Below are 54,360 nucleotides of genomic sequence, written 5' to 3'. Positions count from 1 at the left end.
TTTGATGCAGGTCTTGGCACGGGTACTATAATGGACGGGCCACTCATCGTTGGTAAAAGAACTCCCAAAGTTGCTACTGATTTGGCTGACAACCATGAATATCTAAATCTACAGTCAGGAGACTACTGATATCACTCACTCAGCTGCGCGATTCCTTATTAAAATCACCAAGGACATGAAAATTATATTGCAATAGCGTCTAATTTCGTCAATATCGTCATCTTTCTCATGATTATGGTGGACATATTTAATTCCCAGGTTGTACAGTATTTTCTCTCAATGGACTTCCACGGCTGCGTTTAGACAAGCAACCCAATTCTGATCTTTTTTTATTTTTACTTATTGGTCTTTTGACCAGTTAGATCAGGCCTGAAAAACATCTGGTGTCAAAAAATCTGATGTGATTGGTCAAAAGACCAATTAGCGGACAAAAAAGATCTGAATTGGGCTGCTTGTGTAAACAAGGCCCACGGCACGAGGATTACACAAGAAAGTAGGCCTATAGTTTGAGTGTGTACAGTCCCCGCCCAACAGTTAGGCCTATTGTGTTTGTGTAATGAAATGTAATGTACAATTGCAAAGTAAGGGATAATTTTCTTTCAACATTTTGTAGCCTGGTTATAGACCTATTGACATACAGAGTAACAACATTGCAAATATTGTCAGATTCACTGTCTGACAAGACTGGATAAAGGGAACATAGTACACATACAGTATACCCTACAATCACTTTTTTTACTTTAACATACAGTGCATTCGGAAAGTATTCCGACCCCTTGACTTTTTCCAACTTTTGTTACATTACACCCTTATTCTAAAATGGATTTTAATAAAAATCCTCAGCAATCTACAGACAATACCCCATAATGACAAAGCGAAAACAGGTTTAGACATTTTACCAAATTTATTACAAATAGAAAACAGAAATACCTTATTTACATAAGTATTCAGACCCTTTGCTATGAGACTCGAAATTGATCGTCCTTGAGATGTTTCTACAACTTGATTGGAGTACACAGTTAAATAAAGGTTAAATAGAAAAAAAACACCTGTGGTAAATTAAATTGATTGGACATGATTTGGAAGGGCACACAACCGTCTATAAAAGGTCCCACAGTTGACAGTGCATGTCACAGCAAAAACCTATGATGGTCAACAACATTGAAAGTATAGTTCTATTTTACAGAACATCTTGTAAAAAAGTACAATAGAATGCCTGACAAATATTACACAGTAAGAAATTCTTTACATTGACCTCTTATCTTTCTATGACCGGGATCCGATCGCGTTTTATCGATAACGCTCCATTTAAAGGTAATTTCCGATTGAGCTGACATACTGTATATGCAGTGTTTACTGTGAACGCAGGAATATAGCCATTAAATGGTGCATTTCCGCAAAGCATGATAGGATTGAATCCCGGCCTAAGCTGTAAAAGTTGCAAACACACTTTTTGTGTTTTCGGCTGGAACTGAACATTTAGTGGCTTTCTTGAATGGGTTGGTAGCATAAGGACGCCTTCAAACCAGACAAACGAATGCATTAAAAAAATGATTAGGAATCCAGAACATTACGATCATCAAGTATCTTCCCTGGTCAGAAAAAAGGCATGGTTCCGTTCCAGTCGATGGCAGCTCCCTCCCATTTGGTCCTAACGGCCATCTCTACAGAGGGAAACCTCTTCTCTGGGTCTCCCTGGGTGTCCTTGATCCCTACTTCCCAGTGGTGGGAGTGAGTGTCTGTAACAAGAGAGGTGTTAATTAACAGTAAAGACACGAGTGCTGAATCCCAAATCAACCCCTAGCCCCTAACCTCTAGGCACTTGTATAGATCTGAGAGGATTGAATAAGCTAATAATAATATATTATATAATAGTATATATATAATAGTATTAATAGTAAGCAGGGAATAATTCTGGGCCCTATGCCCATTGTTATTTGTGAGATGACACTCAAGCCATCATTTAGCTTTGATAAGCAAAAGTGTAATCACTTAGACCTATAGATTATTAAGATGCAATAAAATTCACATTACACATTATATTATACTCAATATTGATACTGAGGGGTACATGTATGTGAATATATCAAATGGTAGTCAGATACAGGTACATGTAGTCCACCCTACCGATGGTCAGCAGGGCTGTGCTTTGTTGCGATGGCTGGCCATTGTAGAAGTACATGTGGAACAGGTGCTCCATCTTCCAGTCAGAGAGCAGGGAGCGGTTGGGACTGAAGAGGACGCTGTAGGTGCCATTGATACTGCACACCCAAATTGGCAACCTTGGTGTTTTCAGCATGCTTCCAACCTAGAGGGCGCCATAGGGCATAGATGAGAGATCTACACCTGGACCCATATTTACAAAGCGTCTCAGAGTAGGAGTGCTAATCTAGGATCAGGTCCCCCATGTCCATGTAGCCTTAAGCTTTGTTTAAATTGGGGAGACCTGGTCTAAAAAGGCAAACTTGATCCTCGATCAGCACTCCTACTTTGAGACGCTTTATGGATATCGGCTTAGAGCAGTGCATCTCATCCTTTTTTGGTGCAAGGGACCAGCAAGCTATGATGCTGCCTCTTTGGAGGACTGCAGATCAAAATGAACACTGTAGAACTGACAAAATCAGTGTCAACTAAGCATCTGGGGTTCCGATTAGCAACATCCTAAGGACCGGTGCCGGGCCATGGACCAGGTATAGAGAAACACTGATCTAGGAGATCTATTGAGTCATTTCTAGTAGCTCAGCCTCAGCCCTTAAATGACTAATGAAATATCAAAGGACGGGCTAAGAAAGCATGGACAGTTTAGTGCCTGTGGGACCACCATGTTAACTTTGGAAGAGTGATGCTGATCAACAGATCAAAGATTGACAGGCAGGCAGACAGGCGAACAGATAGACTGTAGAGCTGTAGATGCAGTGTCAGCAGCAGGTTAGTGTCTCGTGACAAAATTAATAATTAGCTGGCGAGTGCGCACGAGATTCGGTTCTGGGTGCTGAGATTAGCAGCAGTTACGAAAAGACAGGAAGGCACTGTTACTGTACCATGGGCAGCTTTGTACGTTCCATCAGCTCGCGGCTCCAGTGCAGGTAGCCTACGGCGCTGCGAGCCAGGACCCCGTGTAGAGGCTTCTCCAGAGGGCTGCCGTCGTCACCACACTGCAGAGTTCCATTGAATACATTGGGACTGGCTCGGCCCGTTAGCAGCAGATTCATCAGTGCCTGGTGAATACATAGGGACACAGCAGACGCATGATGCTTGTGTGATGGCTAAGCCATATTCCAATACAAAGCAATAGCAATTTACTGTATATAAAGATATATTGGAATCCGTTTTTGCACAATAACACATTTATGCCAGGAGGTCTATCTTGAGGGAGGTCATAAAGTAGGCTCCTTTAAACTGCTGTGCAACTGTTGATAAAGCAAGGTGTTGTTTCTACATGAAGCCCACAAGCAAGAGTATGGCCCACAAAGAAACACTCTTCACACTTACCTGACGACACACAAAGTTGCCAAGGCTCAAATGGAGCAAGTGAGAGGTGGTACAGTCAAGATCCTCCCTCAACCTTTCAAACAAGATGCCTTGATTTAGTTAGTGAGTTAAGTCTTTTCTCTCCAAAAAATGAGATTAATAGAAAATGTCAAGATTAGTCAATTATATTGTTGTCAGGGTGGTGTGTAACGCCACAAAGTCTTTCTTACATGGAACATACTGTATTAACTAACTGTCTTTACATTCCCTGAATTATTCACAAACCACGATGCACCTATCATTAAATGGTTGGTGCATTGTGGCTGTCGCTAAGGAGTCGCAAGTGTCAAACGCACGTTAGTTTGCAATTTCGTCATGTAAAAACTGGCACACTAGCATTTTTCACCCCTTACACCAGGCTCGGCAATTTACCTGTAACATCAGGGCCCAGATTCACAAAACTCTATACTTAAGAAGAAACTTGGAAATATGTGAGGTGTGACCTTAAAAATGTGCGCCAATATGCCAATTTCAGTCAGCGCAACTAGGAATATTTAAGGTCGACCAGAAGCTGGTCTTAGTGGTAACGCAATAAGGTTAAGGCATTCATTTTGCCAGAGGAGGCGCACATAGTACCCATTTTATAAAAACATCACAAGCAGCAAAACAGTTTGCATTTACCTTTTTTACTTACAGTATATTGGACATTCATATTTGTCCAGCTTCTGTGAAGAGTCATAATATGTGATACCCTTTGCATGAAAGGTGTCAGTGACTGCACTATAAGAAGCCTGTTTAGGAACATCAAGTTATTTAAAGAGACTGCTTATTGTTTTTCATTTATCATTTTGTAAAAACAAATGCATCTTCCACTTTCCTCTTTTGGACCTACAGTAACTGTCAAATTGTGGGAATTCCGATTGCTGTCCGTGGTGCTGAATCCACTTGTAGGCTATATTTGCCTGTTTGTTTACCTTTCATGTGGTAAAGTCATTACTAGCCATATCAACGCAGATGTTAGGCTATACTGTATATTTATTTGGGAGCAGTATAATGGGGAGTGTACATTACCCCTTTATCTTGGATATTTTTCCAGCTCCTGTGAAAAGTATGGATGTGCGTAAAACCCTCCATAGACTAAGTTGTCTTAATATTATATGCCCACGGGGAGCCAATATGGTGCCTGAAACTGTATTTAGACATAGCCTATTTAAAAAGTTGTTTCATTTTATTAGTGAATGATTCTGTCTTTTTAGGTCTTATTAATAGTGAATTTAATCTTGCTTATTGAAGTTAGGCATGTCCATGGCTCAGACATAATTGTCCTGTTAAAATATACACACACACACTACCGGTCAAAAGCTTTAGAACACCTACTCATTCAAGAGTTTCTTCATTTTTACTATTTTCTACATTGTAAAATAATAGTGTAGACATCAAAATAATGAAATAACACATATGGAATAATGTAGTAACTAAAAAAAGTGTTAAACAAATCTAAATATATTTTATATTTGAGATTCTTCAAATAGCTACCCTTTGCCTTGATAACAGCTTTGCACACTCTTGGCATTTTCTCAACCATCTTCACCTGGAATGCTTTTCCAACAGTCTTGAAGGAGTTCCCACATATTCCCATATGCACTTGCTTTTCCTTGACTCTGTGCTCCGACTCATCCCAAACTATCTCATTTGGGTTGAGGTCGGGGGATTGTGGAGGGCAGGTCATCTGATGCAGCAGTCCATCACTCTCCTTCTTGGTAAAATAGCCATTACACAGCCTGGAGGTGTGTTGGGTCATTGTCCTGTTGAAAAACAAATCCCACTAAGCCCAAACCAGATGGGATGGCGTATCGCTGCAGAATGCTGTGGTAGCCATGCTGGTTAAGTGTGCCTTGTAACGGTATGACTTGAGGTTATTGTTTGTAGAGGTGCCAGGTAGGTTGTGCTTACCAGAGAAAATATTGATTTCTCCTTTTGATTTGGGAGGGAATGAGTCCCGTCTGGTCCGTCAAGTCTACACCAATACAAAGGACTCGTGTAAAAGTCAGGACGGACATACACTTTTCATAAACATTTAAAATATTGGAAATAACTTCAAAACAACTGTATTCTTTTGCATGGGTTGTATTAGCAACATAAATGATCACACACACACAATAATATAACAAATAATGAGCTCTGGTTCCTCCAGAAAAGTCCTGTACCTCGGGCCTAAAAGAGTCCAGCCCGGTAAAGGAGTTCAGGGAACTCAAGTGACCTTAGTCACCCAATGTTTGTCCATTCATAAAAGTATAGCGTAAACCCAGTCTCAATCCTACAATCAAAATATTTTACCACACAACCATAAAGAGTATCAAATCTCAAAACGCCAACTACAACTGACCACAAATCATCATGGTATACATCACACTAAAACAAATAAAATACCGTATGCAAAAAACATGTAGTCAGTCGGTCAGTCAGACAATCCAATTCGCCAACAGAGGAGAAAGGCCATGAAGAACCAGCGGAGACCAACTGAGATGTGTAGTCCAAAGGAAGCAATGAGTGGATCCGATCCTGGTTAAACTTGAGACAAGGCTGCAAAGCACACTTTTAAATACAACAAAACAAACGGAGTGAAAAAGCTTCGGAGGTGAGGGTTGAACACATCCTCATTCTCACCACCATCACAAAACCCACTTTTGCGCAGCTGATGCTGGCTATTTAATTGGGAATTAAAGGGGAAGCCTCCTATTGGAAGGAGAAGCACTGAGACGGTTCAGACAAATTCAGGGCCGTCACAGCATTGAATTCTAAATAAATCATAGACAGTGTCACCAGAAAAACACCCCCACACCATAACACCTCCTCCTCCATGCTTTACAGTGTCAAATACACATGCAGAGATCAACCGTTCAACCACACTGCGTCTCACGAAGACACGGACGTTGGAACCAAAAATCTCCAATTTGGATCCAGACCAAAGGACAAATTTCCACCGGTCTAATGTCCATTGCTCATGTTCCTTGGCCCAGCAAGACTCTTCTTCTTATTGGTGTCCTTTAGTAGTGGTTTCTTTTCAGCAATTCGACCATGAAGGCCTGATTCACACAGTCTCCTCTAAACAGTTGATGTTGATATGTGTCTGTTACTTGAACTATGTGAAGAATTTTTTGGGATGCAATTTCTGAGGCTGGTAACTCTAATGAACTTCTGGGTCTTCCATTCCTGTGGCGGTCCTCGTGAGAGACAGTTTCATCATAGCACTTGATGGTTTTTGCTACTGCACTTGAAGAAACTTTCAAAGTTCTTGAAATGTTCCGCATTGACTGACCTTCATGTCCTAAAGTAATGATGGACTGTCATTTCTCTTTGCTTATTTGATCTGTTCATGCCATAATATAGACTTGGTCTGTTACCAAATAGGGATATCTTCTGTATACCCCCCCCTACCTTGTCACAACACAACTGATTGGCTCAAACACATTAAGAAAGAAAGAAATTCCACAAATTAACTTTAAAGAAGGCACACCTGTTAATTGAAATGAATTCCACGTAACTACCTCATGAAGCTGGTTGAGAGAATGCCAAGAGTGTGCAAAGCTGTCATGAAGGCAAAGGGTGGCTATTTGAAGAATCTCAAATGTAAAATATTTGATTTGTTTAAATAATTTGGCTTACTACATGATTCCATATGTGTTATTTCATAGTTTTGATGTCTTTACTATTATTCTACAATGTAGAAAAGAGTAAAAAATAAAGAAAAACCCTTGAATGAGTAGGTGTTCTAAAACGTTTGATCGGTAGTATATATACACTGCTCAAAAAAATACAGGGAACACTAAAATAACATCCTAGATCTGAATGAATGAAATATTCGTATTAAATACTTTTTTCTTTACATAGTTGAATGTGCTGATGTAACGGATGTGAAATGGCTAGCTAGTTAGCGGGTACGCGCTAGTAGCGTTTCAATCAGTTACGTCACTTGCTCTGAAACCTAGATGTAGTGTTGCCCCTTGCTCTGCAAGGGCCGCGGCTTTTGTGGCGCGATGGGTAACGACGCTTCGTGGGCGACCGTTGTTGATGTGTGCAGAGGGTCCCTGGTTCGCGCCCGTGTCGGGGCGAGGGGACAGACGTAAAGTTATACTGTTACATTGGTGCCGTGACCCGGATCACTGGTTGCTGCGGAAAAGGAGGAGGTTGAAAGGGGGGTGAGTGTAACGGATGTGAAATGGCTAGCTAGTTAGCGGGTACGCGCTAGTAGCGTTTCAATCAGTTACGTCACTTGCTCTGAAACCTAGATGTAGTGTTGCCCCTTGCTCTGCAAGGGCCGCGGCTTTTGTGGAGCGATGGGTAACGACGCTTCGTGGGCGACCGTTGTTGATGTGTGCAGAGGGTCCCTGGTTCGCGCCCGTGTCGGGGCGAGGGGACAGACGTAAAGTTATACTGTTACACTGACAACAAAATCACACAAAAATTATCAATGGAAATCAAATTTATCAACCCATGGAGGTCTGGATTTGGAGTCACACTCAAAATTAAAGTGGAAAACCACATTACAGGCTGATCCAACTTTGATGTAATGTCCTTAAAACAAGTCAAAATGAGGCTCAGTAGTGTGTGTGGCCTCCACGTGCCTGTATGACCTCCCTACAACGCCTGGGCATGCTCCTGATGAGGTGGCGGATGGTCTCCTGAGGGATCTCCTCCCAGACCTGGACTAAAGCATCCGCCAACTCCTGGACAGTCTGTGGTGCAACGTGGCGTTGGTGGATGGAGCGAGACATGATGTTCCAGATGTGCTCAATTGGATTCAGTTCTGGGGAACGGGTGGGCCAGTCCATAGCATCAATGCCTTCCTCTTGCAGGAACTGCTGACACACTCCAGCCACATAAGGTCTAGCATTGTCTTGCATTAGGAGGAACCCAGGGCCAACCGCACCAGCATATGGTCTCACAAGGGGTCTGAGGATCTCATCTCGGTACCTAATGGCAGTCAGGCTACCTCTGGCGAGCACATGGAGGGCTGTGCGGCCCCCCAAAGAAATGCCACCCCACACCATGACTGACCCACCGCCAAACCGGTCATGCTGGAGGATGTTGCAGGCAGCAGAACGTTCTCCACGGCGTCTCCAGACTCTGTCACGTCTGTCACATGTGCTCAGTGTGAACCTGCTTTCATCTGTGAAGAGCACAGGGCGCCAGTGGCGAATTTGCCAATCTTGGTGTTCTCTGGCAAATGCCAAACGTCCTGCACGGTGTTGGGCTGTAAGCACAACCCCCACCTGTGGACGTCGGGCCCTCATACCACCCTCATGGAGTCTGTTTCTGACCGTTTGAGGAGACCGATGCACATTTGTGGCCTGCTGGAGGTCATTTTGCAGGGCTCTGGCAGTGCTCCTCCTGCTCCTCCTTGCACAAAGGCGGAGGTAGCGGTCCTGTTGCTGGGTTGTTGCCCTCCTACGGCCTCCTCCACGTCTCCTGATGTACTGGCCTGTCTCCTGGTAGCGCCTCCATGCTCTGGACACTACGCTGACAGACACACCAAACCTTCTTGCCACAGCTCGCATTGATGTGCCATCCTGGATAAGCTGCACTACCTGAGCCACTTGTGTGGGTTGTAGACTCCGTCTCATGCTACCACTAGAGTGAAAGCACCGCCAGCATTCAAAAGTGACCAAAACATCAGCCAGGAAGCATAGGAACTGAGAAGTGGTCTGTGGTCACCACTTGCAGAACCACTCCTTTATTGGGGGTGTCTTGCTAATTGCCTATAATTTCCACCTGTTGTCTATTCCATTTGCACAACAGCATGTGACATTTATTGTCAATCAGTGTTGCTTCCTAAGTGGACAGTTTGATTTCACAGAAGTGTGATTGACTTGGAGTTACATTGTGTTGTTTAAGTGTTCCCTTTATTTTTTTGAGCAGTGTATATATATACACACACACATACTACATTTGTTGTTGTTTCTCTCTAATACTTCTAGCCACCTAGCAATTTTATGAAGTTGGCTTTAGTTAGCCCAGATAGCTTCTTGGAGGAGGTTGGGAGAATGGGAACCTATTTCAGGCTATCAATCAAGTAAGTTAGACAGACTAGCTACTCTATCTTAAATCAAATAACATTTTATTGGTCACATACACATGGTTAGCAGATGTTAATGCTAGTGTAGCGAAATGCTTGTGCTTCTAGTTCCGACAATGCAGTGATATCTAACAAGTAAGGATAAGAGCGTCTGCTAAATGACTTAAATGTAAGTAATCCAACAAATTCACAACAACTACCTTATACACACACAAATGTAAGGGATGAATAAGAATATGTACATATAATATATGGATGAGTGATGGCCGTGCGGCATAGGCAAGATGCAGTAGATGGTATAGAACAGTATATACATATGAGATGAGTAATGTAGGATATGTAAACATTATTAAAGTGGCGTTATTTAAGGTGGCTAGTGATACCTTAAGTCCATTTATTTAAGTGGCCAGAGATTTGAGTCTATATGTTGACAGCAGCCTCTCTGTGTTAGTGATGGCTGTTTAAGAGTCTGATGGCCTTGAGATAGAAGCTGTTTTTCAGTCTCTTGGTCCCAGCTTTGATGCACCTGTACTGACCTCGCCTCCTGGATGATAACGGGGTGAACAGGCAGTGGCTCGGGTGGTTGTTGTCCTTGATGATCTTTATGGCCTTCCTGTGACATCAGGTGCTGTAGGTGTCCTGGAGGGCAGGTAGTTTTCCCCCGGTGATGCGTTGTGCAGACTGCAATACCCTCTGGAGAGCCTTGCGGTTGAGGGCGGTGCAGTTGCCGTACCAGGCGGTGATACAGCCCAACAGGATGCTCTCAATTGTGCATCTGTAAAAATTTGTGAGTGTTTTATGTAACAAGCCAAATTGATGTTGCGCCTTCTTCACCACTCTGTCTGTGTGGGTGGACCATTTCAGTTTGTCCGTGATGTGTATACCGAGGAACTTTCCACCTTCTCCACTACTGTCCCGTCAATGTGGATGGGGGGGGTGCTTCCTCTGCTGTTTCCTGAAGTCCACGATCATCTCCTTTGTTTGGTTGACGTTGAGTGAGAGGTTATTTTCCTGACACCACATCCCGAGGGCCCTCACCTCCTCCCTGTAGGCCGTCTCGTCGTTGTTGGTAATCAAGCCTACCACTGTAGTGTTGTCTACAAACTTGATGATTGAGTTTGAAGAGTGCATGGCCGCGCAGTCATGGGTGAACAGGGAGTACAGGAGAGGGCTGAGAACGCACCCTTGTGGGGCCCCAGTGTTGAGGATCAGCGGGGTGGAGATTTTGTTTCCTACCTTCACCACCTGGGGGCGGCTCGTCAGAAAGTCCAGGACTCAGTTGCACAGGGCGGGGTGGAGACCCAGGGTCTCGAGCTTAATGACGAGTTTGGAGGGTACTATGGTATTAAATGCTGAGCTGTAGTCAATGAACAGTATTCTTACATAGGTATTCCTCTTGTCCAGATGTGATAGGGCAGTGTGCAGTGTGATGGCGATTGCATCGTCAGTGGACCTATTGGGGCGGTAAGAAAATTGGAGTGGGTCTAGAGTATCAGGTAGGGTGGAGGTGATATGCTCCTTGACTAGTCTCTCAAAGCACTTCATGATGACAGAAGTGAGTGCAACGGGATAGTCATTTAGTTCAGTTACCTTAGCTTTCTTGGGAACAGAAACAATGGTGGCCATCTTGAAGCATGTGTGGACAGCAGACTGGGATAGGGATTGATTGAATATGTCCGTAAACACACCAGCCAGCTGGTCTGCACATGCTCTGAGGACGCGGCTAGGGATGCCGTCTGAGCCTTGCGAGGGTGAACACGTTTAAATGTTTTACTCACGTTGGCCACGGAGAAGGAGAGCCCACAGGCTTTGGTAGCGGGCCGTGTCAGTGGCACTGAATTGTCCTCAAAGCGAGCAAAGAAGTTGTTTAATCGATGTCCGCGATGGGGCTGTTTTTTTTTGTTGTAATCCGTGATTGACTGTAGACCCTGCCACATACGTCTCATGTTTGAGGCGTTGAATTGCGACTCTACTTTGTCTCTATACTGATGCTTTGCTTGTTTGATTGCCTTGTAGAGGGAATAGCTGCACTGATTTTATTCGGTCATGTTTCCAGTCGCCTTGCCATGATTAAAAGCGGTGGTTAACGCTTTCAGTTTTGCGCGTATGCTGCCATCAATCCACGGTTTCTGGTTAGAAAATGTTTTAATAGTCGCAGTGGGTACGACATCTCCGATGCACTTGCTAATAAACTCGCTCACCGAGTCAGCGTATACATCAATGTTGTTGTCTGAGGCTATCCGGAACATATCCCAGTCCACGTGATCGAAGCAATCCTGAAGCATGGAATCGATTGGTCAGACCAGCGTTGGACAGACCTGAGCACGGGCGTTCCCTATTTTAGTTTCTGTCTATAGGTTGGGAGCAAAAAAATGGAGTCATGGTCCAATTTGCCGAAGGCAGGGTGGGGGAGGGCTTTGTATGCGTCGAGGAAGTTAGAATAGCAATGATCCAAAATGCTAGCAGCCTGTGTCGCGCATTCCATATGCTGATAGAATTTAGGAAGTCTCGTTCTCAGGTTAGCTTTGTTAAAATCCCCGGCTACAATAAATGGTGCCTCAGGATGTATGGTTTCCAGTTTACATAGAGTCCAGTGAAGTTCTTTCAGGGCCGACGAGGTATCTGCTTGGGGGGGATATACACGGCTGTGTACTATACTATAATCGAAGATAATTCTCTTGGAAGATAATGCGGTACGCATTTGATTTTAGGGATTCTAGGTCAGGTGAACAAAAGGACTTTGGTTCCTGTATGTTGTTGTGATTACACCATGAGTCGTTAATCAGAAGGCATACACCCCCGCCCTTCTTCTTACCAGTGAGATGTTTGTTTCTGTCAGCGCGATGCATGAAGAAACCCGGGTGGCTGTACTGACTGACAACATATCCCGAGTGAGCCATGTTTCACAGAGAATGTTGCAATCTCTGATGTCTCTCTGGAAGGCAACTCGTGCCCTAATGTCGTCCACCTTGTTATCTAGAGATTGGACATTGGCGAGTAATATGCTCGGGAGCGGTGGATGGTGTGCTCGCCTTCTGAGTCTGACCAGTAGGCATCTCCGTTCTGCCTCTCCTGCGGCGACTGCGTTGTTTTGGGTCGGCCTCTGGGGTAAGATCCCATGTCCAGGGTGGAGGTCCGAACAAAGGATCCGCTTCGGGAAAGACATAGTCATGGTCGTAATGTTGGTAAGTTGTCATCGCTTTTACAGTGGGGCAAAAAAGTATTTAGTCAGCCACCAATTGTGCAAGTTCTCCCACTTAAAAAGACGAGAGAGGCCTGTAATTTTCATCATAGGTACACTTCAACTATGACAGACAAAATGAGAAAAAAAATCCAGAAAATCACATTGTAGGATTTTTAATGAATTTATTTGCAAATTATGGTGGAAAATAAGTATTTGGTCACCTACAAACAAGCAAGATTTCTGGCTCTCACAGACCTGTAACTTCTTCTTTAAGAGGCTCCTCTGTCCTCCACTCGTTACCTGTATTAATGGCACCTGTTTGAACTTGTTATCAGTATAAAAGACACCTGTCCACAACCTCAAACAGTCACACTCCAAACTCCACTATGGCCAAGACCAAAGAGCTGTCAAAGGACACCAGAAACAAAATTGTAGACCTGCACCAGGCTGGGAAGACTGAATCTGCAATAGGTAAGCAGCTTGGTTTGAAGAAATCAACTGTGGGAGCAATTATTAAGAAATGGAAGACATACAAGACCACTGATAATCTCCCTCGATCTGGGGCTCCACGCAAGATCTCACCCCGTGGGGTCAAAATGATCACAAGAACAGTGAGCAAAAATCCCAGAACCACACGGGGGGACCTAGTGAATGACCTGCAGAGAGCTGGGACCAAAGTAACAAAGCCTACCATCAGTAACACACTACGCCGCCAGGGACTCAAATCCTGCAGTGCCAGACGTGTCCCCTTGCTTAAGCCAGTACATGTCCAGGCCCGTCTGAAGTTTGCTAGAGAGCATTTGGATGATCCAGAAGAAGATTGGGAGAATGTCATATGGTCAGATGAAACCAAAATATAACTTTTTGGTAAAAACTTAACTTGTCGTGTTTGGAGGACAAAGAATGCTGAGTTGCATCCAAAGAACACCATACCTACTGTGAAGCATGGGGGTGGAAACATCATGCTTTGGGGCTGTTTTTCTGCAAAGGGACCAGGACGACTGATCCGTGTAAAGGAAAGAATGAATGGGGCCATGTATCGTGAGATTTTGAGTGAAAACCTTCCATCAGCAAGGGCATTGAAGATGAAACGTGGCTGGGTCTTTCAGCATGACAATGATCCCAAACACACCGCCCGGGCAATGAAGGAGTGGCTTCGTAAGAAGCATTTCAAGGTCCTGGAGTGGCCTAGCCAGTCTCCAGATCTCAACCCCATAGAAAATGTTTGGAGGGAGTTGAAAGTCCGTGATGCCCAGCAACAGCCCCAAAACATCACTGCTCTAGAGGAGATCTGCATGGAGGAATGGGCCAAAATACCAGCAACAGTGTGTGAAAACCTTGTGAAGACTTACAGAAAACGTTTGACCTCTGTCATTGCCAACAAAGGGTATATAACAAAGTATTGAGATAAACTTTTGTTATTGACCAAATACTTATTTTCCACCATAATTTGCAAATAAATTCATTAAAAATCCTACAATGTGATTTTCTGGAATTTTTTGTCTCATTTTAGTCTGTCATAGTTGAAGTGTACCTATGATGAAAATTACAGGCCTCTCATCTTTTTAAGTGGGAGAACTTGCACAATTGGTGGCTGACTAAATACTTTTTTTGTAACGGCTTTCTTCCTGGGGTGAAGGAGAGGACCAAAATGCAGCGCGGCTAGTGTTCAACATGATTTAATAAAGAAGAGACAATAACGTGAACACTATACAAAATACAAAATAACAAATGTGAAAACCGAGACAGTCCTATCTGGTGCAGAACACAAAGACAGAAGACAACCACCCACAATCCCCAACACAAAACAAGCCACCTATATATGATTCTCAATCAGGGACAACGATTGACAGCTGCCTCTGATTGAGAACCATATTAGGCTGAACACAGAAACAGACAAACTAGACACACAACATAGAATGCCCACCCAGCTCACGTCCTGACCAACACTAAAACAAGCAACACACATAAGAACTATGGTCAGGACGTGACATTTTTGCCCCACTGTATATCCAATAGATCTTCCCAGCTGTATGTAATAACACTTGAGATTTCCTGGGCTAACAATGTAAGAAATAATACGTGAAATAATACATTAAAAAACAAATAACTGCGTAGTTTCCTAAGGACCTGAAGCTGGGCGACCATCTCTGTCGGCGCCAAGCGCGTAACGTCTTTGTTTCCTCTGCGCGAAACAAAAAAGCTGGCAAGGTTAGTACGCTTTAGAAAAGCAAGCAATTACTAAATGTACTAAATGTCCTTTCAATCTTTTACCCAGACTTTAGCAGAGATGCGGAGAACCATTTTTATTTCATTTAGACAAACAAGCCAGCTCAAGAGGTATGCAGAGAAATATACAGATTTTTTTTTACATAGAATTAAGTATAATAACTATGGCTCTAGATTGCAGGAAAAGTGGTTTCAGGTGTTTGAAAAATGCTAAATTCTCCAATTTCCACCCGCCCAGCCATCATCACGTACTTTCTCCCCCCTCAGATTTTTGCCCCTGAGTGGGAATGCTATGTTTAACAGTATATTTCCATTATGAAGCCATGCAATTATTTAGAATAATGTGGACCACAAATATGTTCAACATGTTTAGCAAATATGGGACAGGCCTACATTTTGTCATTTCGAATTCGAGTTGATGACACCGCAATACTTGCCTAGTTAAATAAAGGTTACATTAAATAAAAAAATACATAAAAGACCATAAATACACAACTTGAAGCAACCACATATTTAGCCATGGAGCATGTTCTGATTAGTCAGTGAGCGGTCAAGCCTCGACACACCTACAACTTTTCCTCCATCAAAACCGAGCACTTTCGTGCCACTGCCAGCTACTGCACCCATAATTCAGGTTGTGAAAATAGCAAAAGAAATTCTGATACACCCCCGAACCTATAACGCTACTGCCAGCACTAAGATTTACCATTGCGTTAGGTTTCTTAAAATAGAGCCAAGAGTGTAATCCACTCTTTGGGTTAGAAATTTTAAATTTGCCAATATTGGATACATTCTAATGGGTTTTGGATATAAAATGCTATAGTCAGTGGTTGGCAGTGCTTGCCCCGGGCAGGAGCTCACCGGTACTGAATATTGGCACCTCAAATGTTTTACTGCTTGATCTCCTGCACATCTGATAAAATATTAGCACAACATTATTGTGGAGCTCCTGCGCCTAAATATAAACAGTACCGGCAACCAAAATGAGTACCAGCGCCTATTTCAGCCCTTGTCAAGCATTGGTAGCTAGGTAAACAAATCCAAAGCGTGGATTGCGGTCTCTCCTAGTCCATCAATTGCTTTCAGGGTGAAGAAACAAATGAGTAATTTTGTAATGTGGGTGAACTATCCTTTTAAGAAGCTCTGGTGTATTGGACTGGTGGTTGTATACCTGGTGATGGTCCTTGAAAGGATTAAGCTGTAGAGAAACAAGATGACTCCATGACTCCCCTCATCTTCAAACTGCAGGCAGGAGGGGGAAAAAAGAAACATGACACTACACAGTCACCATCCAAAACAGGTTATTTTTGTATTGGTCCAGAAACTTTGGAATCTGGGCAGCCCGTACTAGGAAGTGTTACCCACATATTAGCAAAAAATTACTTGTTTACTCACACACTGGATGTGCTCATAGACAAATTTCTTGACATCCTCTTTCTTGTTGAAACTAAAAAGCTGTAACTGGAAATTAAGAATGAAAAACAAATTCTCAGTACACAGGATGGATGTCACTACACACTAGAGACATTTGCCAACTATTGTCCAGCAGAAGGTTAGGTAATGGTAAAAACTAGAACAGTCATGATACATGAATAAAGGCGTTCCTATGTTCCTAGATGACCACAGGCTATTTCAGGTCTGGACCACTATTCACAAAGTGTCTCAGAGTAGAATCGATTTAGGATCGGTTTTGCCATTTAAATCATGATGAATAAGAGGGAGGACCTGATCTTATAATCAGCACTCCTACTCTGAGACGCTTTGTGAATCATGCCCTGGCATGCAACTTATGACAATGGAGGCCATACTCTCTCAGTGAAGTTGTCCAGTTTGTAGTCCAGGTGGGGGGTGAAACAGTAGTCTGATGTCACTAAGGAGATGGTGGCGCTCCTTTCCTCACCAGCTGCCCACAGAATGTCAGTCAGAGCGACGACCAGAGCCCTCTCCTGCTCCTTTTCACCCACCTCACTCAGACTGGGCAGGAGCAAAGACGGAGGGAGAGAGCATAGTCAATGCCATGTCTCTCCACTTTTTCCCCCTTTGTCCTAATAATCTGTCCTTTCTCCCCAAGTGTACACTCGTTCACTCCTCCTCACACATTTACAGTTGAAGTCGGAAGTTTACATACACTTAGGTTGGAGTCATTAAAACTAGTTTTTCAACCACTCCACAAATTTCTTGTTAACAAACTATAGTTTTGGAAAGTCGGTTAGGACATCTACCTAAGTGCATGACACAAGTAATTTTTCCAACAATTGTTTACAGACAGATTATTTCACTTATTCACTGTATCACAATTCCAGTGGGTCAGAAGTTTACATACACTAAGTTGACAGTGCTTTAAACAGCTTGGAACATTCCAGAAAATTATGTCATGGCTTTAGAAGCTTCTGATGGGCTAATTGACATCATTTGAGTCAATTGGAGGTGTACCTGTGGATGTATTTCAAGGCCTACCTTCAAACTCAGTGCCTCTTTGCTTGATATCATGGGAAAATCTAAAGAAATCAGCCAAGACCTCAGAAAAAAATTATAGACCTCCACAAGTCTGGTTTATCCTTGGGAGCCAAATGCCTGAAGGTACCACGTTCATATGTACAAACAATAGTACGCAAGTATAAACACCAGCCATCATACCGCTCAGGAAGGAGACGCGTTCTGTCTCCTAGAGATGAGCGTACATTGCTGCGAAAAGTACAAATCAATCCCAGAACAACAGCAAACGACCTTGTAAAGATGCTGGAGGAAACAGGTACAAAAGTATCTATATCCACAGTAAAACGAGTCCTATACCGACATAACCAGAAAGGACACCCAGCCAGGAAGAAGCCACTGCTCCAAAACCGCCATAAAAAAGCCAGACTACGGTTTGCAACTGCGCATGGGGACAAAGATCGTACTTTTTGGAGAAATGTCCTCTGGTCTGATGAAACAAAAATAGAACTGTTTGACCATAATGACCATCGTTATGTTTGGAGGAAAAAGGGGAAGGCTTGCAAGCCGAAGAACACCATCCCAACCGTGAAGCATGGGGGTGGCAGCATCATGTTGTGAGGGTGCTTTGCTGCAGGAGGGACTGGTGCACTTCACAAAATAGATGGCATTATGTGTAAGGAAAATGATGTGGATATATTGAAGCAACATCAAGACATCAGTCAGGAAGTGACCCCAAGCATACTTCCAAAGTTGTGGCAAAATGGCTTAAGGACAACAAAGTCAAGGTATTGGAGTGGCCATCACAAAGCCCTGACCTCAATCCTATAGAACATTTGTGGGCAGAACTGAAAAAGTGTGTGAGCAAGGAGGCCTACAAACCTGACTCAGTTACACCAGCTCTGTCAGGAGGAATGGGCCAAAATTCACCCAACTTATTGTGGGAAGCTTGTGGAAGGCTACTCAAAACATTTGACCCAAGTTTAAATTGTTTAAGGCAATGCTACCAAATACTAATTGAGTGTATGTAAACTTCTGACCCACTGGGAATGTGATGAAAGAAATAAAAGCTGAAATAAATCATTCTCTCTACTATTATTCTGACATTTAACATTCTTAAAATAAAGTGTTGATCCTAACTGACGTAAAACAGGGAATTTGTACTTGGATTAAATTTCATGAATTGTGAAAAACTGAGTTTAAGTGTATTTGGCCAAGGTGTATGTAAACTTCCAACGTCAACTGTAAATGCATTGTATTGGTGTAAGACAAATTTCATCCATATTTCTTATATCAGTCCTTTCCTTTTAAGGGAAGAAGGGAAGAGAACAAGTGCACGCTACGGTAAAAATTCCTTTTGAGACGCAGGACTAAGACTATGGCCTCCGACCCATCCATGTCGAAGGAGCAGGCATAGTGTGAAAATGTATTTTACTGTTTCTAGTCGGGTGACGTTCGATTGGGTTTAATTTGACTTGATTTAGTCAAATTTGAGCCATTTTCTCACCTTTGCAGTCTGCAACAGTCTGAGTTGGTCTGGCGGGTGAAGAGCAAGTATTTGATAATGTTCGCTTGGACCACCATTTGAATGGCACGGGATCCTCCCTAAAGAAAAAAATATGCTGTTTCATTAAAACTACTGTTGAACGAAATATCTTGAGTTTGGCCTTCAGGAAAAATAAATGAATCATGACTTTAGGAACTTTCCCTACAACGAGTTCCCTGTGTGAGGAAGATCCGTTACAGTATCGCTAATTGACCTTCCGAGTCATGGTTTATTTCTCGTTCCTAATCTTGTACAGGCAGCCATTTAACGTTGAGTCACCTTTAACACTAAACATTAAAATCACCTTATTATGCGAGACCAGACACCTTGACACATCCTGAGATAATGGTGACACTGATCTATAATTAAGTCTAACAACAACTAGCTAATGGTGTAACCGTGTTGATTTCACACCCAGAAAACAGCTTAGCAGTCTATCTCAGTTAATTGGTTTGGGCTAGACTCTAGTCTAGAGGGTCTCGACATCCGACTCACTGAAATTGGACAAAGAAGTTACATATCCCATTACCCAATGAGTCTGTTTAAGGTGGAACCTAATCCTACTACAGTTAAGTAAGAGATAGGGGTAGGGGTACATTTGATTAATGAAGACATGTGCGTGTAGCAGTATGGGTCTTAGGACCGAGGAGTCACAAGGAGGGGGACGGCATTATTTCAGAACTACAGATAAGACCCCGGTCTCCGATTACAACTGTTATATAACGGTCTGATCCTTTAAGCTTGTAGGAATATCACCTGTCGATCTTCTATCTGAGATAACAACTGTGTCATCATCACATTTATTTGACAGGGATAACTATCTCTTAAATTAGACTCAGATTGGGGAAAAATAGAGGGCGTGCCATTGCAATTAGTTAATCACCTTAATGAGGCCCTTATGAAACTATCTACAATGCTGCCTACGGCTCTGTAATTCTTTAAATAACCGCATTTGATTCTTCTGGGTATATGTAAAAAAGGTAACATATCTACATTGTTAGAATGATAGTAAACAACATACAGTGCTGCCATTTCATTCATACATTTTCTAAGTTTGTTAGCTGGTTATTTAGCAGCCTCCAGAATCTCCTGGCTAGCATTTTTACTGGTATTAAATGTCATTATTTTCACTATGATGACTATAAAATGATATATAATTAGTGTTCTAAAAAAACGACTTGGTTCTTCTGTAGGGGCTAGTTTTACTAGTCTATTCAACAATTATCCTTCAGTCAATTATCCTTCAATAATCAAAAGTCCACACTGCAAAGTCTCTCCGCCCTGTTTCAAAGTTCCCCTCCTCAACACTGGTTGTAGCCCAATAAATCGGTCCTTTCTTCTGAAGTGTGCACTTGTTTGCTTCATAGTGAATGAGTGCACACTTCAGGAAGAAGGGGAGATTATTGAGACACACACAGTGTTTGTTTACTCACTCTTTCTGCCTCCAGGGCATAGGACAGGTTGGAGTAGGGCTCCCTGAATTTGAAGAAGGACTTCTTCCACTCATAGTTGAAGACGTAAAAAGTATTGCCGAACAAAATCTTCCTTAGGTTCTGAAAGACATAAAAACACATATCGTCTACCAGAGCTTGACATCTATTTTATATCTGAATATTTCTAATCAAAACTCTACCTTTGTAATTCAACTCTAGGTAAATGTCTACTTATTTAGAGAGACAACAGTCAAAGGACAGTTTTGGCAAATGTCAGATGGGCTGGCCCATCTTTTGCCCAGTGGGCCTGTCTCAACTGGGGTTTTTGTGCAAAATTATCATTATTTGGCAAATAATGGGTTAGGGTCAAAGAAGAAAATAGGCAAATGTGGTGGCTTTGAGGACAACCAAAAAAATGGGCCTATTAGAAATGCCAGGCCTTTTTCTGATCCCTGTCCATCCATTCAAGATTCACATTGGTTTTGACTAGAGCTGTTATGGTGACCGTATTACCACCACACTGGCGGTCACGAGTCATGACCACAGTCAAATTCCACATGACCGTTTAGTCACGGTAACTAGGCTTCTCCAAGCTCTGATGCTGCTGATGGTCATTAGTAGCCTAAAAAAACTTGATAGACACTCTGATAGAGCTCCATAGTTCCTCTGTGGAGATGGGAGAACCTTCCAGACGGTCAACCATCTCTGCAGCACTCCGCCAATCAGGCCTTTATGGTAGAGTGGCCAGACGGAAGCCACTCCTCAGTAAAAGGCACATGAATGCCACGCGTCCGTCCTAGAGGAAACCTGGCACCATCCCTACAGTGAAACATGGTGGTGGCAGCATCATGCTGTGGGGATGTATTCAGCGGCAGGGACTGGGAGACTAGTCAGGATCGAGGGAAAGATGAACGGAGCAAAGTACAGAGAGATCCTTGATGAAAACCTGCTACAGAGTGCTCAGGACCTTAGACTGAGGCGAAGGTTCACCATAAGCACACAGCCAAGACAACACAGGAGTGGCTTCGGGACAAGTCTCTGAATGTCCTTGAGTGGCCCAGCCGGACTTGAACCCGATCTAACGTCTCTTGAGAGACCTGAAAATAGCTGTGCAGCTACGCTCCCCATCCAACCAGACGGAGCTTGAGAGTATCTGCAGAGAAGAATGGGAGAAACTCCCCAAATACAGGTGTGTCAAGCTTCATATCCAAGAAGGCTGTAATTGCTGCCAATAGTGCTTCAATAAAGTACTGAGTAAAGGGTCTGAATATTATTATTTTTTAATTATACATTTGCAAAATGTTCTAAAAACCTGTTTTTGCTTTGTAATTATGGGGTATTGATGACGGGAAAAAAATGTATAACATTTTTTAATAAGGCTGTAAAGTAACAAAATGTGGAAAAAGTCAAGGGATCTGAATACTTTTTCCCCCTTGCCCCTGTACCGAGACTCATGCATGATAATGGTCCATTGAAGACGAATATCACACATACAGCATATTATTTAGTAGGCTATAGTCTGATCGGTGACAATATTAGCCTATCACTTGTGAATGATGTGTTATCACTTGCGAATGATTCCCAGCTTGTGCAGTAAAGCAAGAAACAGTGTATGCCTTTTGTTGCGACTTTTCCAATCATAGTCACACACCTCATGTAGCCTAGCTCATAGGCCTATATGTTTTGATAAGGTTTGTATCACAACTAATGTGGCCAAATAACAGCTTAACTGGCATACGTAGGCGGCGTGTGAGTTTCAAGTTTGGGGAAGAAAATTTTCACCATAAAAATGCACCTTTATAATAAAGCATTTGCAGTCACTTTTGAGAACACAATTTTCCCGCTAACTGATTGCATTTTGGGACGTTTACACTTATAGCCTACTGCCGTGTGTGCATTGCTGCACTTATAATATGAAGAAATAGACTAACAGTTTATCAGCATTTTAAGCTAAACATTCTGATCTGTTGCATCAGCCTCATTGCTTTTAAACATATTTTTGATGCGAGAGGTTGTATTAATTTGGAATCTATCGCATCCCACAACTGTCCCAGAGTGTGTTTGGAATATTTATTTATCGCACAGAAGGACAAGTTGAGCAATAGAATAGGTCAACTTTTGTATTATCTTCAATATGCGCCTTGGAATTCGATAAGAGGGACGCTCACAGTTGCATCATGCAGACATGAATGCATTAGAATGTATTAAAAATCAAAACGTATAGCCCACCGTTTGTATCACAACTAAATAACTATAAATTAAGCATATAGGAGGACGTGTTTCTTTGTTAACTGCTCAACACCGAATGGCCGCATGTGCGCACTCCCTCGGAAATCGTTTGGAGAAAATATCCTCTCTTTTTTATTCAGCTATGTTCAATTGTATTATTCATACTATAAAATAATGACACAAAATTCTAATCAAATCTTTTTTGCTAAATGAACTAGTGTAGCTCACAGCCACATGGCATAGCCAGATCAGGCCCTAACATAAGGACAACTCGGAGTATGCTATTCTGTTCTTCTGAAATAGACTACATTTTCTTCATATCATAATGTTTCTTTAGCCCTGTCTAAAATAATGGGTTTATTGTGATGGTGTAGTCTATATTACATGGCTTTTTTAGACTAAAAATGTAGATGTTTCGAAGGTCTGCATCAGTGGCTTGTAGGATATGCGTGGAAACCAGGAGATGCTAAACGCGTTTATGTTAATTAATGGTTAATTACCGTGAGACCGGAAGTTATTTGCTCGACAATTACCAGCTGACAAAATGTAATGACCTCCACAGTCCTAGTTTTGACAGATGTCAACAGAGACTGTAAGGAAAACAACTACTCAAAAACAGTTTCCAGATCATTTGGCTGTAGTAAAAGACCTTGTTAACTTGTTTTCAGATGACCACACTTGCTAACTCAATCCATTGCTTAAGAGGACCATGAATAAATAAGGTCTCTGTATTGCTTCTCTTTTGTCTCTGGCGCACACACTCACACACAGTGAAACACACAAACACAGCAACTGGAAGCAGCAGGTGTCAAGTGACCAGCTCATGTTGCTAGTGCAGACTCACCCCAGCTAACTCGGGTGTGATAGGGAGCCCTCCTAGGCTAGGAGAGACAGTCAGGGCCAGGGGGATAGAGTAGGGCACTGTCAATAGGTTGGCGTTTCCACGAGGCGGCTGTGCAGTGGACGGTGGCCTGCCTGTGCCATCCTCGCTTTCCTCCTCAAGCTTAGTCCTCTCCAGAGGCCTCTGCAGAGAGACGTGACAGAGACCGTCAGAAAGATCCCACCTTATCGTTCACAATGTCCCACATATTCCAACAACACACAATTCCTCTTCTTTGAGAAAGCCCCACATTCTTTAAAAGAGGTCCAGGCTAGGTTTCAATCCGCAGCACCCTATAACAGACTTTTAAAGGTAAATAACGATTGAGCTGACATGCACAGCCTTTACCGTGACTGCGATCTCTGGGAAAATACCTTTCAAAAGGTACATTATCAGCAGTCTAGTTTGCTGCTCTATAACACTCGTTGAATTGAGTCGTGACATTCATCCAATCAACAAGAACCTGCAATATGATAAGGTTACATGAATGAGATGATGGTAAACATATGGTTGAACTCTCTGCCGCTATGTGTCTCTGTCTCCATCTCTCAGCCCTCGTGGCTGTTTTGTTTTCCATTCAGTTTGGACACGGTGGCACATATACAGTGCCTTCAGAAAGTATTCAAAACCCTTTACTTTTTCCACACTAAATTTAAAAGAGATGAAATTTAGATTTTTTTCACTGGCCTACATACAAAACCCCATAATGTGAAAGTGGAATTATGTTTTTTGAAATGTTTACAAATAAATCAAAAATGAAAAGCTGAAGTGCCTTTAGTCAATAGGTATTCAACACCGTTGTTGTCACGTTCCTGACCTGTTTTCTCTTGTTTTGTATGTGTTTATTGGTCAGGGCGTGAGTTTTGGGTGGGCAGTCTATGTTTTCTGTTTCTATGTTGGTTTTGGGTTGCCTGGTATGGCTCTCAATCAGAGGCAGGTGTTTGACGTTTCCTCTGATTGAGAGTCATATTAAGGTAGGTTGTTCTCACTGTTTGTTTGTGGGTGGTTGTCTCCTGTGTCTGTATGTATGTTCGTGCCACACGGGACTGTAGCGTTGGTTTGTAGTCTGTACCTGTTTCGTGCGTTCTTCGTGTATTTGTAGTTCTCACGTTTTAGGTCAGTCTACGTCGTTTTGTTGTTTTGTATTTACCAAGTGTTTTTTCGTGTTCGTCTTCGTCTTCAAATAAATCATTATGTCATTATACCTCGCTGCACATTGGTCTTCCGATCCCTCTCTCCTCTCCTCGTCCGAGGAGGAGGAAGAATTAGAGAACCGTTACAGTTGTTATGGCAAGCCTAAATAAATTGAAGAATAAAAAAAGTGCTTAACAAGTCACATAATACGTTGCATGGACTCATTCTGTGTGCAAAAATTGTGTTTAACATGATTTTTGAATGACTACCTCATCTTTGTACCCCACACATACAACTATCTGTAAGGTTCCTCAGTCAAGCAGTGAATTTCAAACACAGATTCAACCGCAAAGACCAGAGAGGTTTTCCAATGCCTCGCAAAGAAGGGCATCTATTGTAGATGGGTAAAATAAAAAAAAACAGACATTGAATATCCCTTTGAACATGGTGAAGTTATGAATTACATTTTGGATGGTGTATCAATACACCCAGTCACTACAAAGATACAGGCGTCTTTCCTACTTTAGTTGCCAGAGAGGAAGGAAACCGCTCAGGGATTTCACAATGAAGCCAAAGGTGTCTTTAAAACAGTTAGAGTTTAATGACTGTGATGGAAAAGGCTGGAGGCTCTGAGGCTGGATCAACAACATTGTAGTTTTACTCCACAACACAAACCTAATTGACAGAGTGAATAGAAGGAAGCCTGTACAGCATTCCAAAACATGCATTATTTTTGCTTTAAGGCACTAAAGCAATACTGCAAAAAATGCGGCATGGCAATCAACTTTTCATCCTGAATACAATGTGTTATATTTGGGGCAAATGCAATACAAACCATTACTGAGTACCACTCTCCATCTCCATATGTTATGGGTATGCTTGTAATCGTTAAGGACTGCGTAGTTTTTCAGGATAAAAAAGAAACGGAATGGAACTCCGCACAGGCAAAATCCTAGAAGAAAACCTGGCTCAGTCTGCTTTCCACCAGACACTGGAAGATGAATTCACCTTTCAGCAGGACAATAACCTAAAACACAAGGCCAAATCTACACTGGAGTTGCTTATGTAACCGATGTGAAATGGCTAGCTAGTTAGCGGTGGTGCGTGCTAATAGCGTTTCAATCGGTGACGTCACTCGCTTTGAGACCTTGAAGTAGCGGTTCCCCTTGCTCTGCAAGGGGTGCGGCTTTTGTGGAGCGATGGATAACGATGCTTCGTGGGTGACTGTTGTTGATGTGTGCAGAGGGTCCCTGGTTTGCGCCCGGGTTGGGGCGAGGGGACGGACTAAAGTTATACTGTTACATTGATGCTGTTGACCCGGATCACTGGTTGCTGCGGAAAAGGAGGAGGTCGAAAGGGGGGTGAGTGTAACCGATGTGAAATGGCTAGCTAGTTAGCAGTGGTGCACGCTAATAGCGTTTCAATCGGTGACGTCACTCGCTTTGAGACCTTGAAGTAGTGGTTCCCCTTGCTCTGCAAGGGCCGCGGCTTTTGTGGAGCGATGGGTAACGATGCTTCGTGGGTGACTGTTGTTGATGTGTGCAGAGGGTCCCTGGTTCGCGCCCGGGTCGGGGCGAGGGGACGGACTAAAGTTATACTGTTACATTGATGCTGTTGACCCGGATCACTGGTTGCTGCGGAAAAGGAGGAGGTCGAAAGGGGGGTGAGTGTAACCGATGTGAAATGGCTAGCTAGTTAGCAGTGGTGCGCGCTAATAGCGTTTCAATCGGTGACGTCACTCGCTTTGAGACCTTGAAGTAGTGGTTCCCCTTGCTCTGCAAGGGCCGCGGCTTTTGTGGAGCGATGGGTAACGATGCTTCGTGGGTGACTGTTGTTGATGTGTGCAGAGGGTCCCTGGTTCGCGCCCGGGTCGGGGCGAGGGGACGGACTAAAGTTATACTGTTACACTTACCAAGAAGACAGTGAATGTTCCTGAGTGTCCGAGTTACAGTTTTGACGTAAATCTACTTGAAAATCTATGGCAAAACCTGTAAATGGTTGTCTAGCAATGAACAACAACCAATTTGACAGAGCTAGTGTCTCGTATACTCCCCCTCCAGCCTCTAGGTCATCAGGCTGCTGATTATCCCGCACACCTGTCACCATCGTCTCGCGCACCTGCGCCTCATGACACTCACCTGGACTCCATCACCTCCTTGATTATCTTCCTTATATCTGTCACTCCCCTTGGTTCTTTCCTCGGGTGTTATTGACTGTTTATGTCGGTGCGTTGTTCGTGTTACTTGTTTATTGTTTCATTTATTTATTGAAACACTCACTCCCTGAACTTGCTTCCTGTCTCTCGGCGCACTCATTACAGAATAACACCTCACCTAAGGGAAGCATCAGGGAGTGTTTTTTGATTTTATTTTTGTGTCAGAGTAATGACGTTGAGTCCGGGAACTGCTACAGGCTCTCATGCCTCAACCAGATCGCCAGGCTCCCCTGCCTCAGCCGGCTCGTCGGGCTTTCATGCCTCAGCCGGATCGCCAGGCTCCCCTGCCTCAACCGATCTGTCAGGTTCCCGCGCCCCAGCTGACTCGACAGGTTCCCATGCCTCAGCTGGCGCGACAGGTTCTCGCGCATCAGCTGGCGTGACCGGTCTGCTCCTGATCCCCGGGTTTGTCCCCTTTGACGGCGTCCTGCGGCTGGAGCCGCGTGTCAAGAGGGGGTACTGTCAAGTATACTCCCCCACTAGCCTCTAGGTCATCAGGCTGCTGATTATCCCGCACACCTGTCACCATCGTCTCGTGTACCTGCGCCTCATGACACTCACCTGGACTCCATCACCTCCTTGATTATCTTCCCTATATCTGTCACTCCCCTTGGTTCTTTCCTCAGGTGTCATTGACTCTGTTTTCATGTCGTTGCATTGTTTGTGTTACTTGTTTATTGTTTCATTTATTGAAACACTCCCTGAACTTGCTTCCTGACTCCCAGCGCACTCGTTACACCTAGAATAACTTTGAAAATAATAACTGGCAAAGCTTTTAGACTTACCATGAAACACTCACAGCTGTAATTGCTGCCAAAGGTGCTTCTACAAAGTATTGACTCAGGGGTGTGAATACCTATGTAAATTAGATTTTTCTGTATTTCTTTTTCAGTTAATTTACACAAATGTCTAAACATGTTTTCACTTTGTCGTTATGGGTTATTGTGTGTAAGATGGGTGAGATTTAAAAAAAATAATAATTTTGAATTCAGGCTGTAACACAAAAAAATATGGAATAAGTTAAGGGGTGGGAATACTTTCTGAAGGCACTGAACGACCCAGTCCTATAGCCTATCGTTGTTTTGCCATGTGACTGGATGGGGCCATACACATACTCTCTAGGAGTCTATACACACTCTCTACATGTAGTCGCCAAAAGGTATGCTGAGAGAGGAATGGAAGCAGAGAAGGACAGACAGAGACAAATATGTTGTGGAAAAGTTATGCTGGCTCCGGAGGGGACCAGCGCAGCGATAGCGGAGGTCAGGGTTGGGGTCAATTTAATTTAAATTCCATCAATTCACATCCTGAATTGACTTTATTGCCAATTTGCGTTCTGAACTGAAACTAATTGGCCCCAACACTGCCGGAGGTATCTGTCATCACTCACATCCTGGTTCCTCTTTACCTCCTCTTGAAGGATCTCGATGTAGCCAAGTCTGGAGGGCTGCAGATCCCGGATGGTCTGTAGGAGCTCCTGGTAGTCTGTCATCACGCCACGGGGCCTCGACACCCTTAACCCTAACTACAGCACGACGATACCTATACTATACACACTCTCCACATGAAGTCGCCAAGAGGTGTGGTAGACAGGGAGATATATAGGGGATATTCAAAGAGGGAAAGAGAGAGGCAGAGAGCGAAGGATACAGAGAGAGATAGACGACAGAGGGAGAGATAGAGTAAGCCTTGCTGGGTGAGCAGTAAACTTATATGCCCCACCCAGTTCTCTCTCTTTCTCTTCTCTCCTCTCTCCGCCCCTGGTCTTTCCGAGGCAGATCAGGTTCAGTGACGAAAAGCCCTCCACACACACTGCACCACGTTGTCTGATTGGATAGGAGTGACATGCGGTCATCTGAGAAGAGCATCTGCATAGGATCAGCTATCACACTGAACATGTAAGCTTTAAGCTAACTGACTTATGCAAGAAGTGCAGGTGAGATGGGAGATGCAGGTGTGCAAGTGCTTATGGTCACAATACGTGGTTATGGATTCACGAAGAGAATGTCATAAAACTAAGAACCTCTTTTAAATTGATTTATATTTATAAGTAGGCCACTGAGTGTACAAAACATTAAGAACACCTTCCTACTATTGAGTTGCACCCCCCCCCCCCCCCCCCCCCCCCTTGCCCTCAGATCAGCCTCAATTCGTTGGGTCATGAACTCTACAAGGTGTCGCAAAGCACTCCGCAGGGATGCTTGCCAACGTTGATATCCAGTGCTTCCCACAGTTGTGTCAAGTTGGCTGTATGTCCTTTGGGTGGTGGACCACTCTTGATACACACGAGAAACTGCCTTGAGCGTGAAAACACAGCAGTGTTAAAGTTCTTGACGCAAACCAATGCGCCTGGCACCGACTACCATACCCTGTTCAAAGGCACTTAAATCTTTTGTCTTGCCCATACAACCTCTGAACGGCATACATACATAATCCATGTCTCAACTGTCTCAAGGCTTAAAAATCCCTATTTAACCTGCTCTTCCCCTTCATCTACACTGACATCAATAACGGGTCATAGCTTTCACCTGTACTCACCTGGTCAGTCTGTCATGGAAAAAGCAGGTTCTTAATGTTTTGTACACTCAGTGTATATCTAAAACATTTTTTAAAATGTTTATGTATTTCAATGTATTCAACAAAATCACATTTCTATTCATTGCATTGGTGAGCAATGAATCCACGCAGAGGCATTTTATGGGAATGAAATCCAGATTCAAGAAAGTTTATTTGGGTATTTTCAAGTTATTTAATGTAAAAGAAAACATACAACTTACTTTAATGATACAATCTTGTAATTCCAACCTGTAAATAAATATGATCTGATAAGTTTAAAGTAATGTGCATGGTCTTGCTTGAATATACCTTTATGCACTACATGTGTTAAGGCTATAAAACAGCATAGACTTCTCATAATTACTGCACAGGCCTATGGAAGGACCCAAAGAAAACAATCATTTGAAAGGTGAAATTGACTTCTCCAACTTACCCACGGGAGTTGAAGATGTTTCTCCATTTGTCCAGCTCTGATATTTGTCTGAGGATGTCATCCAGCTCGGTGTTGCGGTTCACAATGTCGGGATCCTCTTCCATCTGCAGCGAGGGACATAATAAAGCAACCAGTTGTGAACCCTGACGACTAGAACTACTGCCCTTGATATCTAGCCCCATGATGTGTTGGAGGGAAATATTTAGGAGAATGCTGGCTCTGTTCCAGGGCATTAGTGTGCGTTCCTCGCTACTGACAGGACCAGAATGCCAGCAGCGAGAAAGGTGTGCAAAGGCCAATTGACCGTGCTCCATCTTGACCCCCCATGGCTTCTGTTATCCTGTCAGTAGCAGTGACGTCATTAGGCCTGGGCTTCTAGGACTTCACCCTTTGTTCGTACCCCCAAAAATTATGATTTTTATTTCCGTCTGATGAGTTCCATCACTGCGCTATGCAGTATTACACAATAATGACAAAAATAAATAATACAACATACTGCGCTAGGCAGTAGCAGACACTGCAAGAAGCCCCTGGAGTGACGTGGTGCCTGCTGTGATTGGTCGAGCATATAGCACAGAGCAAATATGGATATTCGGGAACATCTTCCGAAAGCAGTGGCAAAAAAAGCGAGCAGGTTGAGCAAGTTGAGGCAGCAGTGAATGAGGTGTAGAGGGCATAACAGCCAGAAAGTCAAAGTGCAGCAGAAGCAGCAGAGTTAGCCACAGGCTTGTGCAGGGTTGGTGGTCGCTAACTAGTTAGTCTACCTCAACATAAAGGTTGGCTAATGCTAATAAGCTAGCTTTAGCGCTCAGCATCCTTAAGCTTTTGAGTGTCACTCAGTTATTTAACAGTATATTCAGTGAATGGGCAAGCTAAGGATGTTGATATAAGTCATGATATTAGGAAAGTGTTTATTTCCAGCGAGTGTATTTGATTGGTTTCATTTCTGTAGCTAGCTTGACTGGCTAGCCACATCGGTAGCTACTGGCTGGCTAGCTAGCTGAGACCGAAGAGATGATATAACTTTTTTCTGACTGAAGCACATATCTTCTGACAGTGACACAGAGGCCCCCTGTTGACTGAAGCTGAACTACAACATAATATTTAATGGGTAGGTAGCATAAACGTAACCACATGTAACATATGGATTTGCATTAGTATACGCTTCAAAAGTCCCAATGCAAAGTTACACCTCACTTTTCTATTTTTTTTTGTTATTACATCAAACCGATTAGAATTCTGAAGAATGCCGAAGTCACGTCGGAAAATGTTTTTCCGGGGTGTGATGTAAAACGGTGGACCCTGCAATCCAGTTTATTGCCTATAACATAATCTCCAACATAAATAACTTAAAATGTAACATTTCAAATTAAAACAAATAATTTGCACTCAGGACAACTGGTTTCAATTACATTTTCAGCAAATTTACAAGCAAATACTTTATGAATTTGTTACAAATCAACTTGCAAGGTTACTAGCCTACTAACGTTAGCCTTACCAGCCTGCTAACATTACATTAACACTGAATAAGTCATCCAGTTGCTATCAACACATACAGTTGAAGTCGGAAGTTTACATACACCTTAGCCAAATACATTTAAATTCAGTTTTTCACATTCCTGACATTTAATCCCAGTACAAATGTGAAATGTCAGAATAATAGTAGAGAGAATGATTTATTACAGCTTTTATTTATTTCATCACATTCCCAGTGGGTCAGAAGTTTACATACACTCAATTAGTATTTGGTAGCAATGCCTTTAAATTGTTTAACTTGGGTCAAACGTTTCGGGAAGCTTTCCGCAAGCTTCCCACAATGAATTGGGTGAATTTTGGCCCATTCCTCCTGACAGCGCTGGTGTAACTGAGTCAGGTTTGTAGGCCTCCTTGCTCACACAAGCTTTTTCAGTTCTGCCCACAAATGTTCTATAGGATTGAGGTCAGGGCTTTGTGATGGCCACTCCAATACATTGACTTTGTTGTCCTTAAGCCATTTTGCCACAACTTTGGAAGTATGCTTGGTGTCATTGTCCATTTGGAAGACCCATTTGCGACCAAGCTTTAACTTCCTGACTGATGTCTTGAGATGCTGCTTCAATATATCCACATAATTTTCTACCTCATGATGCCATCTATTTTGTGAAGTGCACCAGTCCCTCCTGCAGCAAAGCACCCCCACAACATGATGCTGCCACCCCCGTGTTTCACGGTTGTTCTTCGGCTTGCAAGCATCCCCCTTTTTCCTCCAAACATAATGGTGGTCATTAAGGCCAAACAGTTTTATTTTTGTTTCATCAGACCAGAGGACATTTTTCCAAAAAGTATGATCTTTGTCCCCATGTGCAGTTGCAAATCGTAGTCTGGCTTTTTTATGGCGGTTTTGGAGCAGTGGCTTCTTGCTTGCTGAGCGGCCTTTCAGGTTATGTCGATATAGGACTCGTTTTACTGCGGATATAGATACTTTTGTACCTGTTTCCTCCAGCATCTTCACCAGGTCCTTTGCTGTTGTTCTAGGATTGATTTGCACTTTTCGCACCAAAGAACGTTCATCTCCAGGAGACAGAACGCATCTCCTTCCTGAGCGGTATGACGGCTGTGTGGTCCCATGGTGTTTATACTTGCGTACTATTGTTTATACAGATGAACGTGGTACCTTCAGGCATTTGGAAATTGCTCCCAAGGATGAACCAGACTTATGAAGGTCTACAATTCTTTTGGCTGATTTCTTTTGATTTTCCCATGATGTCAAGCAAAGAGGCACTGAATTTGAAGGTAGGCCTTGAAATACATCCACAGGTACATCTCCAATTGACTCAAATTATGTCAATTAGCCGATCAGAAGATTCTAAAGCCATGACATAATGTTATGGAATTTTCCAAGCTGTTTAAAAGCACAGTCAACTTAGTGTATGTAAACTTCTGACCCACTGGAATTGTGATACAGTGAATTATAAGTGAAATAATCTGTCTGTAAACAATTGTTGGAAAAATTACTTGTGTCATCCACAAAGTAGATGTCCTAACCGACTTGCCAAAACTATAGTTTGTTAACAAGAAATTTGTGGAGTGTTTGAAAAACAAGTTTTAATGACTCCAACCTAACTGTTTGTAAACTTCAGACTTCAACTGAAGCTTACACCTACATTAAGGTAAACAACATTTTGGAAATAGATAACATAACGACTTCTAACCAAATATCAAAAATGTTAGCTATAGTGACTTCGGAAAGTGTTCATACCCCTTGACTTTTTTGGAATGAAATAAACTCCCCAAATACAGGTGTGCCAAGCTTGTAGCGTCATACCCAAGAAGACTTGAGGCTGTAATCGCTTGCAAAGGTGCTTCAACAAAGTACTGATATGAGGTATTGTGTGTAGATTGATGAGGGGAAAAAAGCAATTTTAACAATTTTAGAGGCTGTAACGTAACAAAATGTGACCCGATTCTTGAACTAGGCGTATGTCGCAAGTCACGACTTCACAGGAGAGCCATTTGAACATACTTTTTTTTTTAAATCAAAATGTGTTTTTTGGCAGAAATGCCTTCTCGAACATGTGAACTTTCATGTGCCTTAATAACAAACATGCATGCCATCTGTAAATACGAATAAAATGGTAAAGTTACAAACCTTGTTGGTTAAGTAATAGAAAAAGTAGCAACCTTCCCAGTAGCCATGATTGACTGAGATAATGAGTGGGCTGGACATGCCGAGAGAGGAGTTCGGATTGGTCTGCCATATTGAAAGTTTCTGTCTATTTGAGCTGGTCAGTCTGAGTTGGTAATCCTGTTGAATGCAGCTCTTTTTGAATGTATTGTGTAGTGGAGCTGCATAAGTGTTGCTCTCCATTTTCTGGAGGATCATGTTTGAAATCAGTGGAATTAGACTATGATAGCTAAAGAGATGACGAAAACACCTGTCTCTGGATTACATCTTCAAACTAAGGGCAACCGTGGTATGGCATTCCTGACAGGTTAGATGCATGATGATGCATGATGATGTATACAGGTAAGATAGTCTAGCGTCGTATAGCTACATTTTCAGATTCACATTTCAAATTTTGACCGAAAGTGGTTTAATTTCAAGCTAAAGTGTAATGTTTGCTAGCTAGCTAATGTTAGCTGGCTGGCTCCCTAGCGGACGTTATTATTTGTTTCCCCGAGCCGTTTGCTTTTCTAGTTAGAGCCTAATGTTAGCTAGCTAACATTGAACTTGGTTGGTTAGCTCCCAGCACTGTGGCATTGTTGCCACTTTGTTCATTGTTGCTTAACTAGCTAACGTTAGCTGGCTGGGTGGTTAGCTAATGTTTCGTGAGCTGTGTACAACACCCGTTGAATATGGCCAGTGTCAGTAAACGTCTGCAAAAAAGTGTACTAATTGTTGCCAGCAGAGCTGGTTAGGCTGTTTTCATGTTATCCAGAGGTAAACAAATCATCGGCCAGAGCGCCAAGTGTGCGCTCCGAGAGCGAAACGAGATCGGTGGGACTAAAGCTTAAGAGGGTGTGAATTACGCTGAATGGGTGTAGACAAAGAAGAGCTCTTCACTAGATACCAAAACATTCAAAGGCGATTTACTTTCCCATTGTTCCTCAAATGCAGTGTATGATATACAATTTTGTAGCTCTGAGTCTATACTTCTTGCTACATAAGACCGAATCCAGGTGGTGAGTCACAAATGTGGAAAAAAGTCAAAGGGTCTGAATACACTGTATATGCAGTAGAGGTCTTTACGGGTCCACCCGAACCTGATTACCTGGGGCCAAACCCGGGACCCGAAATTCTGTAGTTTGGGTCGGGTCTGATTTGATTGTCACGGGTATGTGTAATAACATTATAAACCCGACTGCAGCAGGAGAGAGGGAGAGGGAGAGAGAACATTGTCTCATTTTTTTATTTAACCAGGAATTATTTAACCATGCTTTTGTCACTTCTAGATTAGCCTACTGCAATGCTCTACTTTCCAGCTACCCGGATAAAGCACTAAATACACTTCAGTTAGTGCTAAACACGGCTGCTAGAATCTTGACTAGAACCAAAACATTTGATCATATTACTGTTAAGGCTAGGGCTGATTTAAAGGTTGTACTGCTAACCTACAAAGCATTAAATGGGCTTGCATCTATCTATCTTTCCGATTTGGTCCTGCCGTACGTATCTACACATACGCTACGGTCACAAGACGCAGGCCTCCTTATTGTTCCTAGAATTTGTAAGTAAACAGCTGGAGGCAGGGCTTTCTCCTATAGAGCTCCATTTTTATGGAATGGTCTGCCTATCCATGTCAGAGACGCAGACTCGGTCTTGACCTTTAAGTCTTTATTGAAGACCCATCTCTTTAGTAGGTCCAATGATTGAGTGTAGTCTGGCCCAGGGGTGTGAAGATGAACGGAAAGGCACTGGAGCGACGAACCACGGCCTACAGGGAGGAGGCCTTGCTGTCTCTCCCTGGCCGGTTCAAATCAAATCAAATCAAATTTTATTTGTCACATACACATGGTTAACAGATGTTAATGCGAGTGTAGCGAAATGCTTGTGCTTCTAGTTTCGACAATGCAGTAATAACCAATGAGTAATCTAACCTAACAATTCCACAACTACTACCTACTACCTTATACATACAAGTGTAAAGAGATAAAGAATATGTACATAAAGATATATGAATGAGTGCTGGTACAGAACGGCATAGGCAAGATGCAGTGGCATAGTGGCATAAATACTACATAAAAGTGGCATAGTTTAAAGTGGCTAGTGATACATGTATTACATAAAGATGGCAAAATGCAGTAGATGGTATGGAGTACAGTATATACATATACATATGAGATGAGTAATGTAGGGTATGTAAACATTATATTAAGTGGCATTGTTTAAAGTGGCTAGTGATACATTTTTTACATCAACTTCCATCAATTTCCATTATTAAAGTGAGCTGGAGTTGAGACAGTATGTTGGCAGCAGCCACTCAATGTTAGTGGTGGCTGTTTAACAGTCTGATGGCCTTGAGATAGAAGCTGTTTTTCAGTCTCTCGGTCCCTGCTTTGATGCACCTGTACTGACCTCGCCTTCTGGATGATAGCGGGGTGAACAGGCAGTGGCTCGGGTGGTTGATCTTTTTGGCCTTCCTGTGACATCGGGTGGTGTGTCCCTGTCCTCGAAGGCAGGTAGTTTGCCCCCGGTGATGCGTTGTGCAGACCTCACTACCCTCTGGAGAGCCTTACGGTTGTGGGTGGAGCAGTTGCCGTATCAGGCAGTGATACAGCCTGACAGGATGTTCTGTAAAAGTTTGTGAGTGTTTTTGGTGATAAGCCGAATTTCTTCAGCCTCCTGAGGTTGAAGAGGTGCTGCTGCGCCTTCTTCACCACGCTGTCTGTGTGGGTGGACCATTTCAGTTTGTCCGTGATGTGTACGCCGAGGAACTTAAACATTTCCACCTTCTCCACTACTGTCCCGTCGATGTGGATAGGGGGCTGCTCCCTCTGCTGTTTCCTGAAGTTGACATTGAGTGTGAGGTTATTTTCCTGACACCACACTCTGGTAATCAAGCCTACCACTGTAGTGTTGTCTGCAAACTTGATGATTGAGATGGAGGCGTGCATGGCCACGTAGTCATAGGTGAACAGGGAGTACAGGAGAGGGCTGAGAACGCACCCTTGTGGGGCCCCAGTGTTGAGGATCATCGGAGTGGAGATGTTGTTACCTACCCTCACCACCTGGGGTGGCCCGTCAGGAAGTCCAGTACCCTTTTGCACAGGGCGGGGTCGAGACCCAGGGTCTCGAGCTTAATGACGAGTTTGGACGGTACTATTGTGTAAAATGCTGAGCTGTATTCGATGAACAGCATTCTTACATAGGTATTCCTCTTGTCCAGATGGGTTAGGGCAGTGTGATGGCGATTGCGTCGTCTGTGGACCTATTGGGGCGGTAAGCAAATTGGAGTGGGTCTAGGGTGTCAGGTAGGGTGGAGGTGATATGGTCCTTGACTAGTCTCTCAGTGCACTTCATGATGATGGAAGTGAGTGCTACTGGGCAGTAGTCCCTAGGTTCCTGCCTTTCTAGGGAATTGTTCCTAGCCACCGTGCTTCTACATCTTCATTGCTTGCTGTTTGGGGTTTTAGGCTGGGTTTCTGTATAGCACTTTGTCACATCAGCTGATGTAAAAAGGGCTTTATAAATACATTTCATTGATTGAAGTATAGGCTACAAAGACCAAGAGCCAACAGGTAGGCTGCTACTTAATACTTTAAAGGGAGTTGTTGTTGTAATTGTGTAGGATGGGGGAAAGCTCAGCCTATGTAGCCTCAATTAGCCAACCCAGCTAGCTATGTACTATGTAATCAGATTGGGTCATAAATAACCTAGCTTTGGCAGCTAGAAGTTAGTAACTAGTGCAAGTTGGCTTGGTTGATCTCCCTCCTCCTTGCGCCACTCAGCCACATACACACACCGCAAGGCATGGCGCCTACTGCTAGCTTCTTTGTTCCTCTCTCCCTCGGTGCATGCATTAACAGCTTCAGTTAATAACGTAGCTAAAATATATGTTTTCTGTTGCTTCCCTCACTTGGATCGGATCAGACTGGGTCTGAACCTGACCAGGTCTATACGGGGCCAGGTCTGATTGTCCTCGGGTCTACATATTTTAAAATTTTATTTATTTGGGTAGGGTCCTGGGAGGAAATCGGAACGGACCCGAGAAGACCTCTAATATGCAGCTATATTAGCCAGCCAGCTAATTTTAGCTATATAGTCAACTAATGTTATGAGCTATTAGCCTAGCCAACCTTGCCAACCAGCACGGCGATGGAGACCAGTTTGAACACAACATAACTAAAAGATAACCACAGATCAAAAGAGCAGAAACTTACAGATTAATGGCTCGGTTACCATCAGGGTAAGTGTCAGGGAAAATTGAATAGCTATAGTGAGAAAAATCCATAATAGATAGATTCCAGATGTCAGTCAGCTAGCGTGCTAGCATTAAGCTAAGGTGTAAAAGTAACAAAACTCCCGTAGCCTACATCACAGAGAACATGCAGAGAAATTGACAAAACAAAAAGGAAAACAGACGAGGTAACAGAATTTTGTTTTGAGCCCACGGCAAGAAGGCAACAGAGCCTGCAAGTCCATGAAGAGCATGACGTGTGGCTAACGTTAGGCAGTTTGAGCTAGCTACCGAGCTAGCATACGAACTCGATAGCACAAAGCAGGTCCGGCATATGACCTTGAAAAATAGTGCATTAGGGGTAGTTCCAAAGACATCCGGAAATAAGTGAATAAATATGTTTAAAAAACTAAACAAACAGTTACTATGTTTGTAGTTATAGGTAACCAGATCGTGATATTCCTAAATCTTTGCCAACACATTGTGTTGTTTTTTTATTGGTCTGTTAACCTATTCCATTCTAAAGGTAAACATGCGTGGCTAATGTCTGTTATTTCCATATAGGTTATGTAACTATTCGTAAAAAAACAAAAACATTATTGAATTGTTGAAATTATTTCATTGAGATTTTACTTTATTACTCTTTTTATTGACATAGCTACTTACTTTTCTATTGTTCTTGCATTGTCGAGAGGTTAACCTGCAAGTAAGCATTTCATTGCACTGTGTACTCCATGTATATCATGTATATATTGGGAAGCTGAAAAGGGTATTACTCCAATTCACAGTTAGTTGAAAGAGGCGCTTTGATTCCCTGTCTGAATTCACCCTGTAACACACCAATTTTACCTGTTGGGAAACCAGCTGGTGATTATCGTGTTGTGCAAAACCTTAGAATAGTAAACGATGCTGTACATGCTAGAGCACCCCTGGTGCCTAACACTGTTACCATTTTATCCCAGGTGACTCCAGGTAGTTGTTGTTTTTCACTAATTGATTTGGCAAATAATTGGACGGTAATGCTCCAGTTATGTTGAATCACTGTTGATCTTTGCCCAAGAAATGGCTCGGAAGCTAGAGGGTTTTGTTGCCCTTGCTGGAAGCATTTTGTTTCAATATGTTGATGATTTGTTGGTTTGCCCACAGTCAGAGGAGAGATGTCACGAGGACACTCGAGCATTGTTGATTTTCTTAGCAGAAAATGGTCATAAAGTTCCCCCAAGTAAAATGCAGTTATGCTGGACCTTATTTAGGTCATGACATTACTTCTGAAGGTCGCACCCTCTCCAAAGATAGATTAGAGACAATTAAAGTTTTGCCTAAACCTGTTACTAAGCAGCACATGATGTCTTTGTTGGGTGTGGCTAGTTACTGCCGTCCTTGGTTGAAAGACTATGCAGAGATAAATACAATCCTGTTATGTTTGAACTATGGGAGAAAGATGGAGGCGAGGGAAATTGTGGTGTGGACGGATGAGACTGAGACGGCATTGGTAAAATTGAAACACACTCTGATGTCCGCCCCTTGCCTGGGCCTGCCAGACCATACGAAACCTTTTCATCTGTTTGTTTCTGAGAAGGGTGTGTTTATGTCAGCAGTTTCGACACAGTATGATGGTGTGGGATATAGACCGTTTGGTTATTATTCTAGACGATTCAAGGGAAGGGTTTCCTGTTTGAGATCGGTAGCGGCTGCTGCTGAGTCTGTTTTGGCATGTTCTGATATTGTGGCTATGTCTCCCCTAACCATCCATGTGCCTCATGCTATGCACGCAATTATTACACAGGCAAGAACGGCTCATTTGACACCTGCGAGACTGCTAGACTATCAGAACATTCTGTTGACAATGTCCCATGTTACTCTGAAACGATGCACAATTCTTAACCCTGCAAATCTTCTCCCCAGACGCAGAGGCCAGTGAAGACCATGATTGTGACTTAAAAGCAGTTTGCTCGGCTAAAGCCTCCACCACTCCCCTCAGGTAAGACACCTTACTGGCCTGTCCAATATGAAAGTAAATACAGAATGTCTTGTGGGGCTAAAAAAGGAAACAGAAACGGTAGACTTCTCTGTCACTACCCCCCTCTTACTGAATTAACGAACCAGTCACTGGAGTTTTGCACCTGCAGAACTTAATGAAATATTATTGTTAAACATGATCTACGGTAGTACCCCTGTATGATGAAGTGTCATTGCATTCAAAGCACTTGTGAATGCGCCTTGAAAAATAACAAGATGTGCCTCGTCCCTTACCACATATGGAATATTTTGTAACCCAATAAAACAAGTAAACGCTATTGTGCTAAATTATATAACTAAAAAGATTTGTTCTGTAAACCATCAAGTCAGATAGTGTGAAATCTTTGAAAGCTGACCAGGACCTGTACAGTGTTATATTTCCACTTGAAACATTGAAGTGTTTTGCGGTTTAGTTCAACAATTTTCTTGAGGAGTTGCAACCAGTTTTATTTGTCATACCTAGTTGAATTACCATAATTAAAATGCCACTAGGATACACTCCAAAATCTAAGTTTGTCTGATGTTTTCAGACCTCAAAAGTGGTCTTCTGTTGAGAAGTCGACGTCCTAGGTAATCTGTTTTGTAGCTCCAGTCATGTCCCACAATCCAAAATTAATGGATTAGATAAGCACCACATACTTTTTTATGCGCATCTTTCCATTCATTTCGGGTTGAGGGGAAATGGGCATATAGCTGGTACGTGGATTCATCTTGACATTAGACTACTTTAATTATTGAATCTGTTGTTTAATGCAGAATATCTCAAAATCTGAGTAAGTAAAAATCAACCATGAAAATCTGACACCCATTTTTCATTAGATACTAAGTCAGAAAAAGAATATTCACTTCACGCAGCTCAATTTTAAAGTGCAATGAAGTCAATGCAATGATTAGGCTCTATTAAGATGCAATTTAGCATTCATGAATTAAACATGGGAAAAACTTGCACCCAATTGAATACAGAATAAGAAAAACTTACCTTGAGTCTCAGTGCTACTATGTAGACTTAAAACAGTTAGGTGAGGAAGGCTCTAGGACAGTCTATTTGGGCTGCTTTTGTAGAAGCTTGTTGCTGGGGAAGAGTCAAGTTGAATGAAGCCTTTGAAGGTTTTCTGTCAGAAGGCCAACCTGGCAGTTTTTATAGGCACCTGTTGCATATTCATGACCACGTAGCCACAGCCCCCATAGAAGACAACTTTGAATGGTGTTTAAATCTTATTTGGACACTATTGCACTGTTTGGCACTGATGGGAGTGGCTTCTCTTTGAATGCGCTCATGTATGTCAATGATGTCGAATGTGCTTCAATGCAACATTTTTGTGCTGTATTGTATTACGCACAGAAAACAACCCTTTGCTTTCACTGCAGCTGTTGTCGTACACATTTACTGTCCTATTTGTTAAATTCCATGTTCAGTTTTAACTTAAGATTTGGTCTGTCTACTGATTTGTAATTTTCTGAAACTCAACTGATTTAGAATAATCCGGAACCTTATAGTGCTGATAAAATGTACTCACACATTTGATTAGTGTTTAAATATTTAGTGCCTTAGAAAGATGCTAAATAGTTTAATACAATGAATTGATCAGTCAATCAAAAATAGCTATAATTCAAGGAACATTTACACAGATACTGTAGGTGGACATGAATACAATTGTTCTTCCTACGACAGAGAATACATATACCTCGGACTTACACCAATAACAGCATATAAATCTACAACAAATCTAAATAGCTCTACACATTTCATAAAATAAATGTTGTATTAGAAATGATCATCATTAAAATCATAAAAATTGGCACATCACATGATTCTGAATACATCATACGATCAAACAATGAAGCAACATCTAAATCTGAGTAAGTAAAAACCAATATGAAGCACAAGGGATAAAGAAACTGCTCTGTTTACTTTATACAGCTGTGGTCTTTCAATACATTTCGGGGTCAAAATTGAAAGGCTACGATATAGTCAATCCATAATACACATGGTACCTATTCTGGTCAATCAATCGTGACACACTGTTGGAACGGTCCACCTTCATTGATAAAGCTTTGGACTGCCAAGGGAGGGACTGCCAATGCACGTAAAAACATGATAGAGTGGAACCAACCAAGTCTCTGCTTTTCAACAGCCGAGTGAAATCCTGGCCTTTAATTGGCCCACCACCTAACGAAATACAACCAATTAACAATGGAAAGAAAAACAAGACCCACTCACTCAAAGTTTCAAAACAGCTTCCCTAACAGAGATGGCCAGGGACACGTCTCCAGTTGTCGTCTGGAGGACTGACAGCTTGTCACTGGAAGGGGAAAAGAAGCGGTTTAGGAGGGTCACATTTGCTTAGACCTTTCAACAGCACATGGGCACATAAAAGCTATGGCCCCAAGTCTCCCATTGAGACACGCTAATAGCCGAGGCTCAGTGTCACTATAGTGGGGGGGCCCGGCAAGCGGCCACACAAACAAACAAAAGCCCTGGTCAGTACATGAGATCTGATGCCCCGGTGTTCACGTCCGACTCTTTGGCCTCCTGGAAGGGGAACTGGATGCCAGCCACACGGATCAGCAGGATGTTAAGGCCATGGATGAGAAAGGTAAGGAAGATGAGCCAGAAGGAGTGGTCAAATTGCTCTGTGTGCGTCTTGTACACAAACGTGCCCTCATTGAAGTTGGCGATGTGGTCGGACAGCCGGTGGAGCTTCACCTCGGAGGCAAACAGAATCATCACCAGGCAGCTGCAGAAGCCTATTCAGACAGATGGGCAGACCCACAGACAGGCACGCACACACACATACACACAACAATATTACACTATTACAGTTGACAACACTGGGAGTTAAAATAAGAAGTAAAAGGCAGCCAAATGATCAGTTACTGTAAACACGTTCATGTAAGGCAGAATACTACTTCCCGCCCACGACACATTAAAATGAAATGTGTGAACGCTACAGTAGTTGCAATCCCAAACAGGTTACCAAAACAATTAACCTTTGGTTATTCACTGCTGCGAGAGATTAATTATCATGTGACATGTTTTACATCATCGTAAATATAGGTTCACTGATCAGATGAATCCAAACTTGCATTCTAGTGTATAAACATTTACATTTTAGTCATTTAGCAGACGCTCTTATCCAGAGCGACTTACAGTAGAGTGCATACATTTTTTATTACATTTTACATACTGAGACAAGGATATCCCTACCGGCCAAACCCTCCCTAACCCGGACGACGCTATGCCAATTGTGCGTCACCCCACGGACCTCCCGGTTGCGGCCGGCTGCGACAGAGCCTGGGCGCGAACCCAGCCCAGCCTGGGCGCGAACCCAGAGACTCTGGTGGCACAGCTAGCACTGCGATGCAGTGCCCTAGACCACTGCGCCACCCAGGAGAATGTTTGTTTAGTTTTGCCCCTGAAACCTGGTAAGCGGTTTTGATTTAATAGGTAGGGTCTCAGTTCTAGATAACTGAGAAATAACTCCTTTAACTCTGGTGCTGTGTTTCTTAATTGGTGCCATTATTTGGATGGGAGGTCAAGTAGCCCACTGTCCTGATTAAATGGTAGGTTACCGGATACTGGTTTTAAAGCTGAAAAAGGCAATAGGAAAGTGGACCATTTTCTCAACGACGTACAGCCAACCACTCATGGCTTGACTGTTGCGTTTGAGCGTCTCTGATATGCATTTCTAACTAATGCTGATGGACAACTTTGTTGGACCCCGATCATGTTCTCTATAGCAGTGGTTCTCAACCTTTTTTGGTTACTTTACCACAAAGTACATTTTGCTCTGTACAGAGTACCCCTTTCATGTGTATTTTACCAGTAAGTGTATGATCTCATGATTCTTCTCAAGTACCCCCAAGGGGTACGGCTGTCCCGCGTAGCTCATTTGGAAGAGCATGGCGCTTGCAATGCCAGGGTTGTGAGTTTAATTCCCACGGTGGACCAGTAGGAAAATGTATGCACTCAATACTATAAGTGGCTCTGGATAAGAGTGTCTGCTAAATGACTAAAATGTCAAAATGTACTAGTACCCCTGGTTGAGAACCACTGCTCTATTGCCCCGTTCATATCTGGGGCTAACATGCATCCTGATCTTGTCCACATTCTGATTGGGCCCACAATTTTCAGAAATGAGTCTACACACTGTGTCCACATCGTGACCAGAATTCCTGATCCCTTCCTGTATGCAAATTATTTCACAGCTTTTCTTCGAAAATAATATTTATTTATTTAATGACACAATGGTGCCACCTGTCAATGATTTGAGGGCGGGAGAATGATTATTTAAATTATTTCAATGTCCAGATCCGGCTACACATATGCGTGCCTGACTACATCCGGAGGTGGTCAGGAAGATCAGATCACAATGCATCTTTTAATTGTCTACACCTGTCTGAAAATGTGGGCACAATCAGAATGTGGACAAGATCGGAACAAAGAACACATGTTAGAACCAATAAACGTGGCTCCTGTGTAGCCTACTGCGAGCTATTTATATCTGAAGATGGAATGCACGTGTGTAAGAGAGCTGTTTGCCTACATCTACCTGTGATGTGAGTGGTGTGCTAGATGTTGTGCTTATGTCGCAGAGTATGGGGTCTTGTGCTTAGCCAATATTCACAGTAGGCAGCTGGTTCAAAGCCTAGAAGGGGATTCCACATGAAGGATAGGACAGCACTCTAGAAAGAAAAGGTTAAGATGTTTAAAAAAATATATGAAATGATGACTTTTTTTGTGCTTACAGCAGACGAAGTTCCAGAGGTAGAGTCCCAGGGGTCCGTGCAGAGTCTCATAGGGACTACCAAAGGCATTGTACATAAAGAAGCCTGTGGCCACAGATGAGAAGCAGATGAGCACTACGCAGAAGAAGATCACAGTGACGTGAAGACTGGCTGGGATGACTTCCACCAAGTTCGGAAAAACTACAAGGAGAGGGACAATATAGAGAGGTGTGGGAATGTTCTATAATTATTATACAGTAAATAGTATTTTTTCCCCCCACAACTTTCACATGATGAAACACATCATGTGAATTTGTATTCTGTATTCTATTTGTTTAACGTGCAAGGCAGATGGAACAAACAGTCAGAGAACAAATCGTTTTTTGTTCATCTAAAAAGGCCTCACCATGATTAGTAAGCCTGCCGGTCAAGCGAAAAGATAATGTGTGTGTGTGTGTGCCAAATCTCATTAGTGAAAAATTGCTGATGATGCATTGCTGATGATTCACTCCATTGTGCTTGTGTAGGATTTTTTCTGCATTTACTGCTATTTAGTGCTACTTGCTGAGTTATAAGAGATGCCCTCTTATGAATGGCCAATTAACCTAGTTGAAGGCAGTTGGGTTTCCCCTGTAAGGCTAGCCTTCATAATTTTGATAACAGGTTTCTCTTTCCTCCATTTACATTTCTCCTGCTTTGTTTGATTTGAGTTTGTTGTTAACACTCAATAACAATGGTCTTCTGACATTTCAACATTTGTCAACTTCATATTCATCGTATGTGAAACCGGGGGATTTCTATGAAGACCAGATGAAAATAAAAAATTTCTGTATGTCGTAATTTAAGCTTACCAGTAGTTTTTACATCCCGTTTACATCATCTGTCGTAACCTTTTATCATGTGATTTTAACCAACTATGGGTTGGCAAAGGTTAGTAAAGTAATGTCAAAAATGTTTCTGGATAATGCGCCATTTTCACATGCATTGATATTGGGGTAGTGCTGTAGATGAATATGAAGTTTAAAAAAATATTCCTTTAGGTATTTCTACCCCCTGCGAGGGTAGGCTATGTGCACATTTACACGTGGCCATGTCTCCATGACCCACATTTGTGTACAGGCTTACTGTATGTGTAGCCTAGTCTAGTCTCAGACGTGAATGTTCAATACATTTTTACAGCAGCGTTATGCATCTCTGCAGCCTGTAAAACCATTATCATAAAACAGGTTGTTTGAATCCAGGATTCTGATTGGTTGATAGCAGGGAGTTATAGCACCACCGTCCTATATTCTCCTGGTAATGCCTGGTAACAGTTCCATTAGATAGTCCCATGCCACTAGGCTAACATTTGTGACCAGATCTAGTATTTTTCTCCTACTTGTCTCTAGTGGGATAACAAGCTTATCAAATGTCAAAGAAGCATTACTTTCCCATGTTTCACCCAACGGTAGTGTATGATATAGCATTTTGAAGTCTGTACTTTTATAAATGTTTGGTTTGCAACAGTTGGGGTTTGTCTAAACCTTGCCATCTGCCTCTCCGACCTGTGGAACAATGTTTCCGTTTTTTTGCGATTTACACTGTGCCATGCATATAAATGTGAAGAGACAGACAGCTTCTCTGAGCCAGGTGAATTCATTTATCAGGATCATTATAAATTGATATATCGAAAGAAATGTCAATAGAAACAAAGGTAAAACAAACGAAAGTGCACATAGTTTGCTGTCATTTCAGTTGCTTGATGTGATTGTGCATTGTGTGTTAGCTTTAGTTGGTTAGCTAGCAAAGGAGATGTAGCTCGCCTGCATAGCTACATGCCAATAGGTCATTATTTAGAAAATGTCACAGTAAAGTGCAGAGCGTCCGATTAGCCTGCTGCTGTGGGGAAAAGAGACCCCCATTTAAGGGATTGTTAAACTGTTAAAGAAAAACTGCACCCAAAAACTATCTTTTAGTATTCGTTTCATTAGTCCATTGTTGACATAGTCCCAAAATGTTTTGCTTGTCAGCAATCAAGTTTAACACCGCCGTGGTATATTGGCCATATACCACAAACCCCCGAGGTGCCTTATTGCTAAGATACTGAACAAAAATTAACACAACATTCATCAATTTCAAAACTTTACTGAGTTACAGTTCATATAAGGAAATCAGTCAATTAAAAAAAAAATGAATTAGGCCCTAATCTATGAATTTTACGATCGGGAATACAGATGCATCTATTGGTCACAAATACCTTTAAAAAAGTTTGGGGCATGGATCAGAAAAACAGTTAGTATCTGGTGTGACCACCATTTGGAGTGCAACACATCTTCTCATAAAGTTGATCTCGCTGTTGATTGTGGACTGTTGAATGTTGTCCCTCTTCAATGGTTGTGCAAAATTGCTGGATATTGGCGGGAACATGCTGTCGTACACGTCGATCCAGAGCATCCCAAACAGGCTCAATGGGTGACATGTCTGGTGAGTATGCAGGTCATAGAAGAACAGACATTTTCAGCTTCCAGGAATTGTCTACAGATCCTTGCGACATGGGGCCGTGCATTATCATGCTGAAACATGAGATGATGACGCCGGATGAATGGCACGACAATGGGCCTCAGGATCTCGTCACAGTATCTCTGTGCATTCAAATTGCATTCGATAAAATGCAAATGTTTTCATTGTCCGTAGTTTATGCCTGCCCATACCATAATCCCACCACCACGGGGCACTCTGTTCATAACGTTGACATCAGCAAACCGCTCGCCCACATAACGTCATATACAGTCTGCGGTTGTGAGGCTGGTTGGACGTACTGTCAAATTCTCTAAAATGACATTGGAGGTGGCTTATGAGTTCTGGTGGACATTCCTGCAGTCAGCATGCCAATTGCATGCTCTCCCTCAAAACTTGAGACATCTGTGGCGTTGTGTTATGGATTATCTTGGCAAATGAGAACAGCTCACTAACTGGGTTGAAAAACAAATTTGTGCACGGAAAATTTCTGGGACCTTTTATTTCAGCTCATGAAACATGGGACCAACACTTTACATGTTGCGCTTATATTTTATTCAGTGTATAAACTGGTTACCAAGGTAATTAGAGCAATACAAATAAATGTTTTGTACAGTCTGATATACCACGGCGGTCAGCCAATCAGCATTCATGGCTCGAACCACACAGTTTATAATGAGTCTTCTGGGGCAACAAGTAATGACAGAAGAGAAGCTGCATGTATCTAATTATAGACAAGTTGACAAACAAATAGCCTACCAAAATGTCGGAAATAAACGGAAATATATCTAAACTAGGCTTTAAAACAATCCTGAACCCCTAGTCAAAAAATCTGTTTCGCCATCTCTGCCTCGTACCCAGAGTTGCATTTTTAAATTAAGACATATATTAACATTGCTTCTCGTGCAATGTGTTCATCATTATGTGACTTAACAGTTTATTGCAACTTATGCAATGCGGTTGCAATATGTGTGATTAAAATTGGTGCTGCGACTTTGATTAGCTAGAGTTCATTGATTTGATGTCAATATTACCAGAGATTTTATAAACATTTTTTTTTATACAGTTATTCAATAGGGGCGGTTTGTGAGGCTCTGACTTCACTCACTTGGGGGCGGTGACTACTCACTTGTTTTAGAAACAATTTCCTCTTATAGTTTCTAAGATCACATCCTTCTCTTAACAAAAACACTAATCATTTTTCATACACAACATAGAGAATGGAGACTTCGTACCTGTGGTGTATATACACTTTTCAATTTACAGTATTTCCTTTTACATTTTTAATGCATCACAAAATAACAACCGAAATGACATCAATTTCTTTAGATCGTCTGAACATTCCCCACGTTCTGTTAGAAATATTGTTCCAGTATTCACTTTAGAACATGTAAGAGTTTCAGCGGGAAAACGTATGTGAATTTGGAGAGGGAGATGGCTGAAAGTTCCAATCCATGATTTACAACTGTCAACCCCCCACCAGCTCCCCTCTCTGCGGGGGAGAGGGAGTCTGGCCGAAGTCAAATGATATTTAATCAAACAAAACTTATTGTGAACTCTACAAACAATGTTTCCACTCCGAGAATGAGAACGGTAAAAGTAAATGTAGACCTAATTAATACATGCATTAACCTAAATTAATGCCACCAAATTTACTACTGGTGACATACTGTATGTAATAGGGAATTGATACAAAAATAAATCTAAGGACAAACAATTAACACAATATGCCAATATCTTCACCACACACCCCTCCCCTTCTTCTCGCAACATTTCAAATTACTGAAGACACATTATCGTCACACGTGTTTCAGATGCATTGCTTTTTCACTGACAGCCGCAAATTGCGGGCTTCCCAACTAGTCATATAGGCCAACATGCTTGTGATTTGAAACAATCCACAGCTTTGAAAGAAACTAAATGGTCCTCTGTCTTGCTTGTCTTGTATTACTTTACTCATTTCTATATAGACAGGAGTAATTATAACATTTTGGCAAATGTATTTAAATTTTACTTTAGGCTTCAGTGACTACTTAATCTTGTCCTATGCTTAGGTTACTACCCAGTGTGCAAACTCTGGTTGAAAATGTATTTTTATGACGTCTTATTCTGGTCGCAAACTGGTTGAAAAAGGACGTTTTTTAAACATATTTTTACTGACCAGAATATGACATTTTTCTGACCACCATTACACCAGTTGGTCATAACTGTGACTTCTATCTGACCAGCTGGTCATTATTCTGACCACTATATTATGTGCTATATTATGTAGCCTACTGGTCATAGTTAAGACCTCATCATAACATGGTACTAGTTAAATAATTTTGTAGGCTGTGATTGTAAATAAGAATTTGTTCTTAACTGACTTGCCCAGTTAAATAAAAACAAAAAATGACTACCTGACTACAGTTTATTACCTACACTCTTAGAAAAAAGGGTCTCAAAAGGGGTCTTCGGCAGTCCCCAAAGGAAAAGCCTTTTTGGTTCAACGTATAACCATTTTGGTTTCCATGTAGAATCTTCTGTGGAACGGGTCCTACATAGAACCCAAAAGAGCTCTACCTGAAACAAAAACGGTTCTACTTGAAACCAAAAAGGGTTCTTCAAAGGGTTCTCCTATGGAAACTGCCGAATAACCCTTTTAGGTTCAGATAGCGCCCTTCGGGGGAAAAAGTGCTGTAAAAAGTATTGCAGATAGTTGGATATTGAAAACATTGCTCGTTACATTTCTGATTGTTTCCATAGTCACCGATTAAAGTTAATCTAACATATTCTTACATTTAAAATAGATCAAGAAATGTAAAAAATGAATCTACGTTAATTTTTCATACATCTAAATACAGTAATTGTTTCATAATTCAACCACAGACGTTACATGCATAGAAAGAATGGGACACAGACTATACAAAGGCCCATTGTTTTATTTGATTAATAATTAATTAGAGTGGTGTGATGGGGTAGATCCTCATCAAGTACCGCTGAGCACAGAAAGAGATCTGGAGCGTAGTGACCCTCTTGAAGAGTCGTTTGATGGGTCAGATCTGCAGTGAAGAGAATCAGCGCATTACCAATTTGAGATTTTAAAAGCAAACTAGAAAAGGACATTAATTGAAGAATATTTGTGGACTCAGTTAGCTAAAATTATTTCCATGGTACTAGTTGAATAATTTTGTGGCAGTTACAGCCTAGAGATGTCTGCAAAAAAGAGAAACTTGCTGATGTACAAACTTTGCGTTGTCCTCCACCACAGCGGTCAGGGGCATATTTTAGGACTTTCGAGAGGGCTCACAACACATCAACCTCCTGAATTTTCTGGCTTTTCATGACACTTACTATAAGCATTAAAATACAAGAAAATAAATTAACGATTGGCATAATTTTATTTTTTAAATAACCTTTATTTAACTAGGCAAGTCAGTTAAAAACAAATTCTTATTTACAATGACGGCCTAGGAACAGTGGGTTAACTGCCTTGTTCAGGGGCAGAACGACAGATTCTTACCTTGTCAGCTCGGGGATTCAATCTAGTAACCTTTCGGTTACTGGCCCAATGCTCTAACCACTAGGCTACCTGCCGCCATATAATGTGGGCCTGCAGGACACGACAGAACAGTAATGCAAAGTAAAATATCTTAAACAGTCAGAATCTACTAAAAGTGGTAGCAAAGGCATGTTTGCTCTTCTGTCCCTTCATATCGGTCATCAATTTGCTTAATCCTAATACACGTTGTAATATTCAAACAACTATTTATAAACACACTGCTCCATAATCCTGAGGACGTTGTCCCGGACAGAATTTCCCCCAATTGAGGACAGCTTGCAGTCTTTAAAAAAGAACGCTAAATGCAACAATTTAAGTATGAGTAAAGAGGCAATATTATCTTGTTCAAAAGTTGTGTCTGTCTTATCACTCCTGCAACAAACATTGTTAGAAATGGGTGTAATCCGCAAATCGCTTCCTCTTCTCTGCAACTGCACACGTGTGTGAGTTTGAGTGAGTGACAGGGAGAATGAGCAAGAGAGAAATGGAAGAAACTGTACATGACTCACCAACTTTACATGACTCTGAATCAGGACAAGGGTTTCGCACCTGAAAAAAAAAGGCCAGTTAAAATAGGATTTTATTTGCTTTACCAACTTATATTAGAAGCGGTTCTATTTCAATTGGATCTAATTGCACTACACTCTTAGAAATTTTTTTCTCCAAAAGGGTTCTCCGGCTGTCCCCATGTAGAATAGAAGCCTCTGTGGAAAAGGTTCTACATGGAACCTAAAAGAGTTCTACCTGGAACTAAAGGGTTCTATCTGGAACCAGAAAGGGTTTTCATATGGGGACAGACGATTCACCTTTTTAGGTTCTAGATATCTTTTTTTCTAAGAGTGTAAGATCAGGCAATAATGGGCAGCTGAATAGCATGTCCCTTGGGGTATCCAGTCTCAGTGAGACCTGATGCAATGAAAAAAAGATAATGACCATCAGCATAGCTAGTACAAACCTAGATCTTACAAAGCTGGTTAGTAGGAATCAATACACACTGAATGTAAGAGTATCAAACCGAAAAAGAAAAAAAAACATTTTGCACACAACTTACTGTCATGGATTTATGGAAGAGGGGTTCTGCTGTCTCCTTTCCCTGGGATGCGGCAGAATAGATCACTGGGAACTGAGTGTGGTGGCCAAGCACTCCTGTAGAGGCCATGCATCAGGTCATTGACATGTTTCAGGAACTGTAAAGACAGATGAATCATGATTAACCATTACCTAAAGTCTCCACAAAGTTAGACTTAGACTAGCAAGTACATTTAATATGTTGCCCCTCAGCAATCTGGCAGTTAGGCTCTCTCTCTTCACCTGTCTGCCTATGTTTTGCTGGCCATTTACATTTCTTACTCAGCAGAATGGATTACTTCTAAACTCATTCCCTTTGATCCTTCCTCCATCCAAGCTAGAAGATTCCTGCAAAAAAATGAGAATCAAGAATTGAAAAAGGAAGTGGAGAGGTGTAACTTTAGAATGAGTGTTGAGGGGGAGCAGGAATAGGCAAAATGTATTGTATTCTCCAATAGAAAATACAAGGAACTCCGATGAATCAAGAAAATCTTCACATTCATTTTGGGGGTACACGTTTCAAGAATTAGGATAGTTTACTGTCTCACACACACGCACGCACACAATGTTTCCTATATGTACCAATCTTTTCTGTAAGTTATTGTGATTATAATCATCGTCATATCTCTCACAGAACACCGAGCACACACACATAGCTAGCAGGACAATGTTGACATGACAATGTTTTCAAGTTATTGTGATCATCATCTCACACACATTTACTATCATTAACTAAACCGATATCAAAATGTTGACTAGCTAGAACCAACACCTACAAAAGGTAAACATTTTAACTTACCATGTCCATGGAGGATTAGCCAGCGAGCTAATGTCAAATAGCTAGCAAATTTTGTTAAATAGCTAGCAAACTCCCCAACAAACTTCCGCTTTACTTACAAAAGTACAACAAGAATGCAGGAGAACAGGGACTACCATTTAGCAGTCAAATATACAATTTTAAAACATGGTGTAAATTTACAGAAACTGTCTATGTTTTCCAGCTGTGTCTGTTCCAACTGCCATATGGAATTTTGACCAACGCGCTGGAGCAGGCTGTCTGCACGCAGAGATCGATTGCTGCTCATGAAGCACAGATTCCAATCGAAGTTTTAGCTGGAAAGGATATGAATGTAGCCAATGATATTAAATACAATTACCGGACACATTATGTTAATTGCTTGAAAGCTTTAAGGAAAAATATAACATTCATATTTTCAGGGTGAAATTCAGGTGCAATAATTCAACTAATTATTGATGGAAATAAATGCAACTCAGCAAAAAAAGAAATGTCCCTTTTTCAGGACCCTGTCTTTCAAAGATAATTCGTAAAAAAATAAATAACTTCACAGATCTTCATTGAAAGGGTTTAAACACTGTTTCCCATGCTTGTTCAATGAACCATAAACAATTAATGAACATGCACCTGTGGAACGGTTGTTATGACACTAACAGCTTACAGACGGTAGGCAATTAAGGTCACAGTTACGAAAACTTAGGACACTAAAAGAGGCCTTTCTACTGACTCTGAAAAACACTAAAAGAAAGATGCCCAGGGTCCCTGCTCATCTGCGTGAACGTGCCTTAGGCATGCTGCAAGGAGGCATGAGGACTGCAGATGTGTCCAGGGCAAGAAATTGCAATGTCCGTACTGCGGGACGCCTAAGACAGCGCTACAGGGAGACAGGACTGACAAATGATCGTCCTCGCAGTGGCAGACCACGTGTAACAACACCTGCACAGGATCGGTACATCCGAACATCACACCTGTGGGACAGGTACAGGATGTCAAGAACAACTGCCAGAGTTACACCAGGAACGCACAATCCCTCCATCAGTGCTCAGACTGTCCGCAATAGGCTGAGAGAGACTGGACTGAGGGCTGGTATGCCTGTTGTAAGGCAGGTCCTCACCAGACATCACTGGCAACAACGTCGCCTATGGGCACAAACCCACCGTCGCTGGACCAGACAGGACTGGCAAAAAGTGGTCTTCACTGGCGAGTCACGGTTTTGTCTCACCAGGGGTGATGGTCGGATTCAAGTTTATCATCGAAGGAATGAGTGTTACACCGAGGCCTGTACTCTGGAGCGGGATCGATTTGGAGGTGGAGGGTCCGTCATGGTCTGGGGCGTTGTGTCACAGCATAATCGGACTGAGCTTGTTGTCATTGCAGGGAATCTCAACGCTGTGCATTACAGGGAAGACATCCTCCTCCCTCATGTTGTACCCTTCCTCCAGGCTCATCCTGACATGACCCTCCAGCATGACAATGCCACCAGCCATACTGCTCGTTCTGTGTGTGATTTCCTGCAAGACAGGAATGTCAGTGTTCTGCCATGGCCAGCGAAGAGCCCGGATCTCAATCCCATTGAGCACGTCTGGGACCTGTTGGATCGGAGGGTGAGGGCTAGGGCCATTCCCCCCAGAAATGTCCGGGAACTCGCAAGTGCCTTGGTGGAAGAGTGGGGTAACATCTCACAGCAAGAACTGGCAAATTTGGTGCAGTCCATGAGGTGGAGATGCACTGCAGTACTTAATGCAGCTGGTGGCCACAACAGATACTGACTGTTACTTTTGATTTTGACCCCCCCTTGGTTCAGGGACACATTATTCCATTTATGTTAGTCACATGTCTGTGGAACTTGTTCAGTTTATGTCTCAGTTATTGAATCTTGTTATGTTCATACAAATATTTACACTTGTTAAGTTTGCTGAAAATAAATGCAGTTGAAAGTGAGAGGACTTTTTTGCTGAGTTTTGTAGGATAGTGGTGGTTGCATCACTGCCTGGTATGGCAACTGCTCGGCATCTG

The 54,360-nt window shown here is 42.3% G+C and overlaps 2 protein-coding genes across 7 annotated transcripts in view; both read right to left on the bottom strand.

Moving 5' to 3' along the window:
* Positions 1-1,596: 1,596 nt before the first annotated feature.
* Positions 1,597-30,001, bottom strand: mindy4b (MINDY family member 4B). Its single transcript, XM_038961900.1, has 12 exons — positions 29,820-30,001; positions 29,608-29,635; positions 23,446-23,625; positions 20,373-20,492; positions 18,901-18,998; positions 16,769-16,934; positions 16,356-16,421; positions 16,132-16,202; positions 3,493-3,565; positions 3,042-3,218; positions 2,128-2,308; positions 1,597-1,739 (listed from the first exon to the last, which is right to left on the bottom strand). The coding sequence occupies exons 1-12, from the start codon at positions 29,999-30,001 to the stop codon at positions 1,597-1,599; spliced, it is 1,485 nt and encodes a 494-aa protein (XP_038817828.1).
* An 11,266-nt stretch (positions 30,002-41,267) lies between these two features.
* Positions 41,268-54,360, bottom strand: part of clrn1 (clarin 1) — a 16,463-nt gene continuing 3,370 nt past the window's right edge. Inside the window, exons 1-5 of one of the 6 annotated variants that reach the window (XM_038961660.1) lie at positions 51,792-52,898; positions 51,532-51,667; positions 50,990-51,029; positions 44,465-44,644; positions 41,268-42,463 (exon numbers count right to left, since the gene is read on the bottom strand). In XM_038961660.1, the coding sequence (XP_038817588.1) occupies positions 42,198-42,463; positions 44,465-44,644; positions 50,990-51,029; positions 51,532-51,639 (594 nt within the window). In that variant the 5' untranslated portion in view covers positions 51,640-51,667; positions 51,792-52,898 and the 3' untranslated portion in view covers positions 41,268-42,197. Of the gene's footprint in view, positions 42,464-44,464; positions 44,645-50,989; positions 51,030-51,531; positions 51,668-51,791; positions 52,899-54,360 lie in introns of those variants that run through there. The other 5 variants (XM_038961661.1, XM_038961662.1, XM_038961663.1 and 2 more) reach the window with 5 other exon arrangements.

The sequence above is a fragment of the Salvelinus namaycush genome, chromosome 23 (genome assembly GCF_016432855.1).
Source record: "Salvelinus namaycush isolate Seneca chromosome 23, SaNama_1.0, whole genome shotgun sequence".
Lineage (NCBI taxonomy): Eukaryota > Metazoa > Chordata > Actinopteri > Salmoniformes > Salmonidae > Salvelinus > Salvelinus namaycush.
The sequence above is the reverse complement of the archived record's forward strand: the minus strand, read 5'-3'. Positions and strand labels throughout refer to the sequence as shown.

Excerpts from the sequence above, each read along its gene's own strand:
- mindy4b (XM_038961900.1), bottom strand. The coding sequence starts at position 30,001 with ATGGGGCTAGATATCAAGGGCAGTAGTTCTAGTCGTCAGGGTTCACAA. Across the intron at positions 20,493-23,445 it reads TCACACCCGAGTTAGCTGGG|AACCTAAGGAAGATTTTGTT; the intron begins GTGAGTCTGCAC and ends TATGTCTTTCAG. Across the intron at positions 16,422-16,768 it reads TGGACAACTTCACTGAGAGA|TTACAGCTTTTTAGTTTCAA; the intron begins GTATGGCCTCCA and ends CTTAATTTCCAG.